This window comes from Octodon degus, unplaced genomic scaffold (genome assembly GCF_000260255.1).
Source record: "Octodon degus isolate 3935 unplaced genomic scaffold, OctDeg1.0 scaffold00132, whole genome shotgun sequence".
In the NCBI taxonomy this organism is placed as follows: Eukaryota; Metazoa; Chordata; class Mammalia; order Rodentia; family Octodontidae; genus Octodon; species Octodon degus.
Window position 1 is genome coordinate 7,334,427 of NW_004524708.1, and position 70,754 is coordinate 7,405,180.

Sequence of the window (70,754 nt, forward strand, 5' to 3'; positions counted from 1 at the left end):
TGGCCCAAGGGGGTGGGAGAGGGTCCGGCCCATGCTGCACCTGGGCTGGGCCTGGTCCCATTGGGGCAGGGTAGCAGGAAGCCCTCCACACATTGACTGGACCTGGGCTAGGACTGGGTTTCGCTCCGTTTGTATTTGTGTTTGTTTCAATAAAAAATGGAGCAGCTGGATATGATAGCACACACCCAAAATCCTGGCTGGAAAATCATGTTCAGGAGAACTGCAAGCTTGAACCCAGCTTAAGTAATTTAGCAACATAGCAAGCCTTGTCTCAACAAATAAAAAAAGGGCTCAGAGTGTAGCTCAGCATGAAACCCTGGGTTCAGTTCCCAGTACTGGAGGGTGAGGAAGAAGGGGAGAGATCACCTGGGGAAGAGGATAGAGTGAGAGAGGAAGGGACTGAGAAGCATGGCTAAAGGGAGAAGTCCACAGCCATATTTTATCTGCTCTCCTGAGTTCACTTTATTTATGCATGATTCTGAATTCTATTTGTATTTTGTTTTTCCAGGCCAGCTTTAATGACCATAGTTGATGGAAGCCATGTGGTTTGCATCCGTGTAGGCTCCAGGCTGATAGAGAAGATTCTCCTCCACATTTCTCCAGATTGCTTGGACAGAGCCATAGGTATGCTGTCTACATGCCTGTGGAGGTCGTTCTTGGCGGGGTTCATTCAGGGATACAAGCCCACTGTACTGTTGATGAAGTCTCTTTCTGTCAGGGTGCAGGCAGAGAATGATTTACTGTGTGAGTCCGAGGGTGGCACTTGTTTCCCTCCTGTCTCACTACAAGAGTAGGAGTGCCCAGGCTCGTTGAGCTGCATTCCCAGCTGGGCAGCAGGAGCACTCAGGCTCTGGTCTACATGAGTGAAGTCCATGCATGTGAGGTGCCCAGACTATAAAGATGGGTCACTGTTAGTAGACGGACTTGCTGGTTCCTCAGCCTTGCTGCCATGGACAGCTTGTGGCTAGGAGTGAAGTGCTGACTTCCACCTATTGGGTGATCACACTCCTTCCTGTCTTCTTGAGCCTTCAGCTCTTTCAGCCCTGAGTGGGTACAGTTCTTCTGATTGCTTGGTCTTGTAGTAGTATGTGGTCCTTCTTGCTTTTTGGATGCCAGTCATTTTGCTGGATGCTAGCACTGTGTGTAGAGCAGGATAGCCTGGGAAGCATTATCTGTGTCTGGGGATAGCCGTGCCTCTCCCAGGCCTTCAGTGGGGTGAGAGTCACCCTCGTCAGGTGCCTAGGTGGATTTGGGTTTCACTGTTGCCATGGTCACCTTTAGGTTCCCACCTGGCTCAGGCTCCTGGTGCTGGCTCATATTTGCGTAGTGAGGGGGTCTCTGTGTCCTGGTCCCTGCCCTTTCTGGGTGCTTATGGTCATGCTTAGGTGAAGAAAAGGATGATGTTATGGCTTATTGAGCTTTTTCTGCTAACTTTTAGGGTGGGAGCTATGCTGTGTAGATTTCTACATCCTGATTTGAAGTTGTTCTGGCTTTTTAGTCGCTTTACTTCATGTTTGTCCTTTTGGCTATGTTCATTGTTTTTCTCAGTGGTCCTTATGTATTTTCAGTCTTGCCTCCATTTTTCACATAGGTGCATTAGTCATGATATCTTACGGAAGCATCATTCTCTCGTCAGATAGCCTTCTGTGTTTCACCCATTCTTTGGACAGCTAAGGTTGCACTGCTGGGCTTCACTAGATCAAGTCACACTTCCTAGGTTGTAGCCCTGAATGACACAGCCATTGTGTCTGAGAGGTCGTCAGACTGTGCTGATTAGCACTCTCTAGCTTTTCAAAGTGAAAATGCAAAGATTAGCTCCAGCACTGTGGCATTGGCCCTCCAGCATGAGTGGGCCAGTACTGGGGAGGCTGGTGGGCAGGCAGGAGACAGTGCAGACTGAGCACCACTGACAGTGTCCTGGGGGTGTGGCACAGCCTGCTAAGCAACTCATCAGTGTCCTGAGAATGAAGCCACTCTAGGAGGCTGAGGTAGGAGGATGGCAAGTTAAGCTCAACCTGGTCTATTTAATGACTTAGCAAGACCTGTCTCAAAATAAAAAAAATAATAATAAAAAATAAAATAAAAAGGAGTTGGGGATGTAGCTCTGTGCAGAGGCCCTGGGTTGAGCCCCCAGTACCCTTCCCACACATGCACACATACACCCACACAAGGAAAAGAAGAAAAATGATGAATGTGAACAAATGAAAATTATGACACATCTACTCATAATTTTAGTATTTTATTACTGATACAGTATTCATTGAATAACTGATTCAAGGGTTCTTTTTAATATAAAACACAAGTACCATTGAACATCTATGATCCAGATGTTTGATCTATGAAATGTTCCCAAACTTGAAATTTTTTGAAAGCTGAAGTTATTTCACAAGTGGCCAGTCCCACAGCTGTCCGTATGCCACATGTTGCAGTCAAAACCCAGGTGCAGCAAAGACAATCTATGAAGTTTCCTTCAGGTGACATGCCTAAGGTTTGTGTTAGTTTTGGGTTTTGTCCCCAGAATACGTCATTATGTATGTAAATTCCAAAATTAAAAATATTTTAAAAACACCCGAATTCCAAACATTTCAGGTGCCACCCATTTTGGATTAGGGCACTGAGCTAGAGAGAGAAAGAAAGGAGGGAAGGAGAGGCAGGCAGAGGCAGCTGAGAGCTGAGCCTCAATGCATTGCTGTCCGCAGGACAGGCCATCTTCTCTGCCTGCTTTCCGTGTGCAGTAGGAACAGCCTGCCGTCACGCTGCACAGCCGTAGTGATGAGAAAGACAGGGACTGGATGAGCTCTTTACGAAGGTTAGGAGAGTGAAGGGACCAAGCAACAGAGGGGTGCCTTGGTGTGTGGTTTCTGTTTGGTGTGTGGGTTCTGCCTTTGGGAACATTCAGTGCTGCATGTCCTTTGTCTTCCCAGTGCCTTCCTCAGAGGTCACCTATGGGATGGTGGCTGCAGACCTGCTCCACTCCCTGCTGGCAGACAGTGCTGAGCCCCAAGTACTCAAGATTGAGAGTCATTTTGTGTTGGATGAGAACAGCTACCCGCTGCAGCAGGATTTCTGTCTCCTTGACTTCTGCCTGGACTTCTGCCAAGTAGGGCCCTGCCCTGGGCCTCATTCCAAAGAAGAGGTGCTGACTGAGCTTACTTGCATTTCAAAATAAATGGGTGAGGAGAATTTGCTTTGGGTTTGCTAAATAAATGTATTTTACAAGAAGAATTTTGCTAAATATAAATTAAAACTATTTTTCTAAGAAAATGCTGTGAAGCTTGTAGTCATTTGTTTTGGTTTTACTTGCTGGTCTTATTTCCTTGAAGTAATGCTGGCACAGTGAAGGTGATTTGTAGCAGTCCCTGAGGGTTATGGTCCCCATTCGGCTAACATGTGCAGTTCCTGGGTCCTCCAAGGCCCTTCTCTGAGTCCCACAGTCCAGCATAGAAGCTGTTCCCTCTGACCCTGCTCTCATGCTGAACCTATATCTCTCAGGCCTCCTCTTATTTCTCCCTTGGCCAGCTCAATATGCAATAATTTCCTTGACTGCAACAGGATATAGCAGAGACCATTTGGATGGTCTTGTGTTTAGTTCAGGTTTGAAGCAAATACATTTTTCTATAAAAAAGCATGATAAACGGCGTAGATGAGACCAGTTTTTACTTGCAAATGGGGGAAGGAATCCTGTGTCAGCCCATCTGGGACTCTGTACCTCACTGGGTTAGCAGCATGCAGCAATGTGTTCTTGGATGAGGGCCGAGTGGCTCATGTGCAGGGGAGGCGCTTCATCCCGAGTGCCTGCACTTGGAAACCTCCATGCTGAAGTGGATGTGATCATTTCATTGTACTGTGCTCCAAGAATTATTTTAGTTCACTGAAATTGGCTTCTGTAGTCCAGGTTATGTATGTGTGGAAGTGCACATGCATACATATACACATGCACACAGATGTGGGGCTGGCAGTTAGGTAGGAGTGAGCCTGAGAGAGCAACCGTGACAACATGTGGAAATGCAGACGTTTTATAATCTGCATTCTGGAAGGGCTAGAAGTAAAGTCAAACCAGAAACCATGCTAAACTGGCTCCTACTGCATGGGGCTCAAGTGAAAAATGACTTACAGAAGCTCTGGGAAGGTGTCCCATGCCTGCCCCTCAGTCCTGCAAGGTAGAGGTGGTGTCTTCCATGCATGCCTCTCCATGCGTCAGCTCCAGACATTGTGTGTTTGGGGTGGGGGGTTGGAGATGTCTCTGGGCCCTAAAGTCCCTGCTAAATGCTGTTAACTCTTTCCTATAACCAGGATATAGAGGAGGAAAACAGAAAAAAGAAGCTAAGATTGAGTAGATGGAATCATGAGGAGTATCCCACTGCATTATGGGATGACTGATGTTGCAGTGGCTTTTCCTCAAGTAAAGAATGTTAACTTATAAGTGTCCCATGTGCTGACAGGCCACTGAAAGAGAGGCCACTCTAATGCCTGCTAACTGCCTAAGTCACCTTGCCCTACATGTGACCAAAACAGGACATGAGAGGTCTTACCATCCTGGGAATCAAAGGACTCCTGGTCCCAGCTCATCAGATTTTGTCCCTGAATGAGGAGGCTCCAGTTGTCCCCTATCCCAGTCATCACCATCAATGGGATTGAGCCTTGTGTGACACTGGATGCCACAGGTAAGACCACAAACTTCCACCTTGACAGTGGGCCTCTTACTCTGTTTTTAACTTCTAATCTGGGCATCTGGCAGGTTTGGGGCATCAGTGGGCTCCAGTGAACTAACTCTTTACTCGTCCTGTATGTTGCTTATGGAATATTTTTTTCCTTAACCATGTTTTTTGGCAATGCCTGGATGTTCTGTCCCTTTACTGGGCTGAGACTTATTAACAAAGATGTGGACTATAATTATTTTTTGCTTCCTGAATGAGCCTACAGTTAGGACAAGGGGTGCCTATCCCAGCAATGCCAGCTTTGACTTGATCCTTACTGACCTTGCTGCTAAAACTCAGGTGTGAGCACCTACATGTCTTGGAGGGCTGTCCCTTCCATCCCACCAGTGATTAAGCTAAAAGATTCTCATTCTTTCCACACTGGAACCACAATTTTCTTCTACTTGGAACTGGGGCAACGCTTTGGCCTCTGAATTGCTCATTCAAGGAATCCATCATTTTTAAAATTTCCTGTATTTTTTTTTTATCAATGTCTTCTTTAGAAGCAGTTATTAATTCTTTTACTGTAGAGTTTTTTACAGATTGGGTTTCTTCTTTATGTTTCTGTATTTGATTCTTTAGTTCAGGTGCTATGAGTTTAGAGATTTCTTTTTTCATTTCAGACACTAATTCTGCTTTGAGTTCCTTTAAACCTTTCTGTAATTGCTTATTTACTTCCGACGCTATTAATTCATGTATTTCAGCTAAGCTAGTGTCCACTGCATTTGTTCTGGTTGGGCATTGTGTTTCCTCCATATGTTTCTGCATTTGATTCTTAAGTTCAGCTGCTATAAATTCAGAGTTTTCTTTTTTTTATTCCAGAAATTAATTCTGCTCTGAGTTCCTCTCTTTCTGCTGTTGTTTATTTACTTCCGACACTATTGATTCATTTATTTCAGCTGAGCTAGTGTCCTCTGCACTTGTTATGGGTGGGCTTGAGACCTGAGATTGCATTTTGCTCCTTGTCTTTATCATTTTGTTTAACACTGACCTGTGGCCTTTGGTGTAGAGCTTTGGTGCAGTTATATTATTACTTAATGAAATTCAGGTACTGATATACCAAGTTCTAGTTCATGCAGTTGTGCCTGGCTTGGGTTAGGCTACTGTGCCCAGCTCCTTACTGTTGTTGCCCTTGGAGGTGGGTCTGCTGTACACCTCTGGTAAGATGATCTGTTCCTGGATTAGCTGTGTGGTTTTGACCCTAGTCTCACTGCGGGGACTTTAGCTGCAGGGTTTTACCTCAAGCCTATATGCTAGGTCTGGGCTGGGTCTGGAGGGGTATGAGGAGCGGGGGCGAGAGAGCCCAGAAGCTCTCCCACACACTCACCAGTGTTGTGTTTTGGTGGGTCTGCAGGACTCCCAAGAGCATGGCAGAAGTTCTTACTCAGATGGCAGGCTGCGCTGGGTCTGGCCAGCCAGGGGAGGTCTGAATAACAAGGGCAAAGGCCTCTTACGCTGCGGGAGGTTGGTGGGCACAAGACAGAGCAGAAGCTCTCCCCTACACTCGAAGGGCCTGAGGTTGGTTGGATATGGAGGGCCCAAGGCGCAGCGGAAGTTCTCACTCAGAGGGTGGGCTGCGCTGGGTCTGGCAGGCTGCGCTGGGTCTGGCCAGGTAGGGGAGGTCAAGAGAACGCGGGGAAGTACCTCTCTCATGTGGCAGGCTGGCGCAGGACAGCAGAAGCTCTCCCTCACACTCACAGGGCCTGGGGTTGGTCGGATATGGAGAGGTGGCCTCTGAGAAATAGGCTGCTTTGCTGTGGGCTTTTAATGGCTCATCACCTTGTAATGCCCCGATTTTAGCCGTCAGGAAGCCCTGGGGCAGTTACTGTTTAGGGCAATATCTCTGGGCTGTAAATGAGACAGTTATTCCTGTATATCTGATAGTCTCCAGCCCCACTATTCTGATGGACCAGTGCCTTCAAATACCAATAGTATGCAGTGGTAGGTCTTAAAGAAACTTCTGTTTACATTCTGGTAGCACCTGAGTCCCTTTGAGTGGATTGACAAGCTAGCTTGGAGCAGATGGCATACCTACTATGTCCTTCTCAAGCACTTAGAGACAGTCCACCTGTTTTTGCACAGGCATTAGCCAGGAACTTAGGTGACCTAACTCTAGTGTATGGAGCTGTCCTATGATATGTGGCTGATCTTATCTGTTCCCCTTCTCTAACAGAGGCTTGAGTTCATCTGGTCCAGACTTTGAATTTCCTGGATGATAGGCTGTTGAGTCTCAAAGTCTAGGGTCCAGTGACTGTCCCAAAGAGTCTGCTGCTTAGGGTTTGTTTTATTCCCAGAGCATCAAGTGCTTTCAGCACAATGTGTACAGATCACCAGCCTCCTCCAAGCCTTTCTCTCATTGCTGAGACAAAGTACTCAATGCCCAAAGTTAAGGAAGGAAAGATCTGTTTATCCCACAGTTTGTGGAGCTTTCAGTCCAAACTCAGCTGGCTCCAAAGCCGGGTGGCATGGCACAGAGGCAATACTTCAAGCTGACATGAGACAGCAAAAGAAATGAGCATGAGGGGTAAGAGCAAGCCTCTTTTCCTCCCTTATACTATAAGCAGGCTACTACCCCCTATGATGTGTGTACCACTAGCACCATCTCTGTGCCCTCCTCTTGCACAAGATGATGATGTTTACAAAGTGAGGACCCTGGCTCCCCTGCTGAGTTAAACTTCTAAACTTCTCAAATTGACCCCATGTATTAACCATCATAAGGCCCTACACTTGAACATAACTTTATGTCTTCCTAGGAGTAACAGACTATGCTGGGTATAGCCTAATGACTGAGCCTGTATGAGTCCCTAAAATGAGATAATCATCAAATTCTTCTTTCCTGGGAGTAGGAACAGCAGCAGGCCTATGATCAATTAAAGTCCTCCTGGAGGTGCCTGTTTTGGAACCATCTTACAGTTATAGGTGTACCTTCAGGATCTTTAGCCAGGCTTTAGGACCTATTCAAGGGTCTGTAGGACATTTACCAGGGCAGTGTGGACACAGCAGTGCAGGGATGGCCTGGATGCATCAGGGCAATGGCTTAAACCGCAGGCCAATACACATCTACACTAAATATTTCTTGGCAGGCTACAAGAACACACATTATGGATGCTGCCACCAGTGTCCCAAGAGTCTCAAAGGCTGCTATTATTTGTGTCTGCATGTTACCTGAAAGCCTCATGCAGTCATGGAGGTTGGGCTCTTCAGAGGTGGCTGAATCTAGAGTTCGAGATTGATTCGTGGTCTGATGCTGGGATTAAGGGTGTGAGTGCTATACCCACCCTAGTGTGGGTAGCCTGCATACAATAAAAGGGACAGAAAGAATCTTGTCTCTGGCTTATTGCTTTTGCTGTCTTCTGCCACCATAAACTGTTGCCCCTCTGCTGTGTGCCACCTTGCCTTGGAGCCAGCTGATTATGGACTGAAACCTTTATAGTCTGTGAGCTAAATAAATCTTTCCTCTTTTTACTTTGGGTGTTAGATGTTTTGTCTCTTCAATGAGAGACAAGTAACTAAGACAAAAGCCTCTCTAGCAAGCTAGAATACAAGTTCACGTTAAAACCTACAGGGAGGGCCTGAATGGTCAATGAGCCTTCTTTCTTTCTTTCTTTCTTTCTTTCTTTCTTTCTTTCTTTCTTTCTTTCTTTCTTTCTTTCTTTCTTTCTTTCTTTCTTTCTTTCAAAATGTAGTTAGTGCAACATCTACAGGGTCTCACTACACAGATCAGACTCATAGTGATCTTCCTGTTTTCAGCCTTCCAAGCACTGGGCTTACAGGTGTGTGCCACCATGCCCAGTCTCAATCACTATCTCAGTGTGCCCCAGGGGCAAGGCTGGCACAGCAGGCCGGGGATCAAACCCAGGTCCCTGCATCTACCTAAGCAGGTGCTTTAATCTGCTGAGCTATCTGTCTGGCCCTAATGAGCTCTTTTGGAAGGACCTTCTTCTCAGTACTGGGTCAAACCTTGGAAGGAAGAGCCCCTCCAGAGAACCCACATTCCTGGGAAAGCCAACCTTTGAGAGACTAAAATACTCATTCAAGCAGACTTCAGTTAAATAACTGTAAATGCCTCCCCATCCCCATCCCCACGCCCATGTCCATCAGGGGCTGTGCGCACTTTGGGTATTCTAATCAGCACCTTTACTGCACCCTTCTGCTCATCTGTACTTGCAGGGCATGGGGGCTCACCTCCTGGTACCTATAAGATGCCCCAGCTGGCTATAGAGAGCTCAAGTGCCCTCCTCATTTAACTATGTTTCAGGTGGGCTTTTTGTCCTGAGTCTGCCTTGCATGACTTCAAAACAATGAATCTGGGCTACTTCAGATCCCAATCCCAGCTTTGGGGAGATCTTGGTTTTCTGGATTAGCCTGGTGGAAAGGGTTCATTACCATTGAAGTCTTTGGTTCGAATTTGGAGATTCTATAATGAATGGTCTCCTGAGCTTTATTCTCATTAACAGTCCGTCTGTCTTCATATGGTCCTGTACAATCCTGACCCAACCATCTATATTGATGCCTTGACCACCCACCTGAGTTAGGAAGGGTAGGGACCCTAACTCCTTCCCTGCAACCCTCTCAGGAAGAAGTAGCCAGAACGATGCAGCATCCTGATACCTTAAGTCATTTTAGGTCTGAACTATTAGGGGGAAATGCTAAGCAGGTAGTTAGACATTAGCTGGCCTAAGGGACACAGGGGAGTCCACAAATAGCATGCTGGGTCAGTTATCATTCAGTAAAGTAGCGAAGAGCTCAGTGCATCATTTGTTAAGGTCTCAGAGCTCCTATAGGACAGTGACATTTTAAGGTCACTCATTGTGTACAGTCCTTTTGACACCCCCTATCCTTTCTTTCTTTCTTTCTTTCTTTCTTTCTTTCTTTCTTTCTTTCTTTCTTTGTTTTTTTTTTTTTTTTTTTTTTTTTTTTTTGTTTTGTTTTGTTTTGTTTTTGGTAGAACCAGGGATTGAACTCAGGCCCTTGCACTTGCTAGGGAAGCACTTATTCTAGTAAGCCATTTCCCTGGCCCCTACCCCCCATCTTTTCCTAGAACAAGCATGCAGCATTTCTGGTTGCTCTGGCCTATGCCTGATGATATAAAAAAGGGGTGTATTTGTTAAAGACCCTTCCTCCTGGTTCTGAGACCTGATGTAGATTGACCCCCTCACCCCTGGAAAGAGCACAGAAGATGTTTTAAGATACTGACGTTCCAAAGTAACCCCTAAGAAAAACGTTAATAAGCATATACATTGGGCAAATAAAGCAGCAGCCATCAGAGTTCCCCAAAGCCCAGCAATGAGGCTGTACATAAAGAGCACCCGCACTTGCACTTGGGGCGCTGCTCACCTTCTCACTCGATGGTGCCACTTCCTCTGTGTCTGCTCTGCAGTGAACACCACCTAGACTGCCGCATGCTCACCTGCATATCTGACCTGAACTGTTTCAGCAGAGGCATAAAGAGCCAAGGCCAAGCAGCCAGGGACCAGCTTCTAGTAGTGTTAGGACTCTGCTTCCAGGGGACAGAAGTGTGTTTTTCTGTGAATGGACTATAGCTTTCCCCAAGAGCCCAGAAAGATCTGTGACAGTAAAAAGAGCAAGAAAATACCTTTAATGGATGAATTTCTCCAAGGGGAAGATAAAGGAATGGGAGCAAATGAACTTTGGCTCCTACTCGGGAGGGTAGAGAAAGAGCTCCCTGCTGTGTATATAGAGAGGCTGGAGTTCCAACAGGACAGTCTAGACAGGAGCCGAGGGCTCCCAGGTGTTGTTGATGTTCAGACTCTGGTCCGCAGCACCAGCCATCATGGTAGGGGTCCTCACTGTGCCCTTCCCTGTGTCTCAAGGTGTGGCCCAGTTGGCTAAGCTAAACAGAATGCCCCAAGCAGATGCTCCTGAGTGCCCCTCATCCAAGGAAAACCCAGGTCACATCCACACCCCATCATATCCCTAGGACAGATTTCACCATGGCCAGCAGGTTTCCAAGAAGCCCAGGTTGGGTGAAACTTTCCTCCTTCGAGGCCACTTGTTCATTCTCCAGAACTGATGATCTCTACAGTGGAGGGAGCCATGGCCTAGTTCATGTGTAGGCACTTGGTTCCCAGGGGGTGATGTGGACCTGAGAGGGGATTAGGTCCCAGGGCAGAGCCCTCAGGAGTGGGGCTGGCATCCTTAGGAGAGAGGCTTGTGAGGACTCAGCAAGGCACCGTCTCTGAAGCCAGAGCCAGCCTTCCCCAGACAGCACAGCTGCCTCCCTTGCTCTTGGCCTGCCCAGCCTCTAAGCCATGAATAAGACATTCTGGAAGTTTCTGATTTCTAGAGGCTGGAAGCCCAAGGTCAAAGTGCCTGCAGATTCAGGGACTTTGCTGATCTGTCTCTTTGCCTGTGTCTCCAGCCTCCTCCCCACTTACATTTTGTCCTATTGCTTCTTTTTCTCTCCTCCCCTTTCTCTCTCTCTCTCCTCTTTTTTTTTTTTTTCTTTGTTTTTTTTGTTCAAGGTCTCACTATGCAGCTTGGACTTGGAGTGATCCTCCTGTTTTCAGCCTCCCCACTGCTGGGTATGTGCCACCACACCCAGACTGTATCACCAGCTCAGCATGTCAGGGGGGCAGGGCTGGCACAGCATGCAATGCCAGGGATCGAACCCTGGCCCCTGTATTTGCCTAAGCAAGCACTTAGTCTGCTGAGCTATCTTGCTGGCCCTTCCCTCCTCTTTTGAGACAGGGTCTCATTATATAGTTCAACCTGGCCTTGACCTCACTATGTAGCCCAGGCTGACTCAAACTCACAGAGATCTTCTTACCTCAGTCTCCCAAGTGCTGGGATTACAGATGTGTGCCACCACACCTGGCTTTCTTCCCCTTTTCCTCCTTCTCTTTCCCCCTTTCCCTCTTTTTCCTTCTCACCCTTCTCCTTCTCCTCCTTCTCTTCCTCCTCCTCCTCTCTCTATTCCCCTCCCAGCTTTCCCACATAACCACATACAGAGGAAATCTCTAAACTTCCTTTGCAGAGATTCTGATTTTGCTTGTGTCTACCTAGGAGATTCTACACAAGGGCTGCTTGAATCACTTGAATCTGCTGCTCCTGGGTGCAGCACAACTATGGCTGTTTCATAGTTTTCTTAGAAGAAAATACTGAATTCTCCAAATACCTAGAATGACACAGAAATCCCATCTCTCTGTCTTTGATCTTTAAAGACACATTTGTATCGTGGTGGATTTCCAAAGCACGAGATCTTGACTCTTGGGATGATTAAATAAAGTGCCTTTTTTTGCCTGGCACTTAAAAATGTACATATGAGAAGATTGCTTTTAATGAAAAAATAGGAAAAAGATGCAAAGGTTTTGACCACAAAGCCCAATGCCACACAGTAAGTATTGTGGCCTCGTGGGCTGCAGCCACACACTCGCTGATGCTTCTTCACTGGGCCCTGCCCTTGTTTGCTTGAGATTCCTTGGCAGAAAGGGATTACTCCAGGAAAGTAAGACGCCAGACTTAAATGACCTGTCCGTTTATTTTGCCTGTAATTAAAAAGAAATCAAGTTAAAACATATTTGTTTGACAAACAAATATGTTTATGAGACCAACAGTCCAGCCTGTTTGTTGGCCTCCTGCCTATGTTCAGGTGGGAAGTGTCCACTCAGTCACTGTGTATTTGTTTCATTAAGTTGTCTTTTCACTGAGCATATGTACATCGAGATGAGTCAGATATGCAATATAGGTGATTAAAAAAATAAAGAAGTGATCCCCACTGAAAGCAGGGAGGAAGACGCTTGGAATTTGGAGGGCTTCGCGGGGAGGTGCTGGGGAGCATCAGTGGGTGGGCCCACAGTCTGCATCGTCCTGTACCAGGAGAGCCAGGGGTCCACAGCCTCCAGCAGAGCGGCTCTGCCTCGGCGAGGCCGATACTGGGCGGTAGAGGGCGCCGCGGACAGCGCCAGCGCCTAGGCCACCCTGCTGCATTCACCCCTCAAACCCACCTGGTCGGGACTTCGGGGGGGCTGTAGGACCTGCCCATCAGTGTCCCCACTTCTTCCTGAGTGTCGCAATCAGCAAACAAAGCTAAGCAGATTAGCACCTTGAGGCCGCAATGGTGAGTGAAAGAAATCAGACTCACAAGGCTAGTACACGAGAAACTAGGAGTGTAATTCATTAAAAAAAAGGGGGGAGGTCCTTAAGTTCTTGCTTTCCTTTTAATTGCGTTATATCTTTCTATTTTTATTTCTTCTTTTGAGTTCTTACACTAGAGAGACTATACGATATTTACAAATGTGCATCTGGTTTATTTCATGTAGTGGTATCCACTTAAATATAAAGGCTTCTAGTTTATCATTCTTTATAGCTGAGCAATACTCCATTGCATAAAAATACCACATCCTTTTCAACCATTCCTCAAGTGATGGGCATTTTGGTTGTTTCCAAGATTTGACTGTCACTTATTGTGCTGCTATAAACATAGGTACAAATATATCACTATGATATGATGCTTTCAGTTCCCCTGGAATGAGATGGCAAGGAGAAAAGCTAGGAAACATTACAGGGGCAAAACGAAACATTTATATGAATAAGATGGTTAAGACAGTGATCCTGAGCATCTTCAGCAGGTTTTTGAACCTAGCAGTTAATTGGTAGGATTCTCACCCTAACTGACTATGCTGATACCTGTGAAGTAAGCAACTGCACTGAAGATAGCAATGTATAATACTCAGGCCATGCTTGCAGCACCTGTCATTCTTGTCTTCTAAATACATACTGCTTCTAATGTCATATCAATTACTGCTGTACTCTCTTTTAAGTAAATATTTGTTTAAAAAGAAAGGATAATAAATTAAGGGACAAGAAAAAAAAAGGGGGGGAGGAGCGGGGAAGATAGCTCAGTGACTGGCAAGCGCAAGGGCCTGAGTTCAATCCCCCATTCAGCAAAAACAAAAACAAACAAACAAAAAAAAGACAACAGGAAACAGGGAGATAGACCTTTTGCCAGGAGAGAGGGCGAGAAGGGGACTAAAAAGAATTAAGATGTGTTAAGTACATGTACCCACTTCCTAAGATAAATGTAAACACATAAATGTATATCTATATCTATATCTATATCTATATCTATATCTATATCTATATCTATATCTATATCTATATATATATCTGTGGAGAGGAGCAGGAGAGAGGTAGGGAAGGGATATAGCGAAGGCAGCAGGATGGAGCAGGAGCGCACCAAAGGCCCTCCTGCCCAGACTGAGTCCCTGGCGCTTTCGGGCCCTCTCTCCGTAGATCACAGATCATCATCATGGTGACATCTGTGAACATCTGGAACACAGTTCGAATTCCTGGATGTGGGGCCCTGGAACTCTCGTGCTCCCCATCTGGCAGCATCTGGCAGGCTGGTGCAGGAGGCTCTGCTGTTCCCAGGGACCCTCTACCCCCAACAGTCATTCTGCTTCAGGAAACAGAATTCCTCTTGAAACAAAGCTGGAAGTGGAAGTAGAAGAGGGAGCTGGCAAATAACTCCATGATTTTTTTGTTTATTATTATTGAGAAACAAATAGCAATGAGACAGTTTCAAAACTGATTAATAGGACAGTTTCAATAATTAATATATTGTACATTGTTATTGTCTTAGTGGTTATCCATAGTACAAGAAGCAGACAGGATATCCTGTCCAAACACTATTAGTACAAATTTTTCTTCTCATTGAATTAAGTGAAAGTAGCTGTATATCTATCCTAACTATTCTGCATATACAGATACAAAATGGTCCTTCCTTTGTATCCCCTTTTTTTGTTTAGTCCTGTCAGAGATGGGCATTCCATTGGCATCTAAATACTATAGGTGCATGAATTCAGCCAAACAATCCAACACAGTCCAGCGGTCCACAATAGTAGTGGGTTATCCCCAGAAGTTGTTGACCTGAGCCTTAAGAAAAAGCACAGCAGGTGACTGAATCTGTTCCTGACGGCATGTAAATTCAATCCAGATAGATCCACAGTATTGAAAGAGCTGGGCTTGTAGTGTGAGCAGTCCAATCAAGGAACTGCTCTGGTCTGTTTTGCTTGTTACCTATTTGAAAATAGTTAAATAGATGTGTACTGTACTGTTCCTGTGACCTTGGATTGCCCCACCACGTGTGTCCTGGCGCATAGCACCATCCCATCCCTGTAAGTGGTTTTACTATTTTTATTTCCCAGGCACTCTCCTCATTCCCCTTTTTGGTGGTAAACTGTTATGCAATTTAGACTGACTTGAACTCACTATGTGACTCAGGCTGGCCTTGAATTTATAGCGACTTTTCCGTGTCTGTCTCCCAAGTTCTGGGATTGCAGGCATGTGCCCCGATGTCTGACTCTTGATTAAATCATTTTTTATCTAATCAAATAACTAAAACATCCCCTAATTTCTAAATAATAAAAATTCCACATAGAACTGATGATGGGGATGGAACCCAGAGCCTCGTGCATGCTAGGCCAGTGCTGTACCCGAGCTCTACCTCTGCAGTCTTCCCAGATTTATGAGCAAAGATCCAGAAGATTCTGCCAAACACAAGGTACTCAGGTGAGACCATAGATCAGGAAGACAGTAAAGTTTTTTCCTTTACCTCTCTCTGATAATTATGGCCACAGGATGCTCCAGTGCCTTACAGTAATTGGGGCAAAGAATTCCACAATGAAAAAAAATATATATCTATATCTATATCTATATCTATATCTATATCTATATCTATATCTATATCTATCTGGAAAACTCTTGCATGAATGACAGCCTCACATCATTCCCAGATTGCCAGGTTGGCAGCAATGGCACTGAGGCCCAACTGTGCCTGCACAGTGGGGGTTCCCCTTAGTGACACACAGGTACCACCAAGCCCAGCCCCGTGCTATGGTAGAAGGACTTCTCCACTCCAGTTCTCCACTCCTGCCTGTAGCTATGTGCAGTGTGCTGTGGCCTTGCAGTTCTTCTCTCGCACACACAAAAGACAGTTTCTTTCTTTGCCTTTGCTCTCAGCTTGGCTGTATGTCTTGCTCCGGCTAACAGACATCAGGCGACACGACCTAAGCAGAGGCCAGAGATGTGCCCACGTGTTGAGGCTCACCTGGGTGTGCTTTTGCCTTCAGCGTGAACAGCGTTTTTCCTGGGTGGCTGCTGTATATCAGCTTGTGCTCAGTGTGAACAAGCAAGGAGCCGGCTGTTGAGGAGCCCAGCCTGACTCAGTTCGAAATCCAGCTGCCGTCGTAGGTCCAGACGGCCAGCTGGCCCACGGGAGCAGGAGACATGAGTGTGCATGCTGTGTGCACGGAGAGGTTGTGACTGTTTGTGATGCACCATCACAATACAAACAGCTGACAGACACAAGCACCTTTTATCCCTTTGGCTTTGCCAGCCTTCCCAGAAACAGTGTCCTTAGCTCCCTGCACAAATTGCTCTGAGAATTATTTGGGTGGGAAAAGAATTGTTGTTCTGCCCGATGTATGCTGATGTTAATGCTACAAAAAGGGGAGAAGAGCAAACAAGCTACAATCAGCCTCTTCTTCATGAGATCCACCAAGTTGAAAGCACTCGAAAGGCCATGATCTCAGAAGGAGGAGAGCGTGAGGTGACATCCTGCAAATACTTTCCCTCCAGGAAACTTTCTAGTGCTGGTAGGCGTCACTTGGGCAGAGCACTTCTGCTGGACCTGGGGAAAAGAGAACCTGGAGACTGAGGCTTCCCAGGAGAGGCCCTGGAGTGGCCAAGATGTCAGAGAAGAGGGGGACACAGAAATGTGCTCCTGACATGCAAGGGTTTCCCCTGGAAGTATTTGCTGGATTACTAAAGCCAGCAGAAAGCCCACAGAGTTTAAGGCCCACAGCAGGAGAGAAGGTGAGTAAATACACGGGCTTTCAGGTGGGATCCTCAGAGGGATGCACTCCTGAAGAGAGGGCAAACCAGAGGCAGAGAGAGCCTAGACTCTAGTCAGATTAGTGCCGGACTCAATTAAGATGACCTCTTCATGCTGCCTGCAAGAGGGTGAGGTGAGCCATTTCTGGAGGAAGACATTATCTACAGACACCAGAGCCACTAAAATGGGTCATAATCATTAGCATTTGACCATAAATGATCAAAGAAACCAGAAAAAATGAAAACAACACATAATAATGACCCAGATTTTGATGTTTTCAGGTATTTTTTGTAGTGCTAGGACTTAGAGTTAAATTCAGGACCTTGTGCATGCCAGGTAAATGCTCTACCACTGAGCCACACTCCTAGCCCAAATATACTTTTTTTTTTTTTTTTTTTGTATATATTTGGTACAGGGTCTTACTACACAACTTGGACTCGTAGTGATCTTCCTGTTGTCAACCTCCCCAGTGCTGGGATTACAGGCATGTGCCACCATACCTGGTCTCAGTGGCTGGCTCAGCATGCCCAGGGGTGGGGTCGGGGAGCTTAGTCCACTGAGCTATCTCACTGGCCCTTCCCAAATGTACTTGTATTACTAGAATCTCTGTATTAGCAATGGACATATATACAAAACTGTGTGAATAAATATAATGAATGATGTACAGGACATTTTACTGGAAAAATGGAACAAAATAAACTGTAAAGAAATGGAGAGATATACCGTGTTAACAGAAAGGAAGAGTTAACATGCTAATGTTGTCAAATGGCTCCCACATTGATTTACATAAAGTAGGCCCTCAAGTTATGACCGGCCTGACATATGAAAAACTTGGGTTATGACTGGAGTTTTAGTTTTAACTTATGACTAAAGTCTCAAGTTATAATCCAAAGGCTGGACTTTTGTGCTTTGAGAGGATCTCAGATATAGATTTAACCCTGAAAGGGTTCTGCAAGGAACATACCAACATCCTTTCCTGTATGGGGCTGAGAAATCCTGGGCCAATGTCTCTTTAAGGAGATGCAGAGGTCTGCTGTGTATAGGAGAGAGACTTGGGAGGCTGTGCAGAGGAGCCTGAGCCTTTGGTTGACAACTTGAGTTACAACCAGCCCTTGGGAATGAGCAGAGTTCCTAAGTCAAGGGTCGACCATAGTCAGTGAAATACAGTCAAATTCTAGAACTTTTGGGGGCAGAAATTGAGCAGCTTATGCTAAAATGTTGTATGGAGGTACCAAGGGCTTCTTTCAAATGCTAGGTCACACACAGACAAGATTGGCGATGCGGGTAGTACTGCTCCGTGTAATTATTGTCCTGGCCTTATGTGTAACCTCATATGGCAGCCTGTTTTTCCTTCATACCAAAGCAAAGAATCTGCTAGTCTTTTGTCATGTAGATTTTTCAGGAGGAGTTAGAGACATCAGTCCATTCTGTCCTGCCAAGAACACTTAACTATTTTTTCCAGTGTCCCTAGAATGGCCACTGCTAGTCAGGAGCCTCACCTGGAAGGAATGAGGGGATGGTTGGCAACTACAGGGACCCCAGCTGAAACAGTGTTATGGTTTGTGTCTAGGTGTCCCCCCCAAAGCCTCATGCAATCTTGGGGTGGCTTCTGGAGTTTGTGATTGATTACTGTGGGTGTGGTTGCTGCACCTGCCTGTGGCAGGTAATTTGCATTACAATGTAAGGTGGGAAGAGAAGCCAGCTGCTTGTGCTGCTGCTACCCCTCCCTTGTGCTCTTGCTCTTTGCTGGGGCCATGAAAGGTTGCCCTCTGCCATGTGCTGCTTGCTCTGCATTGGACCCAGCTGAGTATGGACTGAAACCTCCAGTAACTGTGAGCTAAATAAATCTTTCCTTCCTTCATTTTGAGTGTTGGGTATTTGTCCCGGCAATGAGAGAAGAGTAACTAAGACAAACAGAAATGGTTGCACTTTAGGAGCTTGCTCTGCAAACAGAAAACTAGGATGTGTATGCTATGAAGTCACCAGAAACAACTGAGGTGTGGACTAGATACAAGAGAAATGAGTGAGGAAAAGTAAAGACAGTCTGTCCATGCAGACCAGTGCCAAGAAAATCTTGTATTTGTGCACTGACAGAGATCAAAAGTAAAATAAAGAGACACAGACTCAACATAATGTTCACTACTTCTTTTGCAGAAATCCTGGACAGCATAAGAACAACGGGTGCTGTTTCTGGTTCTGGTCTAGTGATACAGAGATGATGCTTGGACCAAAAGCACAACTGCCCTGGGGTGAGAGGACAGTGCCTGTGGCAGTGACAGGGAGCTGCAGGAGCTTCTGTCTTCATGGGTGTTTCACAGGCCACAGCCCAACAATCATCTGGTATTGGTGGGGTTGTAAGTTCCCGGCTTGGGGACTATACTGTGCCCCATGTTCATCATTTCCTGTCCAGAGTGGGAGCCCCAGGCACCAAGTGCTGTTCTCCAAGGTGACCTGGAGAACTTCATCCCCAGTACCAGAGGCTGGGGCTGAGGCTTACACCAGGTGGAGCTGGGTTGGATGCAGCTCCCGGAAGGCCTCGGCACACATGAGGCCCATTTTGCCCAGTACAGCACCTGTACTGACCATCAAGCAGTCTACTCACAGCCATCTAGTGCTGGGGGACACTCCCGGCTTGCTTGCAGTAGAGGAGTGCATGCGTCAGAGGGTCCCCAGCCAGGGCTGCAGACCACAGCATCCTCATCTCCCCTTTCTGGCTGACAGCATTCATGCCGCAGGTCTCAGGCTAGCCCTGCAGTCCAGTGCAGTGTGGGATGAAAGTTCTCTTCTCATGCTTGCCACAGACACCATGAGGACAGGGAGTGTGCAAGGCAGAGCCGTGGATCAGGGCTTCACAGGGTAGCAGAGTGCATGCCAGCACCTCACCAGCTCCTTGGGTGTGGCCAGCATCACATCCCAGTGCTGCAGCTCTCTGCCACGGGAGAACATGTAGGGCCCCACCACCACATGGCCCAGCGGGAGGATCTCTGAGGGAGAGGCACAGAAACATGTGGCTGGGTCCAGTGACTGCAGGCTTCCCCCCATCCTCTCCATCACTCCCTACCCCAGGAAGGAAGGAGCAAGCCTCCCTGCTTAAGCATGAGCAATGACCCATTTATAGAAAGCTATAGGGAAGGACCCAGATGACAGTCTGCTCTGCAGGGCCACCAGCTCAGCCCCTTGCTCTCCTGTGACTAGGGAGAGCCCACCCAATGTCAAAGGGCTGAGGGGAAAAGGTCCCTTCAGAAAGAAGGCTGTTTCATCTTCCCCTTTATACATGGGGTGAACCTAATCTGATGTCAACCCACCACTGTGCTACAGGGATGAGTCCCAGGCCCAGCCATGTGATCAGCCACAGTTGGAGCTCTGCTTCCCCAGAGAGGCAGAAAACACAGGTGGCAAGGGAGGGCTGATTGTTAAATGAACTAGGACACAGATGGGAGAGCTTCTCCGGAGGTCTGTGTTTCCTCCGTCTGCCTGTTCAGCAGCCCCTCCTGCCCTTCATCCCAACAGCCTGGGGTGAGGAGCCTTACTGTCACCCTTGGCATTCTGCAGCACCATTAGGCTGATACTGGTGGTGTCCAGCTTGGTGGCATTGACCTTGAAGCAGAAGGTCTCACTGTAGACTGGATTGGCGGAGCCCAGCACAGCCGATGTCTTCTTGTACTTGACAAACTTGTTGTGGTTCATCAGTGACACTTTGACAAACACACCTGGGGTGTGGGGCACACAACATGACTGGAAGAGGGATAGGACCCCTCTGCCACCTGTGGGAGCCAGGCAAGGCCAGGTTCTTGCCACTCCCATTGGCCATGGAGGCCAGAGGCAACAAGAGGAAACAGGACAGCAAGCAGAGGACCTTGCCTTGTGCTGCCTGTGGAAAAGCGGCTCCCTTCCTCTTCCTTCCTCTCTGCCTCCCGTGGGGTGGCCCATGTTTACCCAGCCTGACACCTCCTGCCCAGCCTTCCCTATTGGTGGTGTTTGGGCCCCTGGGTCCCAGAAAACACCATCTGAGCCAAGGGCTCAGATCTTGGGGCTGGGCTCATATTGGGTGTGATGGCAGAGGCAGGTTTGAGTCTTGGCTTGTACCCAGATGAGAGTTGCCACCTGGCTAGGGACACCCATGTGTGTAGGGGGACCATGGGAGAGCCCAGCCACTATTCCCCATGCCTGTGTTTCTGGAGGCTGGGGGCAGGTGCCCTTAGAGTGGCCATTGTTGTACAGTGAGCACTGGAGTCCTCCTGGAGATGTACGTTTGGACTCAGCCAAGGGATAGGTGCCAGCAGAGGGGGGCAGGAAGCCCTGGGAGCCATGAGCTGCCTTGGGAACAGGAGGGCAGGGCATGGCCTAGACCTGCTCAGAGCCAGGAGGTGACATTGGGTTCATTTCAGGGACAGGTTTCTTGCTCCAGGATGTCCTGGCCGGGGTGGCACCTGATGACCAGGCAGGAATTGGGTGGTTGGAGTGAGGGCCTCACTCATGAGCTGAGACCTTCCCCAGAAGGTGGGAGAGGACTCACTCGCCACGCCCCGGTCCTCCTGGAGCTGGAGACCTCTGGCATGCAACACCACAACTGTCAGGCAGCTCAGGGAGTTGTTGTAGCAGAGGCAGAACTGCAGGTCACCAAACTCTGAGGGGGGCTGGAGACACCAAGACAGAGGCACTGGCAGGAGGGAGGGGCACAGGACAGGACCACCCCTGCCTCCTCCCTGCTCTGGGCTGTCATAGCTGGGTGCACATGATGCAGCCACACAGCCTGGCTCCCATATTACAGAAGAAGAAACTGAGGCCTGGAGATCCAAAAGGACTTGTGCAGCACAGGCTGAGCATCGCTAATCTGGAGACCAGGAATCTACAAGGCGCCAATGTCCACAAGTTTTTGAGTGCCAAGTGGAAAATTCTGTACCTTCAACTTTTTTTCTTGCACAAAATTATTATAAACATTGAATGTAGGTATGTAAAGTATGGATGAAACAGAGATACATTTTATTAGACTTTGGTTTCATCCCCAATATATCATTATGTATTTGCAAATCTGAAAAAATCTCCAATCTGAAGTCTTCTGGTCCCAAGCATTTTGGATAAGTAAGTCTCAGCCTGCATTGTGGACCAGAGCCAGGAAGTCACACCCAGGCCTGTAGCATTCCAAAGCCTGTTGGAGCCCCCAGGTGCCTCCAGCGGCTGGGGAAGAGTGCATTAACTGGGTCAGCATGTGTGTGGTGTGCCACCTAGCACAGGCATGGGAACCTGGAAAATGGGCAATTTACAAGCAGCTACAAATAATGTGATAGCCAGTGTGAAGGGCCTGCCCGGGAGCTGGTCCACCCTGCTGTGTCCCCTGCAAGGGCCATGCCTGGGGGTGGTGTGCAGTGTGCTGATGCCAGCCAGCAGGTGCCCTTGGGTCCAGAGCACACTTGCCAGCTGCCCACACAGTGCTGACCCTTGCTGGCACATATCTGGTGGCTCCACTTTGCCTCTAGGCTCTCAGGCTCCAGGTCTCTCCAGATGATGTGGTGGCTGTTACCTGCCAGAGTCTCGCTCCTCAAAGGGAACAGCACCTGGCCCAGCAGCTGGTGCCTCCTCTGCCTGTCCACGTGGTACATTGAGAACCGCAGGACTCTCTGGGTGATACTCTTGCCTGATTCCGGGGGGAGATTTGGCAGAGTCAGATGTGGGGCAGGATGGGGTGATCCCAGGTGATCCCCTGGACATAGGCACTTTGGGAGAGGTGTGTCTTGACCAGGGACATGCTCAGGGGACCCCCCCACACCCTAGCAGTGGACAGCATCTCCTGGGGAAGTGACCAAGCCTTGTTACCCACTGTGCTCTGAGGGCCTGTGGTATCAGAAAGGTAGGCCCTGGGCCTCTTTATCTGCTCTGAAATAAGTAAAACTTCCAAGTGTTCAGCCCTCAGGTAATTGTCCTTCCTCTCTGGGTTGTAAAAGCCCAGTCATAGCATCTGTGGATAGCAAAGGGCGACCCATACTGACTATTATAGCTGTTTCTAGAGGCCACCTAAAGTCTCATGTACTCATAGATCGGGCTTTTCAGAGCTTGCTGGGTATAGGGTCTGTGACACTGGGATTAAGGGTGTGCAGGGCTAAATTAGTCTACTGCCTGGAACTAGCTCAGTGCTGGGTGTGGTTGAATGAATTCACTGAAGACAGAAGCTCTCCCAGGTGTGAGTGGCACCATCCAGAAGGCTTGTAAGCCTACTGGGGTTAGAAGGGACAGAAAGGAGGCAGCCCTGCTGCTGCGTGCCTCTTGCCCTTGCAGCTTCCTGACTGCCCTGCTGTGGACTGTTTCTCATCCTCTACGCCCCTCTGCCACACCACCCGGCTTTGGAGCCAGCTGACTATGGACTGAAACCTCTGCAAACTATGAGCTGAAATAAATCTTTCTTCCTTTAACTTATAGACAACAGGTATTTTATCTCAGCAACAAGAAAGTAATCAAGACCCTGACTTTCTCCTTCCTTAAAGCACAGAAAAACCAGGACAAAGTTGGGGTGGGACCAGTGGGTATGCAATTAGTGAAAGCAAGTGGGCAAGTGCCACATCTGCCTTGAGACAGACGTGGTCTCAGCTTGGTCCTGATGACTCAGGAAGCTCAGATTCATCTGTAAATCCTCACAGCTTTGGCCCTGGTAGCAGAAGGATGGCCTGGGACCAGTCTACAGGCTTCCTTTTCACCACTTCTCAGCCCCTGAGGAGGTGTGGAGCATGGCTCTGGCCTCAGCAACCCTTCTATGGGAAACTGATGGCTTCTCCTGACCTCCTGGGCCTGACTGCTATGCAGGTACCGAGGCAGTGTTTGTCCATTATCTCTTGGCAGCTCACAATGCCAGCTTCCCCTAAAGGTCCTGGTCACCTGCTCAGATTCCGAGGCCCCTGCAGGCCAGATGCCCTGATAGCCTTTGCACTTGTAGCCGAAGGTGTACAAAGGTACCACATCCACCCCAATGTGGCAAGTCTGTCCCACTCTCAGGGGCCTGGGAGTCTTCCCAAGCCTTGGGCAACCTTGCCAGAAACCCCATATTGCTCAGTCGGGTTGCAAGGCTCCTGTAACAAGTCAGGCTGTCCTGTGCACACACCAGCTCTAGAGCAGTATCTGGAAGATGAAGTGCTCATGAAACTTCGGATCGGAGATTTTTCATTTGATCCTGGACTGGAGGAAGTGTTGTTCATCAGGCAGCAGATGGAGCCTCATGAGGGGGCTGCAGATTTCTGAGGGGGCTCACAGCTTCTGTGCCTTGATCAGGCCCACCAGCAGCCGCTTAGCCTCAGGCTGATACTCCAGAGAGAACCAGAGCCGGCCCAGGCAGCCAGCAGGGAAATGGGTCTCACTTGTGTCCTCTGGAAGGTGGTACAGCTCAGGGTTAATAGTCCCCACCATACAGGCATCCTCTACAACAGAAGGGCTATGAAGACTGGGAGGCCAGGGGAAGATGGGGTGTGGGAGCTAGTGCAAAGCTTTGGGCACACCCAAACTCTGGGCCCCTCACCTTTCTCTCCTTTCCACACTGAACCTTCTAAGCCACAGGCATTGCAGGGACAGGACAGGGATCAAGCAGAGTCCAGATCATTCCTTCAGCCCTGCCCCCCACACATGACCGCTCTGGCTGACCCCATCCTTGCAGACCTGGGGCTGCGTTGTTGCCCCTGGTGCCCTTTTCATGGGGCCTGGAAAATGACTCAGTGATAAAACTTCAGTGATTGCCTCTTCCTTCCTCTCCCAAGTAGAAGGGCCATGCTGATGACTGGCTGGTGCCTGGAAGGGCTTCTCAGGAGTTCTGAGCAAAGAGGCACCACCCTCTCGCCCTCTCAGTCAGCTAACCCGTCCCTCTGCAGGATCCAGCATGTGTGCCCCATCTGGGAAGGCCTGACTTCAATCCTCATTCTGTTGCTGCCTCAGTTTGCCAATGTGTAAAATGGGGGTGGTACTGGCTTCCCCCAGAGGGGATGAAGCTGAACTTCAAAACCACACACACGTCAGATCTCATGGGCTGGGAAGCAGGTGGATCCACAGGTCACTCAGCTCTGAGCCTGCCCAGCAGGGGGAGCACTCACCACAGCTGCCCCCTGAGGCATGGCACAGGAGCTCTGGAGTTGGACAGGGGTCCTGAGGGGCCTGAGCACCTGTTCTGCCGTGCAGGGACACCCAGTCTCGGGCTTGGAGGGAAGGGGGCACCACAAATGGCATAGCTGGTGGCCTGTCCAGAGGGAGGAAAATGACAAGTGGGTAAGTGAGTGGGAGGGCTGGGGGGAGAAAAGCTTGCACCAGGCATGCACGCGCGCGCGCGCGCGCGCGCACGCACACACACACACACACACACACACACGGCCAGTGCTTCTGTTTCACAGCTGTGGAAAGCTGGACAGAGAACATAGCCTCTGACCCCAGCCTGTCAGCTTCTAACTCCTTTTCTGCATCTTCTTAGAGGTGCTAACTGGACCTGTCACTTATGTTGTCTGAGTCTTAGTTTCCTAAAAGTGGGTTGCCTGAGGGCTGCCTCCAGGGGGCGAGATGCCAGTTTGTCTGCAGTGGCAGACAGCAGCAGGCAGACAGCCAGGCATGGAGATCTTAGACAGAACTGTTCTTCCCACACCACTCCAGGGCACCCCTACCCCAGGAGCCTGGAGAAAGGCCAGCTGGGGTCGACTCTGACTCACCTGCCTAGCTGGGTCCCAGGGCATGGCTGGCAGAGTCTGTCCCCTGGTCCTCTAGTGCCTGTGGCTGGTGACTCTGGCAGCTCCTCATAGGTGATGGATGGTGGCACAGAGCCTCCTCCACAGGAAGCAGCTCACCCCGACCAAGAGCAGCAGCAGCAGAAGCCCCCCAGTGATGCCCTCAATCACCAGGGCCAGCCACTCTGGAGCAGAGAGTATGGGCAGACTGTGATGCTTGCTGTGGGCCCTGCCCCAGCCCACCTGCTGGGTTACAGCCCAAGAGAGACAGGAGGCAGACCACAGCACCATCTGCACGGTGGCTGGGGTTCGGTGGAGCAGACATTTCCCTAAAGTCCTAAGTGCCTGGCAGGGCCTTCTGGCTCCAGGAAAGCAGCTGACCTAGTCTCTGGGCTTGGTTTAAAGGAAGGAAGTAGAAGCCAAACCTTCCTTGCGAGATGTCCCACCCTCCCCCAGTGCTGTGGGTCCTGTATCGAGGCCAGACTGGCTCTGGGGTCTATAGCCTTCTAACATTGGCTTCTTCCTTTATCTGCCTATCTAGGGGAGAAGGCTGGAGGCAGTGAGGGTGTGGATGAGGAGTGGGTATAGGTGTGAGGAGTTATGGACCCTGTGAGGCACCACACCCCTATTCTGCTGGGACATCTCCAGAGCTCTGAGGGCTCTCCAGCTTCACCACATGTTCCAGGTAAAGGGGACCCCTGGACACCTGTGGGATGTGTGGCTCTCAGGGATCTGGGACCTGATGGGGTGGGGTGGTGAGAAGGCAGATGCCATTAACCTGAACCTCTCCTCTTTCCATCCCGAGCCCCTCTAGGATCAGGTGCAGCTAGCCCTTATCAGCCATGGTGTAGTACACATTCTGGACAGCTTGACTAGGTCCCAGGGTATGGCTGGAAGGACTTGTCTGTCTTCCCCTGGCGACCACTGGTGGTCATCTAGTGCTCCCTGCACAGTGCTCCCCAGGGCTGCAGCTCAGCTCAAGTCCTGCCAGGACTGAGGACCAGGAGGGGTGTGAAGCAGTGCACACTAGGAAACCTTGGGCTCCAGGAGGGCAGGTCCAGTGGTCCAGTGCCAGGCACTTCCTGGTTCCCTGTGGCTCAGGACTGGGAGGAGCTCTACTCTTGCTCCCATCCAGGAGGCAGGAGCCTCCTAGCCAGGACTGGCAGGTGGTTCTGCAGCGGACCCTGCCAAAGACTTGCCTCAGTGGATGAAATAGCCAGATTCTGGAGCCGGATCTCTTGGGTCACCTCGTGCGGGGAACAATTTACTCCAGTGCTTGTGGCTTTTGCCCCTCCACTGGGTTGAGACCAGCACACATCAGAGGGGTGTGTTTACTGTACCTGAGTGGCTCTCACAGTGCACCCTGGGAGCCCTTGAAAGGTTCCTGCCAGCCTCCCTTGTGGGACAGTCCCATGAGGGGACATTCCCTGGGTGCCCTGGCCTGTAAGCTCCTGTTACTATGCTGTTTTAGCAGAAAGCCCAACCAGGTGGGGATAGTCTCCTCCTTCCTCTGCCTGTCCCACTCCCCAGGCTCCCCAGAAGCTTCTGAAAGAAATCTCCTGGACCTGAGGGCCAGGGAGGAAGCCTGGGCCTGCTTCCCAGAGGATCTGAGCTTGCGGAAGTCCAGGTAGGCAGGACTGAGGAATGTCCACTGTCAGTGTGCCCCTTAGGTCCTCTCAGAGGTGGGGCATCCAAGGAGGGAAGGGTGGTGACCCGGGTCTCCCTCATGTCCTGGGGGCCTTCTGAGCCATGTGCTCAGTCTGAGGTCAGTGCAGAGATGGGGAGAGAGCGACTCCGAGACCTCTTCACCGTAGCTGGACCTGAGAAGTGGCCACACTCTGCTCCATCCCACCATGCTACTAGGGGCCAGGGCAGGCCCTTCCCTCAAGGCCTCTGGAATAAGCCTGCCCTCTACTGATCCAGTCAGTGGCTGTCCTGCCAGGGCAATCTGCCTTCTGCTTCTATAGGTGATGGGGGACAGTGTATCTGGGATGGGCCTGGGTCTCTGTAACCTCCTTGGGTGGGTAAGCTTAACTGAGTCAACTGGATGGCTTGTGGGTTTCCTGGGGAATTAAGCACACTTCTGTGTGTGTGGAGGGGGGATCTCGGAGGCCTGGCCTGGGGGACGAGCTCGGGTCCCTGGCCCTTCCTCATAGGCACTGCGCCCACTCTGCTTCCCTGGTCAGCATCCTTGCTTCAGGACTTCCTTCTGCCATGATACTAGCGACTGAATCCTCCAGGGCAAATTAAACATGCCCTCCCTTATGTGGTGGGTGGGAGAAGCTGGCTAATACCCGGGCCATCCTTCTCCTCGGGTGTGCGTGAGACAGCTGTGTTTATCATTTTCTGTCACAGCTGTGACGAATGACCCAAGGCTGAGCAGCTCACAGGGCTCATTCCAGTTGGGTGGGGGGCAGAAGGCTCCAGTGAGTGGGCAGGGCCTGCATTCCTCCTGAAGCTCAGCATGTGCGTGTGCGTGTGCGTGAGTGCGTATGTGTACAGCTCTCTTTGCCTGTACAGCAGCTGGAGGCCTCTTTCATCATCTTCAAAGTCAGCAGTACAGTATTTTCTAATCTGACTGTGGGTTGTTTTCACATTGACTCTACCTCCCTTTTACAAGGATGTTTAAAATTACAGGGAAGGGCTGGCCAAGCAGCTCGTTGGATTAAAGCACCTGCAAGCAGGTGCAGGGGCCGGGGGTTCAATCTCTGGGCCTTCCATGCTGGTCCTGACCCCAGGGTACGCTGAGACAGTGATTAAGACTGGGCATGGTAGTGCCTGCCTGTAATCCCAGCTCTTGGGAGGCTCTAAACAGGCAGATCACTACGAGTCCAATCTAGTAGTGAGACCCTGAGCACTCTGTAGACCCTTCCCTAAAATACAAAAAAAAAAAAAACAAAAAACAAAAAACAGGGGATCCAGTGGGCAAGCTAAGACAGACTCCCCATATCCAAGTCATTAACATAATGACATTTGTGATGTCCCTTCCACCATGCAAGGTGACCTACTCACAGGTTCAAGGATGTGAACATTTTGGAGCCATTAACGTACTGGCTTGTGCATACTGAAGCTGGGGAGGGGACAGCTTGTGGTCTACCTCCTGCTGCTTGGAGGGCTCGGTGTGTCCCAAGACAGCCTCCAAGGGAGCAAGGCCCACGCGATCCCTTCCTTGATACCCTGTAGCTGCTCTGGCCCCTCACCCTGCTGTTCTGATCCGGGGCCTCATTACACCTTCTGAGACATGCCTCCCCATCCACACTGCTGTGGTCAGCCTAAGTCACCCTGGGTTTGCTCTGGGAGCAGGCAGGGAGTGGGTTCCTGGAAAACGAAATGCCTTTTGGCCAGTCAAAAAGTACCAGATCTACAGCTATTATGCTTCTCTGCCAAGGCCCCCATCTTCCTTCTTGGCCTCCTCTGGCCACCTGGTCACCTTGTCCCTCCAGATCTTCTCTGCTCATGTGTCACTGCCCAAACCCTCAGCCGAAGCCCCACTGCCCTTTCCTATAGCATTCGTTGCCTCAGTCTTTCCTAGTCTCCCAGGATTGGCTCCTATGCTTTCCCGGCTTGTATCTCCCAGGCTCCCACTACTCCTGTGCGTGGTCAGTGTCCAGACGGGTGCAGCTGCTCTGGAAGCCCTGCCATTCTGCTGGCCCCCTCTCAGCATGCCTGGCATCGTTGGTACCCCTCCATCTTTCATCCCTGTGCTCAGCCTTTGGAACGAACCTCCAGCACCCCCTCCATGAAGCTGCACTCACCACTGCTTGTCCTTGCAGCCACCATGTTGATCACAAGATTCTGTGGCTGCCACATTGTTCCTCTGTCCCCAGCAGACTGGCACCTCCATGTAGGTGGGGATATTGGCATCTCCAGTGCCCTGCAGGTGCAGGTGCAAGGCTGGTGCTGGATGGTGGAGGAAGGACTTGTGTCAGCGTGGCCTGAGTGTCACCCCCATCCAGAGTCACACTTCCTGTCCTGCCAGGTGTTCCTTGTCCTGGTCCTGGAGAAAGGTTGCCAGGCTGGTACTTGTGCTTCTGTCTCTGTCTACCAGCCCCCTTCATGTCTAACTGGCCCTCTGTGTGCTGGATCTCACTCCACTGGAAGCAACAGCAGGTGGCAGGAGAGAACTTGCCTTTCTTGGGCTCCTGATGTTCTCTGCAGCACTGTGATGCAGGTTGGATGTCACTTTTTCCTTGAACCTCATGCCAATGCTTAGAGTCAGGATAATGCTCTCAGTGGAAAATACCAAGGAAGGTTCATGGCCTGCCAGGTAAGTGGTGAGAACAGAGCTGGCCTCTGGCCCCTCATTCTCTCCTCCCCGTGTGGTCCCCTTAAGACCATTTCCTGTGGAGAACCCTAAGAACCAGGCCAAGCCCCACAAATGGGCACTCTACTTGGTTTCCCTTCAGCTCTGTCCCTCAAGGGCTCCGAGGCCAGGCTGAGCTAGCGCCAGCATCACATAGTAGAGGTACCACCCACGGCTGGCAGCTGACCTGACCCCGCTCTGTTTTCAGATCTTCTCCTTCTGGATTTCTGGAGCTGGGAAACCTAAAAAGGACAGCAGATATGGTCTCTCTCTTTCATCATCAAAAGGAAACCATATTTCCACAGGCAAACACATTCCTAAGGGGAGTTTCAGGAAGCCCAAGAGTTTAAAGGCCGACAAATGTCTGCATGTGGTTAATAATTCAGCACAGTGATAATTCGTGAGAAAGGCCACCTTCAATTAACCTTAAGAAGCAACCCCTGTGGAAGGAAGTGTCATCTCTCATTGCTTAGGAACAGAAGGGCCTGCACAGGATAAAGGCCACCCTGAGATGTGTATATGACTGTGTTTCTCACATTTACACAAATTCCAGCCTGGTCACCTCAGGTCTGTCAGTGGGGGAAGGGTTCCCCTACCAGCCTCCCTGTGTTTTTTCTGATTCTGCTACACTAGCCTCAGGCTTAATTTCCTACACCCTTATTATTTTTAGATCCAAAATATCCCCCAAAGGCCCATGTGTACAAAACTTGGTCCCCAGCCTGTAGCCTAGTTTAGAGGCAGTGGAACCTTTAAAAGGAGGGGTTCAGGGGAGGGAAGCACAGTCATTGGAGGTGGGCCCCTGAAGGAGTTACTGGGACACTGTCCCTTCCTGTTGCTTTCCTTACTTCCTGGCCACCACAAAGCGAACAGCCCTGAGCTCTGCCATGATGTTCTGCCTTGCCCAGGCCCCTAACAGTAGGCACAACTATGGGCAGAAACCTCTGAACCATGAACCACAACAAGTATTCCTCTCTTATAAGTTGTTTATCTCAGATATTTCTTCACAGTGATGCAAAGACAACTAAAGTAAGCTCCTCTCTTGGTGAGCATGGCGGCAGTGACTCCCCACTTCCTTGTCCACTCTCTACCATGCTGGTCCAAATGTGCCTCATTTTATGGATAGCTTCTCAGGTTGCCAAGATGGAGCCCAAGACTCAGTCCTGGGCACACTTCTGCCTCTTGGAGATGTTTTCTGTTCTCCTGCCCTGCTCTCCCTTCTTCCTCTCCCTGCCCAGCAGCCTCCCCCACTGCCACTGGCACCACATGTGAAAATAGCCTCCAAGGGGCATCTGGGAAAGACTTTGCTTGCCAAGGTGTTAAGTGGACAGTTTTCCTGAGGTACCAAGGAGTTAACTATCAAACTCCAAAGAGTGGTGACAGAGACACAGATTTTTACAAGATGGTGGAGACCCAGTAGGACAACCAGCCCACAGGGAGGAGAAAGCTGAGAGTGTGGGGACAGAGTGTTTGCCACATTCCTCTGTCAAGGGCTGGACTATGAGTAGGCCCCAGGGCACGTCAGCTGCCCCAGGACTCTCTCAGAGCTTGCTCCTGCCCCTGAGGCATAGAGCCAGAGAAACTGGTGGTCGAGGAACACAGGTAATCATGACTTCTGACTTGGGATGGTGGAAAATGGGCAAGACAGATAGAGGGAGCTTGGGCCAGCTGACAAGCAGCTGACCCTCCTCTAATAGTGTGTAAAGGATTAGTCAATCTCAGGGACCAAGTGTGCCATTTGGGGCTGGAGAGTAGCCTTGGGCATGATAGGGAATTAGCTTTGGCCTTCGCCTACAGCATGGTGTCCACACTCTGACAAAGGCTCCATGGCTGTGTGGCAACATGGCGGATGAATGGAAGGGGAGCCACACATGGTGGCCTTGCTTATCATAAACCACTTTGTGAAAACTGAATCCCGTCACAGGTGGCCAGGCCGAAGCCTGAGATGTGGCATCAAGCTGTTCCTGGCAGGGCAGCCCTCATGACCTAATTCCTGCAATCCCCACCCCTTTAAGGCCCCACCCTGGTAGAAACTCTCAGTCCATGAGCCTTTGTGGGAGAAGCCACATCCACATAATAGCAGTAGTCATCTCTCATCCTCTTCTAAGGTCCTGGTCAGAGGATGTTACTGGATGAAGGGTCCTGAGGGATTCTTTCCAGGTCCTTGGTGTCTTGAACAAAGAATTGGACACAACACATATAGAAGGCAGGGAGGTGTATATTTATTGAAGGAGAAAAGCACAGTGATCTACAAGTCCAGAGTAGGCCAGTGAATAGACTTACAGTGACCCTAAGCATAAGGGAGAAAGGGTCTTTTGTACCAAAATTCCTGGATTGACTCCTTCCTCATGCAAAACTCACTTGGCCTGGTGACAGATTTAAACTGACCTATTGAAAGACTCACTTGGCTATCAGATGAAGAATTTAAAACAGTAATGCTTTTCTGATGGGTCTTGCACATAGCACCAGATTCAAATGAGGGATAGAAAATGTCAGGCTGGTTTTGGTGATACATGTCTTTAATTCCAGAATTAGGGAGGCTGAAGCAGGGGGATTATTGTGAGTTTGAGACCAGCTTGGGCTGTATAGTGAATTCAAAGCCAGGATGGATTACATAGTGAAACACTGTCTCCAGAAAAAGAAAAAGAAGAAGAAAATATCACTTTCTGATTGGTTTCATGTATGGTGTTGAGCTGTGGAATCATTTCGGGACCCACTTCTACACGTGTCTTCTGGCTTTTTATGACTCTAAACACATTCCACTCAGTTAGTTGTCTGGTTTTCCCAGGCCTAATATCTACCTCAGGACCAAAATGTTAGGAAGTAGGAGGCACACTTTCTAGGACTGAAGAGGAATGTGTGGCTTCTGGGCTGGGGAATGTGGGAGCTGGAGCTGGACTGGAAGGGAGGGTGTTCAATAAACAAGGCTCTCCTCTATCCTCTGTCACTCTCTAAATACATCCTAAGTTTGCAGATGAGGCTGTTTTCTTGGGTTCTAGCACCAAGGCTGGGCTTACACAGTCACAAGAACATCTGTGAGAAGTGCTGAGCTTACCCAGAAGGCCTTTCTTCCTTTACATTTTTGTGAGGCAGGAAATTATTTGCCCCAAGTCCTCTTGTTCCAGTACTGGTATTGTACTTCTGCATCTTACCATGAGGAGGGAGATGCTTTCCTGCTAGTGGCCACTGAGTTTGGTTGTGGGACTTGCTCCAACCATTAGAAGAGATGCCCCTGCAGAGGCTAGACATGTGCTGCTCTTGGTCTTTCTCTGTTGTACTTTGGCTGTCTCAGGAAGAAAAGCCTGGCTCAGGGAGTTCTGGTTCCAGGACAATGGAAGATCCTGGTAGCAGGGCCATATCCAACTAGGCATCTGACATTGTATTAGCAACACATGGCTGCTCTATCTCAGGACGTTGCATCTAGTGATCTTGAGAGCCCCTACTTGATGAGGTCTCATTGGTCAGAACAAGGTCCAACCTAACTAACCCAAGTTACAGAGCTATATGGAAAGATGAGTGTATGTAGCTGCACACATTATCATTCTGGTAAGGTATTATTAGGAAGCAGGAGGGGGAGAGAGAAATCAAGCAGTAGCTGCCGTTAGTGTGTAGTGAGAACTTGGCTAGTATATGTGGCTTTCCTCTTTTCAAGCAGTTTTTTTTGGGTGAGGCATGGATATGTGATTTATTTGGATCCATGAAGTAACACACATCACTTTCTAGAGGAAAATTTGAGTCAGTATGTGATTTCCCAAGCTGTTTTCCATGGATGGGGTGATTGAAAAATCAGGTTTCAGAAGCCTCTGGGAGAAGCAGAGCCTTCTGGTCAACCTAGAATGGCCACCAGGCCGTGGGGAGAAGTACACACTGACTTAATTAATATACGGTATTTTGCAAGGCGCTCTACTGCAGCATGTCTCTGCCACTGCTGACCAGGCAGGCAGCTAGCACTGTCTGGATGCAGTCCTCAGGCAAGGTCAGGATCTGACCAGAACAACAATGGTGTATGTGGCCCTAACACTAGTGCAGGGAGCCTGGAGCTCCCCAGACTGTAGGGAGACATTTCCACAGCAGTTGCCTGGCAGCTCTACTCCTGCCTCACTGGCCAGATTGTCAGCAGGATCTCCACCTCTTTATCAAGGCCCAGAAACACATACCATGAGATCACCCACGTCAGCCTAGCATCCCTGTTTTCCTCTCACAGTGTTAGAAAACGTGTTTCCTTCTGTTCAGAGGCAACCTTATCCCCAAAACTGGGGATGGTGCAGATGCAAGGTAGGCCGAGTGGATGCTTCCACTCCAGAATTGGAGCTAGGAACCCCCCAACCAAAACCAGAACTGGAAAGGAATCATGCAGATGAACTGGAGATTCACTGGAATCTATGTACCCAAGGGGGCATCCAAAGGCTCACCCTGCTCTCGAGGCCCATAGATCTTCATTCTTACTGCTCTCCTTGGACTCTCTGAAAGGACCACACCCCCTGGCTCTGTACCTGAATGCAGCATTTGGCTGAGGACTTGAGCCCTGCAGTGTCTTCTGGTCAAAGGGTATGTGTAGGATTTGGGTGGTAAGTTACTCTTAACTGTGCTCTTCTGATAAACAATCTTTTCCCAACTGTGTCTGTAGTGAGGGTGTCACCAGATCTATCCATTTCCCTACAAATGACTTGAATACGCTCACTTCTCGGTGGTAGAATGCGGTTTTATTGTATACCACATTTTCTCTGTCCATTTGTCCATTGATGGGCATCTAGATTTTCTTCCATAGCTCAGCTATTATGAATTGTGCTGCTATAAACATGAATACATCTGTCACTATAGTATCTGTCTTTTGATACTTTTGGGAACATACCCAGGAGAGGTACAGATGGCGCAAATGAAATTTGTGTTATTAGTTCTTAAGGGAATCTCCGTACTGATTTCCATAGCAATTGTGCTAGTTTCCATTTACACCAACAATGCATAAAGGTTCTTTCTCCCCTCCTTCTTGGCAGAGCAAGACTGCACACATCTGCATGCATGTGTGTGTGTGTGTGTGTATGTATGTGTGTACATGCGCATGTGCATGCATGTGTGCATGTGTGTTTGCATTCTGACTGGAGAATCTCAGAGTAGTTTTCATTTGCATTAAGCTAAAGATACTGAACTGTTTTGATGTGTTTATTGGTCTTTTATGCTTCTTTTGAGAAGTTCTATTCATTTTATTTGCCCATTTTTTGATTGGATTATTTTGGGTGGTAAACTTTTCAGTTCTTTATATATTCTAGATAGTCTTCTATCAGAAGAGTATACAGTAGACTTCCCCCCACCCCTTTTTAACAGTTTTTATTTATTTATTTTATTTTTTTATTTGTTTGATATAGGATCTCACTATGCAGTTCAGGCTTGTAATGATCCTCCTGCTTCAGCCTCCCTAGGGCTGGGATTACAGGCGTGTGCCACCACATCCAGTTACAGGGCAGGCACTGCATGCCTGGGGCTCTGGGGCCAGTATGGCATGCGGTACTGGGGATCAAAATCGGGACCTTGTGCTTGCCAGACAGGAATTTGTGCCTCCGTGTTATCTCCCCAGCCCTCCCCTCATTTTTAAGTTGTCTCTTCACTTTGCTCATTGTGTCTTTTGCTGTGCAGAAGCTTTTAAATTTAGTATAATCACATTGGTTTACTCCTAGAATTAGTTTTTGTGCTACTGGAGTTCTGCTCAGGAAGCTCTTACCCATTTCTATGCATTCAAGTATCTTCCCTATTTTATCTTCCAGCAGATTTCAGTGTTTCTGTTTTTATATGTAGGTCTTTGATCCATTTTGATTTGATTATAGCGAAGGGTAAGAAACGGGTCTAGTTTCATTCTTCTGCAATGGATAACCAGCTTTCCCAGCACCACTTATTAAAGAGTGTATCTTTTACTAGTGTTTGTTTTCTTACCAATTTGTCAAAAATCAGATGATTAAATCTATACCTGTCTTTGTATCAGTATCATGGTATTTTATTACTATAGTTTCATAGTATAACTTGAAATCTGGTATTTATGATGCCTCCTGCTTTGTCCCTTTTGCTGTGGTTTGTTCTGGCTATTCTAGGTATTTTCTAGTTCAATATATATTTTAGGACTTTTTTGTAGTTCTGTGAAGGACGTCCTTGATATATATATATATTACTGTTTCAGAAAATTTAATCAGGCTTCTTTGGTCTCTTTAAAGTTACAGAAAGGGTCACTACCCTCAGGATGATGACAGAGACTTTCTGGGTGACATCTCAGCTGAATAACTGTTTTGGAGGATTCCAAGCAAAAGTTGTGGAAAAAGTAGTTCGTGTGAGACACTATTGCCTTTCTTTCTTCTGGTAATTTCTGAATAGTAATTAAAGCAAGCATATTTTAAATTCTCATTAATGTTTTTCCTTCACTTTCTGTTCTCTTTTCATTCTGTATCCCAATATTTGAGACACATCCTTGATATTTTGATAGGAACTGCATTAAAGCTATGTATCATTTTTGCTAATATGGCTATTTTGATGACATTGATGCTGTCTGTGCAGGAACAGCAGATATCTTTCCATTTTCTGAAGTCCTCTTCAATCCTTGGCTTCAAAGAACTATTGCTTGTTTCTGGAACTTAGAGCTGTGAAGACCTAAAATAGGGAGTTGCTGAGAGACACTCTGTGGGGAGAGCCTGGCTGAAAGATGTGGAAATGTGCACGGGTCCAACTACAATTAAAGATGGCTCCAGCCGGCTCAGGATGCCCTGGATTCTTGACTTACAAAAAAGGTCCCTTTGGTGCTGAAGCCAATATGAGTTGGATTTCTGCATCTCAAAATCAAAAGGGCACTGGCTAAAGTAGTATTCTGTGTCAAGACAAGTCAGTAGTGGTGCGGACCATGGCACAGCTGGAACAGAGGTCACAGCCAGTAGGTGGCCATGTCGAGACGTGACCGCTGGATTGGAAGCGGGGCCTGACCTAGGTTCGGGGTCCATCACTAGAGATGACTCTGCCTCTCAGTGCCTCCTCTTTTGAACTGGATGTTGAGAATCTTGCGAATGACACCAGCTGGAGTCACCCTGGTGGTGACCACTCAAGATTTCAAAGCAACCAGAATTCTGTGTCAGTAGAGGGCGCTAGCTGGCCAAAAGAGCCAGGCAGGCAGGAGCTGGTCCAGGCAGAGACCGGGTAAGGGAGATTCCTGGAGTCTTGCCCAATCCTGAGAACTTTCCAGTTCTGGCTCAGGTCTGCATACATCCTTATGACAAACTTATTTCCTCCCAGCAAGCCTCAGTGAGCTCAGAATTACCCCCCTTCCACTACTCCACAATCCTCCCAGAGTCTGGTGACAAGTTTAGGATTGAGGCCACTATTGGCAGCAGGGGACACATATACAGCCCAAACTAGCTTAAGCCAAATGGAAACAAAGTGTATTGTTTCCTTTAATTGAGGTATCAAGAAAAGAGACCAGCTTGTCTCTTCTGCCCTGGACTCAAGGCCCAGGGAGGGGTTTGGGCTGGTGGGACCGTGGTTCTCTGTGAATTCTCACTTTGCCAACCCTTTGGGATGGCCCCCCTTTGGGGCTTTGTGTAAAGTGCTAGCAGAAGCCTCAATCCCCACACCCTCAAGGGACTGGAATGAGTTTCTCTCTGAACCTCAGAGCCACCTTCTTATATATCATTGAGTGGCACACATGCTCGTCCCAAGTAAGCTCTGTGGCCAGAGACTGGCTCAGGCCACATCATGTGATGCTGTAGGGGCTCTGCCCTAGAGCCTAAGGGTGGAGAGGGCAGGGAGAAGAGTGGGGCTGAGTAATTAATACTCAGAATACGGGTGGAGCTGCTGGGAGAGAGACTTAAGGCGAGATTGGTGTAAGCAAGACAGGTTTGCCTCTCTGCCCTGTGTGCAGGTAAGCAGGCTGGGAGCCCACACTCATTTCAGTTCTGTTGCTTCCCTATCCCTGGTTTTATTCATGTTACAAAATGTTTTAGCATCTTCTCTTCGAGTCAGGGAAGCAGAAAAGGGCAGGAGTGGGGGCTAAAGGCATCAGCTGCCCCACCCACCAAGCAGAGCTTCAGGGAGATATGCAAGTCTTCCCCTTTCTTCTTCTTCTTGATTTCTATGTCCCCAGAGAGAAAAGAATTCTTTAAATACAAAAGAGATGAAAGCAATTTGGGTCATTGAGCACTCCCAGCTCATCTGTCCCTTTCACCAGCCAGCTGTCTGTGTGTCCTGCCCCTCTGGAGCACAGATTGCTCTATGCCTGGGGAGACAACCCCATGGCTCTAACCAGGGCTGGCGTCCAGGGTCTGTGTCTCAAGTCTGCATGTGGCTCCCAGAGGTAAGAATGGTTCCATTCGCACACAGTGACTGTCTCATCACATCCAGAGTGCAGATGCTGGCAGGCACAGGGTAGCCATGCTGGGAACCCCAGCAGAAGGAAAAGCGGGGGCTCTCGGGTCCTGAGACACAAACTGTGGATTCCGGGGAGTGGAGTGAACGGCTGGATTCCAGTTCTGCTTTCCAGCTGTTCCCAGGAGTAGACTTCTTTGGGCATGTCTTGGTCCCCTGCACAGGGCATAGAAGTTGTACCCCTCTTCAGGCTGTGCAGGTGTAACAGCCTGCTGGCTGCTAGCACAGGCTTGAGGGCCAGGTTGTACAGACTTGTGTGTGGGTCTTCGTTAACATGTGGGTCTCAAAGTCTTGGTTGCTTTTCTGTCTGCTTGCTTCTAGTTAGTCTCAGCAGCACAAATGGTATTTGTAAAAGCTGTGTGTGGTCTTTCATCTCTCAGCCTGTGTGTTTATGCCTTAGCTCTCTGCCAACTCAGGATCAGTCAAAATACTCTTCCTGGTTCAGAAGAAAAAAAAGCACCTGGCCACCAAGCCGACTGTGACAGGCTGAGGACCCAGATGCTCGCAAAGGCTGGCTTCACATTCTTGTCTCCTGCTAACATGAATTCTGCAGAAACTTCTCCTGAACCTGCCTCAGCCTGCCGCAGAGAGCACACAGATATTTCAGTCTTGCAAAGCTGTCTGCCTCGGGCTGCAGCCAAGAGGTAGCAGCTTCTCCCTTCAGTCTCTGGGGCTGTTCTGCCCACATTCTTCTGTCACATGGAGGGCTTGGGGGAGCATGGCAAGGAGCACCCAGCAGACGCCCACACGCTGAGGTCTCCAGCCATGTCTCTCACCATCCGGGGTGTCATGTGAGTCGGCTTATCATCCGCTATGGCCCGGTATAAGAGGCTAGTTTCCTAGCCTGCCTCATGTGTATAGTTAGGACATATTTCTACTTTTGTTACTTGTGGGACTTTCTGAACTTCTTCCAGGTATAAAATTCTATATTAAATAATTTATAGGCTTTCCTTTTCTAAGAGAACTCTCACCCTAAATAGTGGCTTACGTAGGACAGAGGAAGCTAGAAAGAGTATTACATACTTGTAATCCCAGCTACTTGGCAGGCTAAGGCAGAAAGACCACAAGTTCAAGGCCAGCCTAGGCAACTTAGCAAGACCCTGTCTATATAGAAGATAAAAAGAGCTGGGAGTGCAGCTCAGTATACAGGCTTTGAGTATAATCCATTGTAGGGGTGGGGGGAGACAGACCACATTAATTTCTCTTTCACATAAAACCTGGCCATCATAGTCCATTGCTGAGAGGTGTCAGGATACAGGCTCCTTCCATCTGTGCTCTGATGTCCCTGGGGTCTTGTCCTTGTCTGAATGGTAAAAACTTGATTTATTGTCAGGCCTTCATTCCCACCTGGACAGAGGGAAAGGGGCAAGGCACATTTCTTCCAAAGGGTGAGACCAAGACATTGCATACATCACTTTTGCTAACTTCTCACAGGTCAGAATCCTACAGAATGGTGTCTGAGGATGTGGTTAGTGTTCTGGGCAGTCCTGTTCTTGGGGACACTGCATACTGGGAAACATTTAACAGGTTGTCTCTGGGTGATAGATCACTATATGAAATAGAGGGATGGAGTGTGGGGAGTGGAAAAGCACCAGGGGTCTACTATAGGGCCTCTCCTCTATGTGACTCTCCTGTTTGCTCCCACCACTGTGACCTGATTGTCCTTTAGTGCATCTGTCATCACTCTGCCTGAAGCCCCTACTATACAGGGTCTTGGCCACAAGATACCTCTAATTCAGTCCATACTGCCAGCTCATAGTCTAGGCCTGGCATGTCATGGGGATTCAGGAAGATGTGCGTGGACTTGAGCTGGGATGGTAATGAGTATTCCTGTAGAAACTACTGTTCATTCATCCTTTCCTTCCATGCATCCATCCAAACATCCACTCATCCACTCATCCATCCACTCACCTGTCTATCCACTTACCTACCCACTCATCCCTACAACTGTCCACCCATCCACCCATTCACTCCATGCACCCATCCATCTATCCACTCATCTACGCACTCACCTGTCCATCCACTAACTCATGCACCTATACATACAACTGTCCATCCACCTATCCATCCATCCACCCATCCATCCATCCATCCATCCATCCATCCATCCATCCATCCATCCATCCATCCATCCACTCATCCACCCACTCACCTATCCATCCACTAACTCATGAACCCATACATACAATGCTATATGTCCATCCATATAGACATATTGATGTCTATATGGATGGTCCATCCATCCATCCATCCATCCATCCATCCATCCATCCATCCATCCCCATCCATCCACCCACTTACACTTATCTGCCCATCTATCTGTCCATCCATCCATCCATCTATCCATCTATCTATTTATCCATCCATCCACTCACCCATCCCTGTCCATCTATCCATCCATCCATCCATCCATCCATCCATCCATCCATCCATCCATTCACTCATCCACCCACCCAGCACGTATTACTTACCAGGTTCTGGGAAGCCCACATCTTCTTGTCAGATAGAAAGCACATCCTTTTCATCCATGGAGCTCATGGCTATGGGAGGTGGTTCCAGTACTCTAGGGACACCTTTGTCAGAAAAACAGACACCATTCACTTCAGTCAAAGCTCTTTTTTCCTTCACCACTGCTGACACAATGACTCACTCCAGCCTCAGCCATTTCTTTTGTCATGGATGCTGTCCCCAGGAGTCATCTGTGCTTTGACCAGCTTGGTGTCATTTGCCATTACTCACAACTTCAACTTGCTCTTTTTTTTTCAGGGAACCACTGTCCCTTGCTCTCAGTGGTCCTCCTGGGGCTGTTGGTCACAGTGTTTTATTCTCACTCTGGAAAGAGTGGATGATACTGGTGGAGAACTGATGAGCTTTCTCCTTCTGGCCTAGGACCGACAAGCAGGCTGAACAAGATTTAAATTGGTGCATATTTTGGATTCCAAGAGGCGAGGATATGAATTTAGACTAGGCTGCCTAAGAGAGAGATTGTCTCCTCCTGGGGCTACCTCATTGTTTCTTTTTGTCCCCTGTTACATAAAAAGCCACCTTTCCCTCCTGTTATTTAATCCACTCGTATCTCAGTCCACAGGAGACCTTATGCTAGCAGTAATTCCATTCCTGAATTCCCATCCGTGTCTCTTCTGGGTCTGTTTCCCCAGCTGTCAAATATGCTCCATTTGGCACAATGCAGTTATGTCCCTTTCTGGCCACTCGGTCTCCATCCCTCCTTCTGCAAAATCATGTCATTGTGTGTGACCTTATTATGGCAGTGGCACCTCTAGAGAGGCAGTTAGACGGAAGGCCAGAATCCTTCCTTTCCTGGTGGTGATGGGGTGAGACCCTGGCATAGGTCCGGCTGTGGGGTCTACAGTCCCTGGTCCTGTCTTGCAGAATCAAGGCTGCCCCCAGCCTCAGTTTCCCTTCCATGCTCCTCCAGTCTCCCCACTCTCCCTCTATGTGACAGAGTTCTTTCTCCTGTTTGAAAGCAAGGCAAGATGTAGCTTATTGGAAAGCAATGGAAAATGGCAAAACCGTCTAAACCCACAACATGCCTCTCAGCATCGTTCTGTCCCCTCACTCTGTGGCCATGCTTCAGAGTTTTGTGGGCACCTAGTGCCTCTGCATCTTCCCTCCAACTTACCCCCCCATTGGCTCTGGGGCTCCTGCCTTCAGTGCCTCCCTGGATCTGCTCGCTCTGTGTGCCATGGGTCCCCACAATGCCCTGCTTCCCCCTGTCCTTCCAGAGTGCTCCTTCTCTGTCTTTGCCACCTCCTTTTTCACAGCTGGATCCTAAGCCTAGCCATCTCACTACCCTCCTTGATCTCATCGACCTCGGAGACTTCTGGGGCCACCCCACGACACTGGTAACCAGAACCTCCAAATCCTTCAGTCCTATGTGCACTCTGCTTCTCCATGTGGGTTCTCCAACGTCCCAATGTGCCCCCACTGGGCTCCTGAGTGCACTCCACACTCAATCCCCTCCTGTTAGGGTCAGGGTCTCTACAAAGGGCACATGGCCTATGTGGAGCTCAGCCAGAGCCATTTGTTTTATGCAGAGCTACCCACAAAGCCCTTCATCTCCTCCACCTTAATCTCAGATTGTATGTCCACATCTGACCCAGGAGAGGTTGGGAAATGCTTGATTGTGCCGGATAGCATCGAGAACATGACACCTAGCACTTGCACAACCCCACTTTCCCCAGAATCCTGTAGGGAGGTACATATATAATTACTCCCACTTGGCAGATGAGAGACAAACACTTCCACTTGGGCGTGGGATTTCAGCAACCATGTGGGGGAGTTGGGACTGGAGCTCACACTTGAGTCCTCATCCTGGGCTTACCCTGGGCAGATGTCATAGGAGGGGAGCCTCCCTGCCAAGCCACTAGTGGAAGGAGGGGACAGTGTGCCCAAGGTCAAGGAGATGCCTGGAGACCTTGGGCTTGTGGGCCAGTGGAGTGTATCTGTGGGCATCTAATATGGTGGCCTTATGCTGGCACCCAATCCCAGCAGGCTTCCTTGAAACACACACAGTGAAGTTCTTTGGGAGCTCTTGGGATGCATCCAGAGCTGGGAGCCCCAGATTTGATGTCTCGGTCTGGCCCCAACCAGTCACAGGTACCTCATCCCTTCTTTGCACTCAGATGGCTTCTCTAACCAGGGAATAAGAGTAAGACTCCTGAGGTAAGGAGAGAGGAGCCCCAGTTCTTGGGCCGGGGCAGAACAAATATCCCCACCCCCAACTGGCCCTTCTGCACACGGCCCCCTAGCCAGATGATGTGATGGGGAGGTGAAAGCCTTAGGCTCCATGCGGACCCCTGTTTTCTAGAAACTGAGAGTACTCCATCCGATCTTGTTGGGAAAGGGTAACTAGAGCAGTCTGAGTTGGGGGAAAGGGTCAGCCTGGGTGGGCTCTGCTCCCCTTGTGGTTACTTTGAATGCCAGCTGTTGGGTTCCCTTGGTAGGCTGAGATTGGGGCCCTCAAGTTGGGCTGGGTTGGGTTGGGGGCAAGGGTCAGGATAGGGATCTGGACGTGGAAAGGGGTGATGGAAGACTAGGGATACCACTTTTGATCTCAGAGGAGTCTATGAAGTTGGGGTAGGAGGGGGGTTGAGGTGTGCTGGGGACCAGGCTGGGAGCACAGAGCTCCACAGGCCAGGAAAGGCCTGGGCAGTAATGCACAGCTAAGGATGGGACTGTAGGCCCAGGGGTGACCAGGCCTGGTATCTAAGTGGGCACACCCAAACAAGTGCCCAGAAGCTGAGGGCTGAGGCTGGATGAGGAAGGACACAAGGGCCTGGATATGAGGAAGGGGATGGACGCTGGGGTTACAAAAGGTGGTACTGTATTAGGCAGGTAGGGCCTTGAGGATGGGGACTTGGGTGGGGCTGAAGGATTATTAGGGCTCAGGCCTTGTAAATGGGTAGCTTGGGCTTTCTGGGCAGACCTGTGGCCCTGAGGATCATTGTGGGGATAGTCAGAAAGATGCTCAGTGGGTCTTGAATGCTGGAGAGATGCGGGGGAGTCTGGTGGAAGATTAGCAGGACTGAATCTTGGGATGGGGCTGATGGTATAAGGGAGGGGCCGAGGGTTTGAGGCTGGTCTGTGGACACGGGGGTGGGGCCGTGGATTTGGGGGCCGAGCCGTGGATTTAGGGGCCCAACTGAGGGCCTGGGGAAGGGCAGAGGGCATGGGGCGGGGCCGCGGTTGTGGGGGCGGGGCCTCGGGCATGGGGGCGGGACCGGACGCCGCAGCAGGGCCGAGCAGCGCGGCCCAGGTGAGCAGGCCGCCGCCCCCTTCTGCCAGCTCTCCTGCACCGTCCGGTCCCTCCGCGCGCCAGCTCGGCGGCCTGCTGAACAGTAGCTGGAGGCGTCTGCGGACTGGGCAGGCTCAGCCCGGCTCCATCTTGGGTCGCCACGCCGGGCACCTGTGGCGGCCGCAGGAGCAGCGCTTCGGCCCGTTGCGCGGCCCGGGGCGGGAAAGAGGGTGAGAGCCTGGCGTGCCCCCATCGGGAGAGGGGTTGGCTGCGCCCCCGGAAGCCCGTCCTCATGACTCCTGCACCCAAATCTCGTCATTCCGGCTCCGGGGATGCTCGCGGCCCCGGGCAGCACCCTCATCCAGCGCAGTCCCTCCTCCGGCTGCGCGGCCTCCTCGCTGCTCCCATCCCCCCATCCTCCCCATGTGTTCCCTCGGTGGCCAGAACCCGCCCCACTTCGCCCTGCGTCTGCCGGCTTTCTCCGGTCCTCGCTCCCCACTTCTGCCTTGTCCACAGGTCTGCAGCCCAGTGTCCGTGGTCTTGTTCCTGGCCCGGAAGGGCGGGCGGGTCTCAGCCTGTGAGGGAGGGTGGGCAGGAGGACCCTGGGTGAGGCCATGCATGGGTCCCCAGGCCTTGGCCTGCGCTGGCTGCAGAGGGGAACCGTGTGGATGCTTCTCCGCAGGCTGCCTGCACAGGAGCCTGTCCGGCCTCTGGTGTGTCCTCGGTGGCGTGTGTGTCCACCTTGGGCACAGTGCCGGTGAGTGTGCGGGAGGGACACACTGGCTCCCTGGGCTGCTTCTAGGCTGGAGCAACTGGCAGGGCTGGTGAGTGTGGGCTGAGCCTCCTATGGCAGGAAACTGTGCAGGCCTGGATCTCTGGGCTGGGCAGAGTGGCATCCTGATCCCCAGGCGCTTTCCTGGCACTACTTGTGACCCCGGCAAGTTGCCCAAAGGTACCTTCATCCTCTTTGTGGTAGGCAGATCTGCCCCCCTGCGAGTATCCCGTTTCCTAGACTCTCCCTGCTGCATCACTTAGCTTTGGCCCTGCCAGGCCCCCTTTGCCTCTGGGACAGATTAAACCACCTGCTGGACGTTGCTGCTGAGTCCCCACCGCAGTGAGGGATCTGTGGGATGTAGATTCCAGCTGGCCCCTGAGGGGTAGGTTGGGCACCTCGTCATGTGCTGTTTGCCCTCCCAACCCTGTGGACTTGCTTTTCCCGTTGTGGTTTCACTAGACACAAATGGCCTCATCCAGATGCCCCCTGCTTACCACGAGGGGACTCACAGGCCACAGTGTATGCGAGATGGGAGCTTTGTAAAGCCCAGGGCTCTTCTGCCAGGGTGGGAATTGGAACATACGGCCAAGTCAACAAGCGAAGCAGTCTGACTGGGCAGCCTAGAAGTTTCTATGCAACCGGGCCTTTTTCCTGAAATTACCTCGATTGACAGCTGCATATGAGGCAGGTTGGTCCTGTAGTTGCAGCCTGGCTTTGGCCACAGAACACTGGCCATGGCCCTTGCAACTTCGGCATCTTCTGGGGCAAGCTGGAAGGATGCTAGTGTTCTTAGGAGCTTCTGTGTGCCTGTGCTTTGTCTATGCTGAACCATCTTCCTAGGTTCTGTTCTGGGGAAACCAGATCTTTCCCAACATGGTGAAGGCAGGTGGGCACTCGGCAAGCAGACTCCAAAGTCATGAGTGTGCTGATTTTTTGAGTGTTGTCTAAAGTAGGATCTGGGAAACAGCATGGTGGTGGGGACACTAGTGATGGCCAGGGCCTAGGATGGGATGGAGGTAGCAAGAGTGGGCAGCAAGACCAGGCTGGGGCCGGGGAGATGGCTCAGTTGAATAATCTCTTGCCTAGCAAGTGCAAGAGCCTGAGTTCAATCCCCGGTTCCACAAAAACAAACAAAACAAAAAAAGACCAGGCTGGCCAGTGGGCCCTGCAGTGGCTTCGTAAAAGAGCCTTACTGCCCCCTGGACCTGGCCCCAGCAATTCTTTGAGCCCAAGCTTAAGATAAAGAACAGAAAATGATTGTCACAGCCCATATGCCATTGAGTTTATAGCCTTCACAATAGCCATGCAGCGTGGAGGGTCACTTCTATTTTTCAGATTGGGGAAACTGAGGCTCAAAGAAATGAAGTGTCCACTGTAGGGCACATTGCTGGAGGGAGTGCCCCATATACCCCTTACTCTACATGCACATGGGGCCAAACATAGGACCCTCTCTCTATTCCAGTCTGAGGAGACAGGGAGCTGTGAAAAGGCACATGGGAAGCCTCCTCTCCCCATGGAGACCTAGAGGGACTTCTTTGGAGCCCTGTTTCTCCCCAGGCTGGGGAGGCCATGTTGCAAGAGAAGCCCTGCTGGGTTCTGAATCAGCCACTTTCAGCCTTGGGCTCTTTGAAACTTTTTAAAAAACTGCTCACTTTTGACACTTGCCTCTTGCGGGGTCGTGGGATAGGGAGAGGAGCCAGCAGATAAATAACCCTCTGTCAGGCCCCTGTGGTCACTGAGCTGTCTGGCGGGGCAGTCACAGCAAGTCTGCAAGCCCTGGTGTCTTCTCACTAAGTCTTGCCCCACCTGTGTCCTTACAGGGCCAAGGGCTGACCTGGCTCTGGCCTGTTCTCTACGAAGATCTGAAGTATGGGCTACAACCTAAGGCTGTCCTGATGGGGCTCCCAGGGGTCCTTGGACCTGTGGCTGGGTGTCTCTGTGCCAAAAGCTGGTGGTGATCACCAGGTTCCTGGCTAGCTGGTGTGTCCCCTCCCTCCTTACTCTGGGGAATCACAGAAGCAGCAGCTTGGGTGGGTGGGGGCCGACTTTGCTCCCACCTACTCACTTGCCTCATTGGTATCCTAAGTGTCAGATGCTTGGCTGGGTGAGGGTGGTCTAGGTGATGATAGGAAAGGGTGACAGTGGCTAGGCCGGAGGAGGGCACTGTGCTCAGAGAGCCGCTTGCTAGGTATGTGCCCATGAGCAAGTCACTGAACCTCAGAGTTCTGACCTCCTTCCTCCTTTGTAGAATGGGATGCTGATTTATCTCATTAGGTTGCTCTGACAGTTAAATGAGACACTGTTTGCAAAGGATGTGCCACATGCCTGGCATGTGGTCAGTGTCGGGTGCTGGGAGCTGGCAGTGCCCTCCTTTATCTGTCCAACTTAAAACACCTTGAGAGCAGCACCTGGCCACTTGCCCCTGTCCTGCCTGACCTGGGATCAGTCTGGTTTCAGCCCCAAGACACAGCTGGGATGGGACCCTCCTTCCTATGCTGGGCATGGTCTGGCAGGGCAGCCATTCTTAACATGGGGCCAGTTAAACCTAAAATCATAAATGCAGTTTCTTGGCCACTGTCGCAGCCCATGAGGTGCTCAGGAGCCTCTCGTGACTGAGGAGTGTGGGCAGAGCCTTTGTACAGTGCAGTCTGGGCCCCATAATCCAGAACTAGCTTTGCCACTAGCCCAGCAGCCACCAGCTGTCTCCTGTGTGCATAGCAGCAAGATGTTTGGAGGACATGAAACTGGCTCCAGGAGCCCCTCCTCACTTCTGTTCAGCAGCCTTGCTTGCCTAGCCAGGGAGGGTTGTTTCCTGGCAGACCTTATCAGCCCAGGGTGGGAGGGAAGGGCTAGGATTACCCAAACTGCAACTGCTCCTCCTGTCCCTGCCCTGTTTCTGCAGCCTGGCTGCCTGGTTGTGTGTTCCTGAGTGAACTTCCTCAGGTGAGCTTTAGCTGGGGCACTGGCCAGAGCACCAACATCCACAGCTGTAGCCAGGGCACCCCTGGATTCTGCTGTTCTCCTGGCCTACTCTTTCCCTGCTCCTTCGATCCCCTGCCTCTTATCTTCTGCCTACCTGTTCCTTGACCTGCACCTTGTGTCCCCCTCCCTCTAGCCCTGACTTCAACATCTGGGCCTCAGGAGAGCCTCTTGGGGTACCCATGGTAGATGCAAGCTCACTGCTTGTGATGCCTGCCTTGGGCCCATGTGGACTCCCAAGCTGCTCCAGAGTGGTCTGGTCTTGCACAGGTTCATTCCCTCCATCAGGCACACAGCAGATGTCAGGTCAGCACAGGGTGCTGGTCAGATGGTAGGGAATAGGCCATGAGCCTGGCTTTGTCACCTTCCAGCTGGCACTGAGGCTGGAGGGCAGCCCATTCTATCTGGGCCTGAAGGGGTTCAGCAGGGATGGGGCAGCCCTGCTGCTGAGAGGTCCAGGGAGGGCTCCTTGGAGGAGATACAGGTGGCAAAGGAAGCATCGCAGTGACTTGGTTCTGCCAGGTCAGTGCATGTCTCAAGGGGCCTCTGTGTGGCCTGAGGAAGGGATGATAGCAGTGGCAGGAGGGTGGGATGGAAGGATACAGCATGCTGGGCAAGAGGGAGATGAAATACTGTGGAGGACATGTCTGAGAGGTGATGTTGGGTGGGCTTCTGAGCTCGCTGCTGCCAGGTCTGAGTGGATCCCATGTGGCCCAGCTGCAGATCCTGCTCAGCAGGGTGAGGGCAGGGCAGGGGCTCAGAAGATGGCTGTGGAAGAGATGCAAGCTGTTTTGCACAGCCAGGCTGCAGGGGATTGAGTACAACCTTGGGTGTTTCTCAGTGTGTGCTCCATCTCATCTCGCAAACCTCGGAGCCCTGGTTCTGTGCCCACGAGGTCTCAAGCCATGATGAGACAGTTGTTGCCAGCCTGGGAGGACCAGGCTAGTACTCACCAGCCCAGCTGCCCTAACTATTAAGATTCTGCAGCACTTCAGTGGCTCTTTAGTGGTCAGGTTATGGGGGAAGGGAAAGGGAGCCAGGGGAGAACCCAAGTCCCCCAGGGCTGGGACTGCAGCACTGGGGCCAAGGCCTTTGGGACAATGGCTCAGACAAGCAGCACTGAAGTGCCCAGTGGCAGAAGAGCCAACTGCTCCACTTAACTCCTTCCCTTCCTTTTTTCTCCTGCAGGCAGCTATGAGCTCCAGCCGTGAGCCAGGTTCCAGGTACCCCCAGAGCCCCCGCCCACAAGCCCTGTCCCAGAGCTCTTCCAGTCTACTGTGTGAAGGCCATGGGCAGAGGCCAGAGCTCCGCAAGAGTGTCAGCAGCACCGTGTGGCGGGCCCAACAGGGCGAGGCCAGTACTGCACCCCAGGCTCCGGAGGAAGAGGGGCACCCACCTGAGAGCCCTGAAACGAAGGCCCAGGTCCCCAGCTCCCAGGCCCCTATCCCCCAGCCGCAGGCTGTGGGCCACTGGCGGAGCAGCACAGTGGGCAATGTGTCCATGATGGGCAGTGGGGACCTTGGCCGCTTGCGGGCTCCCAGTGTGGCTGCGGTGCAGAGGAGCCACTCGGACCTGGCCCGTAGTGTCCAGACCAGGGGACACAATGGGGCCCGGAAGGCCAGCCTTAGCTGCTCAGCCCTTGGTGGTGGCTCCCCAGTGCACAAGGCTCAGCTGCAGCCTGGAGGTGTTTCTGGCCAGGTTGGCCCAGCCCCTGCAGCTGTGGGAGAGGACCTGGCTCCAGAAGATGGGACTTCTAACTCAGCCTGGGTGCTGGGGGACAGTCAAGTGTGGAAGCCAGCACTAGAGCCAGGGGACAAAGCTTCCCTCAGTGAAAGTCTCCAGGCTGAGTCCAAAGCCACTGGACAGCTGGCTACTGCCTCCTGCCACACTCTGACCCCTGCTGCCCTGCTCTGCAGCATGAGGGAGGTGGTGACCAGCAGCTGCTGCCATGCTATGCCTGCCACAGGGATCCTGGCCTTTCCCAAACTGGTGGCATCAGTGAGCGAGTCTGGGCTTCAGGCTCAGCATGGTGTGAGATTTCACTGCATGGCACCTGGGCTGCTCCCTGGGCACACCCACTGCTGCACCCACCCATGGAGCCCCGCAGTGCCAGCCACAGAACCTGGCTGTAGGACCAAGGATGTGTGGACCATGACTTCTGCCAGTGACCTGGCACCTGCATTGGCCTCGGCCCAAGATGCTGGTGTGCAGGTGGCCCCAGTGGCAGCTTGCAAGGCAGTGGCCACCAGCCCATCCCTAGCAGCCTCGGCCCTGCACATGTTCCCCGAGGTAACACTAGGGCCCAGCCTAGAGGAAGCACTGTCTCCCGTACGGGATGTGCGGTGGGATGCTGAGGGCATGACATGGGAGGTGTATGGAGCTTCGGTGGACCCTGAGGTGCTGGGTGTGGCCATCCAGAAGCACCTGGAGATGCAGTTTGAACAGCTGCAGCGGGCACCAGCCAGCGAGGACAGCCTGTCCACTGAGGGCCGGAGGGGCCCACTGCGTGCTGTCATGCAGTCCCTGCGGCGCCCCAGTTGCTGCGGCTGCTCCAGTGCAGCCCCTGAATGAAGAACTGTAGTCCTGGAGCTGGCTGGCCCATTGACTTGGCCCTATGCCAGAACCAGGGACAGCAGGGCCCCATGCCACCCAGAGCTGTGGCGTGTGGGCGCATCTCTTCCCTGAACATAGACTGCTTCTAGACCACAGGATGCAGCCTGTGGCTTCCAGTTCCAGAGCAGAGCTGGTTTTCAAGGGCTTGATTCCCAAGGGCCACATCCAATTCTAGGCTTTGGGCCTTGGGCAGGATTTTTGCACTGTGCATAAAGCAAGATTCTGGCTTTTCTGTAAAAATACTTGACCTGCTGTTCAGTCTACCCTCACAACTTCATCATGTTTCCTCTAGGACTCTCAGTGGCTTTATTTTAAAGCATTTCTTAGAAAGAATGAATTCTTAGGTTAAAAGGAGGGTCCCAAAGTGACAGGTTCACCTGGCCACTGTGTGTGGTGGATCTGGGGAGGAGGAGTAGTTCCAGGAGGCTCAGAAGGTCAGGGACAGGCCACGTGTGTGCCACAGGGTGTGTCTAGCAGCAGCAAAACCGTCCCTGTGCAGAGACTTTCCCTCCATCACATGTGACTTTCGTGAGATGTGTGCCAATCTGTACCAGGTTCTACTGTTCTCGGAACCAGGGTGGCAGCCCAGGCTGGGCCCAGTGTGGGACAGGCCAGACAAGCCACCCACCCACCTCATAGGGACCGAGACAAACCTCTGAGGGGAGTTCCACCTGGCCTGGGTCCTGGCAGAGGTCCCTGAAACACCCTCCTGGTTAAAGCCCACACTTGACTTGCTAGCTGCGCCGCCTGGCCTCTGCCATCAGGCTGCTTGGAGTTGCTGTGGCTGAATTTCTGGTTGGGACAGAGAACTTATCTTGTCCCCTCCTGGGCCAGGCCTGAGGCTGCACTGGTCAGTGTGCCCTTCCTTGGCCTTGGCTCTCTGGCCAGACTTCCTATGTCCCTTTCATAGGGGATGTGGGATCACACTGTCCATATATTTGTTTGTTTTTTAAAATTCAAAATAAATACAAATTGGGAGGTCAGTGCTGTCTCAGGGCCCCACAGGAAAGGGATGTGTGTGTCTCAGTGATTTTTAAAAATTTTGTTCTGGTAAATTCTGTTCCCAGAGCATAAACCCAAGCCTGGAACTCCTGCCTGGCAGGAATCCTTCATCTTCTCTGAAGTCTCTTCTCTGCCCAATAGGTCTCCTTCTGTAGCAGCTGGGGTCCCCCACAACTGAAGCTTGGCTTCTTGGGACTTGTCCCTTCTTGGCCAGGACACAGGCATACATGTCTCATTTGGCCCCAGACTGCTATCACCTCAGAAGGAGCTAAGACCTAAATGAGGAAAAGCTGTGGATGGTGCCACAGTGTGAGGATGTCAGAAAGCAAGAAGTGGTCCCTTCCACTGTGATGTCACCTCCAGGTTCGCTGGTATGTGTCTGTTCCCCGGTCACTCAGGCATTGAAGGGTCCTAGCACTTTGGGCTTGGGGCCACCACGTAGGGTCTATAGCTGGACCTGGATCCACCCTGACAGCCTCATGGGTCTGAGCTTCCTCAGCAGTAAGGTGAGGATAATGACCACGCCTCCTTCCTTGCCTGTGTGGGGAGTGGACTAGGATGTCCTATGTGAGGCGCTTGGAACATGTGCTGGTGCAGTGTGTGGCATCCCTCAGCCACAAAAGGGCCAGCTCGGCTATGATCTGGCCACCTGCTTAAATGTCCTTCCTCCAGAGATGTCCCAAGTCCTTACCCTCAGCTGTGTACCCTGCTCAAGATGCCTGCTTTTGGACGAGGACCTGGGAGCCCACAGTTCTCTTAGGGCTATATGGAAGAGGACATTCCTGTGAGGATGGCTTCCCCAAGCTCGTGGTGACCAATGGACTCAGAAGTGGGGAGGAAAAGGCAGGGAAGGCCAAGCCAGCCAAGGATTTGGCATCAGGCCCAACCAGTCTCACAGAGTGAATGACACCCCAGGAAGAGAGCCAGGCACGTCTGGCTCTCTGGTGGGCAGTCTGGGAGGCTGCAGGGCCATTGCAGGTCTGCCCTATTCCAGAGGAAGGTGCTCAGGGAGGCCGACAGAAGGAGGCCTGGGTGGCCAGAGAAGGCCCATGTACCAGGCATCCCAACCCCCAGGAGATATGGCTCTGAAATGCCCAGCCCCAAACTCCACACATTGCTCAGAAGCAAATCTATCTCATTCATGTTCATGCCAAAGTGACCTTGGTTAGGAAAATGTGGAGCTTGGCATTCATCCATATTGAATTCTTTCTCCTCTGTCATTCTGGCCTGGCCCAGTTTTGACATCTGCAGCTATGACTAACCATTTGTCAGCTCCCATCCTGCTTCTTAGGAGGGCAGGCCCTGCCCAGAGCCCAGAGTGTCACAGGGTTGTCCTATAGTGTGGTCTCCAGGCCTCTCCAGATTCACATTGTCATCGTGAGAAAACATGACATTAAACCCTGATCTTTAATGTCACTTTAATCCTAGGCCCAGGACTGTCCCTCCAGGGTAGGCAAAAAGGGTACGGCCTTTCTCCAGTCATCCTCCTACAAGCAGTTGTCCAGCTATGGATTGCGGCTTCCTTTTCCTGATCTGACTTCTGTTCAACATGTTCTAGAAATTTGAGATTGGAAGCAAGCAATCATCTTGACTACCTACTCACGCTTCTGGGGCCTGAGGCCCACCTTGCCCTCAAATTTCTCCTGCTTGGCCTCTACCTCCCTCACTTCCTGGTACCCAGCACATAATCTCCCTCTGTTCTAGTTGGGAGGTGACCCTGGGGTGGGAGAATTGGGCTCCTCACCACAACTTCCTCATGGAGACTTTCAGGGGGTGGGAGTCCAAAAGTTGGGTGAGGGGTCTCAACACAGGGCTAATTCTGCTGCCATGGTTACAGAGATAATAAAACAGGAAACCTAAGCCATTACTAAGAAGTATGGGTCCTTGGAATCAGGGCAGACATGTGGACTCCCCCACTCTTGCTCCAGAAGCAGATGCACACTGCCTTTGCTCCCTTGAGTGGTGATTTTGCAGGGCAGGCCCCCAAACCAGAGCTCTTCAAGGGTTAGCCTAAAAATCACCTCTGATGTGAACCCCTAGGGAGTATGGCAGCTGGCATGCACAGGTTGGACTGGGGAATGTGTCCAACTTGAGGGTGCCCATGGGTGCCTGGCCTAGTAGGCCTGTCCTTGGAGTTCTCGTTTCTGAGCATCTTTCCTGAAAAAATACATGGATGCCTCCTCTGCACCATGTGAAAACCCCCCAGGCTGCTGACGGTTTCCTGTGGACAGCCAAGGACAGAAAGTGGCCCCTCATGCTTGCTCATGCCCCCTAGTCGGTTGGGCATGCCTTCATTTTAGTGTCTCCCCTGCACTGTCTCAGGTCCTCTTGGCCCCCAGGACTCTGTCTCTCCATCGTTGTCCTGTGTCCTTGCTCCTATCCCCTTTGCTGTCATGCCAGGGACCTGTCTTGCTTCAGCTGTGTCACTCAAGAGTCCTGCCTCTTGACATGGTTGGGGACATTTTCCCTGCCATGCCTGGCTCTTATCATTCCTGATGTTCAAGGAGTTTGTGTCTTTCCTCTCCACTGTCCCTTTCCTCATGGAAAACACAGTAAACCACCTGAGTGCCTGGGTGGCTCCTGAGCATCTCCTTAGAGAGGAAGGGAGGCCTCTCTAGGGTCAACTTCCAGGGCACCATGGTGTCAGAGACAGACTGCTTGTCAGTGGACAGCCCAAAAAGGCACTGTGAGCCCTAACTGCTTGTCTGGGGCTGCTGGCAAGTTGCTGGAGAAGCTCACTAGATGGTGGTGTTCTCTTGCTTGTCAGGGGAAGGGCCCATCTTTCTTTTTTGTGTTCAGAATCTCATGTGCCTTGGAACTGAGTTGAGTCATGACATGAGCCTCCTTGGGGACATGCCCCACAGTCCCATCTATGAGTGTTTCTCCTGGCTTGGGACTGAGGGAGGGGACTTCTCACTTTGACATCAAGTACATAAGCTGTCCCCCACCCAGGCCTCTTCCATTTTCCTGTCCCCTCAGTCCCCCACCTGCAGCCTTCTGCCTCCCATCCCCTCTGTATCATCTCAGTTGTAGCAATCAGGCATCTGGAAGTCTGTGACCAAGGCTACCATTGTTTAGGCAAGTTGCCTGGTGATTGTAAGCCCAACTGGGTGGGAGGGCAGGGAAAGGCGAAGAGAGCCCTCGCTGCTGAGGTCCCAACTTCTTGTCTCCCTGCTTTCTGATATTTGAGCTCTTTGGGAACTCATGACCCCTTCCTAATTGGAAGCCTGGGTGCCAAAGGCATGTGGGCATGGGGGTAGGGGAGGGGTCAGCCTAGAAAACTGCAGAAGACTGGCAGAAGGCTGGGGCTGGCAGGCAGGAAGCAGGATCTGACTTTATTGGAAATGTTGACATTTTGTCATTAATTTTGATTTTGAAAATATTGCATTAAGTGTCATTTCTCTTAGCACCTGCATCATCTATCAAATCTTCCAGTGTTGCTCTTAGATGCAGCCTGGCCCGCTCCTCCTCTGCCAGGGCACCCTGTTTCCTGTTCCCCCAGCTCTCCTGTGAACATTCAGGTCTGCCATACTGACAGACTGAGGTTTTTCAGATAGAAAATAAAGGATCTGGGATTTGAACGCCAGGCCTGGCTTTCAGTTTGTCTTTCAAACTGAAAGACAAACTGTTGTATGTGTTTGTGGTAAGACCTGCAGATAGAGGGACGCGTGGGTGAAGGCTTGACCCTCTCCTCTTGGAATCTCTGCATGTCACTCCTTCTGTTACAAGCTCAGGTCCTCTGACCATGTTTTTTTTTTTTTTCTTTTAAATTTTTATTTTTATGGGCCCATGATTGCAGAGCATACAATTACCTTTCTTGTGGAGAGCTGATGTGTGCACATCATCCACATTAATTCCTTTTTATTTCTCGTCCCTTCTCTTCTTCCCCCTTCTCTCCATCCCTTGATCCCTTTATTTGTAAAAAGACCTGTGTCCCTGGTTCATATTATCTGTCTTTTATTTATACTTTAGATTTCATATAAGAGAAGCCATGTGACAGTCACACTTGTGTGTCTGACTTGCTTCACTTAACATTATGGCCTCAAGGAGCATCCATTGTCCTGCACGTGACTCAGGCTAACCCTTCTTTATGGCCAAGTAGTACTCCGTGGCATGTATAGCACATTTTCGCTACTTATTGGTTGATGTGCATATAAGCTTTAGCTACTATAAGGTGTGCTGCTAGAAACACGGGTGTGCATGGGTCCCTAAAATATGATGTTTTTGATTCTTTCAGGAAAATATCTAGAATGAGAACAGCTGAGTGGGATGGACTGTGTAGTTTAAGATTTTGTGGAGCCTCCACACTGATTTCCACAGCAGTTGTGCAATCTTACCGTTCCTGTAGCTTTGCTTTTTGTAGAATGTTGTGGTGTTGGAATCATGCAGTATGAAGTCCTTTCAAACTGGAATGAGGTTCATCGTGTCTTTTCCTGGTTGATAATATATTCTTTGTTGCTGAGTAGAGCATGTTAAATGGCCGCGCCCGAGCTTACCTGCCACTCTCTGAAGGCCATCTTGGGTGCTTCCAGGTTTGGGCGCTGAAGAATAAAGCTGTGGGAAACATCAGTGGGCAGGCTTCCGTGTGGACCGGAGGTTAGCTCAGCGGGGTGAATCTGGGGGCTCGGTGCTGGATCGCTTGATAGGATAGGTCTAGCTTCGCAAGAAGCTGCCAAGCTCCGGGCTGTCTTTCCAAGAAGCTGCATATTTTCCTTCCCACTAACAAGGACAGATGGCTGTCTCCACATTTCCTGGCTGTTCTAAGAACCACGTAATAGGAACTACCCCTGTGAGAATATCTACGGGATGAACTTCCTGTGAGATGATATGCGCAAGATGACCACAGTGTTGGTGGATTGCTTCCCCAAAAGGTTGCACCAACATTACACGAAAGTGTGTGTTTGCTCACAGCCACACCAACATTTAAGTGTCACCAATGTTTTTGATTTTTATTTTTCATTTATGGATTTGGTACAGGGTCTCACTGTGCAGCTTGGGCTCATCATGAGCCTCCTGTTTTCAGCCTCCCGAGCACTGGGATTACAGGCGTTTGTCATCACACCTGGACTCGGTCACCGGCTCAACACACCCTGGGGCAGGGCCAGCATGGCACGCAGGACCAAGGATTGAACCCTAGTCCCTGTGCTTGCCAAAGCAGGTGCTTAGTCTGCTGAGCTGTCTCACTGGCCTAGTGTTACCAGTGTTAATACAGTACTTTGATAGGGAAAGAGACGGTATTTTGGTTTGCAGAGCCGTTCTCTGAGTGAGGTCATGTTTTGCCCAACTGCCTGGGAGAATCCACTCTCTGGCACCTTGAGTTGTGTGATTCTGCCCAAGTCTGTGAAATGCTACTGGGCCTCCACTTCCTCACCTGTGAAATGAGGATAGGGACGGTCTTTGCCTCATGGGTTGGATTGTAGGCCTGAGTGTATCTGCATGTGAAGCAAAAGCAGGTTGTGGCTCTCAGTAAGGGCTAAGTGTTAACAGCTGTTACTATGTGAGGATTGCGACCATTTGGATTTCTTGGTTTGTGATCTGCCTATTCATGTTTTCCCATTTTCTCTGTTTTCTTCCTTCCATGTTGCTTGGTGAGAGCTTTTTGTATACAAATAACATATATTTCTCTTTCAGTATATGTCGCAGGTATTTTTCACTCCAAGAATTCCTTTGCTCCCTGCTCTGTGAGGCCCTGGCTCTGAACCAATGTGACACCGTTTAGGTGCCACAGTATGTAACGCTGACAAAGCTGCTCATTCCCACTTTTCAGGGTGGCCACACAGAGTGAGTGGATATATTTTGGAATAGAGGAGGAGATGTCAAGGCCAGGTACAGTTTGCCTGGTTACACAAAGGACATCAGGGCATCCATGGGCAACAGCAGGACATTTGTGGCTTGTCTAGGGCTGAAACCACAGCTTCTGGTTCATTGTTCAGAGGGGGTTGGAGGTACAGGAGGGGAAGGGCAAACTTACCAGCTTGGTGGCCTCACATGCACGACTCCAAGAGCCCGGATCCTTGATTCCAATAAACTGGGACTGCTGTGCCCTCATGGACACTGGAAGAGGGCAAGGGCAAGGTACATGTGGATGGAGAGAGGCTTTTGCTCAGAAGCTCTACAAGGCCAGAGAAGAGCAGGTATGCCATGACCCATGCAGCTCTTGAAGTTTCTTGGGGGAAGGAGAACTAAAGGATGGAGAAATAAAGATAAGAGACAGAAAGCAGAGGTCAAGTGGCACCCTCTTTCCTGATGAGAGGAAAGGAACTGCTCAACCATCGCAATGCATTGATGTCAATTTCAACCCCTCTGCCTAGCAGCTTGTTTGCCTGGCTCCCTCAGGCACCTTATACCCTCAGAGCTGGAACAGCTTGTTTACATGGCTCACCTTGGTTTCTTTATATTCTTGGGGCTGGCTTAGCTGTAGCCCCACAGCTGTGATTGATCTCTAGCTTCAGCTGCTCCCCATGCTTGTGTGCATATGCATGTGCACACGTGTGCATTTTGCATCCAGTCCCTCAGTGGCTGAGCATAGAAGACTTTAACTCGGCCCTCTGTGCTTGAGGTTAGATATACAGTGAGGTCTCAGTTGACCCACTTTCTGTTTCATCAGGTCTGAAAGCATAGATGCTCCTCAACTTTCCATGGAGTTAGGATCTGAGAAAACCATAACCTGGTGAAAACAGTATAAATTGAAAATACGGTTAACACGCCTGACCTACCTGTATCAGTCACTTTTCCTTTGCAATGTGGTGGAAGAGAGGCTTATTTGACTCTTTCCAGAGGTTCAGCTCATGGTCAACTGCAAGGCAGAAAATGCAAAGCAGAAGGGCCTGACGGGGGCAGAAAGCTGCTCACCTCATTGTGACCAGAAAAGAAAGGGAGAGGAACTGAATACATTAGTGATTAATTTCTAAGCAGGCCATGCCTCTGAACAGGACACACAGCCATAGACTCATCAATGGACAAATCCACTCTTAAGCATAGCGCCCCCATGGTCCGGTTGCCTTCCAAAGCTCCACCTCTGAGCAGAAGACTTTTGGGGTGCATTTTAGATCTGAACTACAACACTATTAGATGCCTGGAGCCCAGAACAGACCCTGGAGCTCAGAGGAGGGAGCCTGTGGGTGTCCCAGAGCCTGGCTAGAGATATTTTCTTTTGGTGGCTCAGGATCTATGGCACTGACTGTCCTTGTCATCATAGCTAGCATGGTTTGAGTGCTTGTTATATGCTGGGAGATTTTATTCTTATTCCTTTATCCATCTCAGCAGCTGCACAGGTGGCAATAGATTAGCTGGTTTTCTGAATACCACAGATGGAGTGACTTATAGATAGAGGTTTATGTTGCTCACAGTTCTGAAGCCTAAGAAGTTCAAGACTGGGCAGCCATCTGAGGAGATCTTTCTTGCTGGTGGGGTCTCTGAAGAGTCCTGAGGCAGTGCAGGGCATCACATGAGAGACTGTCTCAGCTCAGGACTTCCCTCTTCTTGTGAAGCCATAGTCCCACTGCAGTAAGGCCCCACCCTTATGACCTCATATAACTTTGAAAATTTTTCCATACTGCAGATTGAAACCAGGGCCTCATTCATGCTAGATTAAGTGCCCTACCACTGAGCTATATCCCCAAGCCATTTTGTTTTTCAGTTTGAGACAAGGTCTTGCTAAGCAGTCCAGGCTGGTCTTGAACTTACGATTCTCTTGCCTCAGGCTCCCTAGTAGCTGGGATTATAGGTGTGTGCCACCATACCCAGCTTCTGGGAGTATTTGTATTGTTGGGAAGAAAAGAGGGTAGAAGAGACAGAGAAGAGCCTTGGAGGAACATGACATTCAGGCAAGGAGTTGGCATTACCCTGTTGATAAAGCCAATCCTCGATGAACTTTAGGAAATAAGGGACTATTTCTTTTGTCTGGATGCATCATTAGGTTCACAGGCTTTGAACTCAAAAACAAAGGGACCTAATTATGGCACCTCTGCCCCAGTGCTGCCCCAGCTTTCTCACCTCCCCAGCCTGGCTTCTTTTCCCATTCCTCATTTCCAGTCTGGCTGGGAGCCTTGAAAGACCACATTATAGTGGTGGCCTTATGAGGAGGGGTGAGACCTCCATGCTGAGTGGTAGCACATTTTGGGAGCCCCTGGTGGATGTCCTGTACCCACATGTCTTCCAGACTTGTTGGTGGGAAGTCAGGGAGGTCTGGCCTTGGGAAGCTTGTGTAACTGTCCCCAGATAAGACAGTCTTCATCCAGCCTTCTCTGGCATTGAGAGAACCTGGCCTCAGACCTGGACCTCACCCTGGCAGGGACAGGGACCTGCAGCTGTCCTGATACAAGGGCACAACCAACAAGCATGACAGAGCCCTCTCCTAATCCTAACTCTAACCCTGGTCTATGGCTTCTGAGTCCTTTATTCCAAATGCTTAGGGCACTTCCCTTCCTTCTTTCTTTTTTTCTTTCTTTCAATTATTTTTAACTGATTCACATGTGATCATTAACTATGATGTGTCACCTTGAGCAAAAGCCACCTAGTAGATTACTGAAGTTTTGGATGTGCCTGTGGATGATTAACAAGTAGGCTGTGAAATGAGAAGGAGGACCCTGCAGGGGTGTGGGTGGCCCTAGCCAATAGAATGGTAGCTTGGAGAGACTAGAAAGGGACAGAAGGAGGAAATCTGCCCTTTTCTTTGGAGGAACCCAAGTTTGCACCATTGCCTTTGGAAAGCTGTCCTCAGTTCCTTCAGCCTTCGAACTCAGACTCACAAGGCCACTCCGCACCAATCAGCTTCCAGGCCTTTGACCTTCGACTGCTCCTGGATCTCTCCAGCCCTCCAACATGGTCATTGTGGGTTTTGTGCCTCTCATCCTACAGATGGCACTGGGATTCTTTTGATCCTGTAAGCTCACTTCCCAAATCCCTTGGATAACCATACATATATTTGACGTTGAACCTGTTCCTATAGAGAGCTCTCACTATATGACATGAAAACATAAATATTGCATGTGCCAGTGTGTTACAGTGTGAAACTCCACTGTATATGTCTAGACTGTAATATTTAAATCAGGTAAAAGTATCTAACTCCTCAAACAAGTATCATTTCTCTATAATGAAAACCTCAATACCCTTTCTCCTAGATGTTGGAATGCATAGTATATGTCTCCATTCTTTCTCTAAGAGATAGGTTACTACTTACCTGTTGTTCCTTGCTAGCTTCTCAGAAATGAGGATGCCACCACTTCCCAGAAGTGCCAGCTAAAGGAAACCATGTAAGTGGCTTTGCTGAAAGCAGGGTGGGCCCTGAAAATCCAGGACCAGGGTCGAGCCTGTGGGCTCATGGGCTTACTTTTCCTCCCTATCCAACATCTCCAAAGCTCAAATGGGAGCAACCAGCATTATGTACACAGCTAATTACACTTGCCATTTAGCACCCAATATCTATCCCCAAGGAGTCGCTGGGGCTTAGTGGGCAGTGTCTGTCACGTCCACCTCTGTTAATCTGCAGTCTGAGATCTGCCTTGTTCCAGGGGCTGGAAGGCATCGAATCTGGCTCTGCTTCTAGTGGGACTTCTTATAGGAGAAGCAGACCTGTGCCATTCGCCATAGCGGTGACTCCCAGCTTTCTAGATGCACACACGGAGCACCTTACAGCAACGACTGTGAACATCCTAAGCAACTGTGAAAAAGCTCTTGCAGGTATAAAAGGCTCTTCAGAGTGGTGTGGTCACTTGGCTATCATCACACGGATTGTTGGAGGCTGAACCAGGGTTTGATGTGGGTCTGAGGACAAGTCACACCTGCAGCAACTGCCACCCCTCAGAAGAGTTTGAGTCCAGAGCTGTGTGTCTGGGAGTCCTGAAGGCAATGGGGAGGAGCACAGATGAGACTTTGTGGTCTCAAGGACCAGCTGGGTGAGCTGAGGCTGGAGGCAGGTGGATAACGGTGGAGAGCAGGTCAGGGGCTCACAGCACCTCTCTAGTCGATCTAGCTTTATTTCAACCAAACTCTTCTCCTCCTTTTTTCTTCCTGAAACAGTTAAAGACATCAGATTGCAGGGATCCACGCACACCTATGTCCATAGCAGCATGACTCAAGAGCTGTCCACATCTTGGAAGCAGCCTGTTTGTCTATCAACAGGTGAATAGATAAATGAAACGCAGTATTTATCCACAATGGAGTGCTGCTCTGCCATACAGAAGGATAAATGAGTCATGTGTGGCAAAAAGGGACACAGCTTGAGACCATGATCTTAAGTGAAGTAAACCAGACACATGAGTTTAAGTATCATATGGTTTCTGCTACATGAGAAGTCCAAAGTGTAAATACACAGCAAGATAAAAGATTGGCAATAGGAAACAGGGAGAAAGATCTTTTGAAAATGGGAAGAGGACTAAAAGGGAAAGAGAGAGAAAGGGACGTAAGAATTAAGATGTGTCACATACATGGGTCAACTCCCCATGAGGACTGTCATCACTTACTGTTGCAACATGAACTTCTCCTTTTCCTTCTTCTGGTTTTTTTTTTTTTTTTTTTTTTTTTGTCATGGGAATCAAACTCAGAACTTTGCACTTGCCAGGCAGGCACTTGTACCACTGAGCTATAACCCCAGCCCTTGTTTCTATTCTGTCAGAGCCCTCTTCTCAGAAATATCAGGGGCTGAAGATGAGCCCAGTGACACAGGGTAAATCTCAAAACCCAGAATCCTGACCAGTTTTCAGGTGCCGGCTTCCTCCCCCTTGCTGCCCTGATCCCATCATGGCCCTGTACCCCCGTCCTGGTGAAATACACACTTTCAAACCCCAAGAGAGTGATTCCTACTTTAGGCCATTAAAAATGGTACTGACCTATGGATATTACAGAGTGCTTATATACCTGATACCTGAACAGTGACACATTTGTTGACAAATGTGACATATCACATTTGTTGATATTTGTTGACCCAGATGCCTAGGGCCAGCGAGATATCTCAGTGGACTAAAGCACCTGTTTAGGCAAGCTAAACAACTTGATCCCTGGCACCACATGCCATGCCAGCTGGGCCCCCAGGGTGGGCTGAACCAACCAGAGTCCAGGCATAGTGGCGTACACCTGTAATCCCAGTGCTGGGGAGGCTGAAAACAAGAGGATCACTATGAGTCTGAGCTGCATAGTGAGACCCTGTAACAACCAAATGCATTAAAACAGCAACAACAACAACAACAACAACAACAATAACAACAACAACAACAACCACCCAGATGCCATTGCTCATCTAGGGCTGGGCCTGCTAGAGGTGCTGGGTTGGGCTAGCCACGTGAATGGTGGTGGTCCAGGCAGGAAGGCAGCCTTCTCCATGCAGTTATACAGTTGGACCTCATAGTGGGGCTACTCTGACTCTGCTTTCCCAGCTCCAGGTTTCTGTACGTTTGGCCAGGTGCCTCTGGCCAGGTTGCAGGAGGGGTGCAAAGATGACAATTTTTCTAGAGTTTAAACCATTTAGACTAAGGGCATGCACAGGATGCTGAAGAGGACAAACAGAAGGAAGCTGGAAGAGACCCCGGACTAGGCTGCCCTTGCCTCTGTCCCCAACACCACCTTCCTCTCTTGGTAGCCCCTGAAACATTTGCAGTTGTCAAAGGCTCACTCTGGCACCAGTGGCCTAGTGCTTCATATCTGGAAGGCATGCATGTGTTAATGAACAGTTGAATAACAGATAGCTAAGGGAGGCAAGTGCTTGGAGAGACCAGCTGTGCATGCCCCAGTGTGTTTGCAGGGTGCAGGGACATCTGAATTGCTACCAACGAGTCTGGGAAAGGTCCCGGACCATGCTGGCTGCTGGTGGAATGTAGGAGAGCGGGTGTTCTCTAGGCCAGGCACATGGGGCAAGCTCAGCTCTGGTGAAGTAAGCATTTCTCCCTTGAGATTTTTCTCCCTGATAGCTTTCTCTCTGAAACTTTTCTTGAGATCTTTATCCTTGAGATGTTTCAGGTTTGAGGTATTTCTTCTTGAACTATTTCTCCTTTGAGATTGTTTTAGCTTCCCAGACCAGACAGCAACTGGTACGATTGAAGCACAAACTTATTCTCTGGAAGCAGCCTGAGCTGAGTGATTATAGAGTAATCTCAAAAGCAGTATGCGAAGCTAATATTGACTTAGCGCTATAGGTTCCAAGGCACTTTCACAACTGTTGTGCTATCTGATTCTGTGACTTCCGGAATGGGTGGTGTATTTGTTCCCATTCTCTAGGCTTGGAAACTAAGTTTGGAGAACTGAAACTCAGGGTGGGGACCCAGCGCTCCTAAGGAGACAGAGTAAGGGCTATGAGCTGTACCTTCTGGCCAGGATCCTGGGTCCTGCCCTTCTTCTCCTTGCCTGGCAAAGGCTGGGCTGCCAGTGATATTTCCTCAGAAACAAAGGGTTCATTCAGCAAGTGAAGAATGTCTACAGCACAGCAGGTCACCCTTTGCAGCCTCCCAGGAACATGGCATTTTCAGTATTTCCAGCACACAGCAGGAATTCCATGCCACCACCTTGGAGCAGCCTCATGTGAGGTGTGTCTGGGGTCTAAGCAGATTGACTTAGAGTTGGGACAGAGAGGCAAGAAAAAGATGACCCACCTCTGTTCTCTCTGAGTCTATGCCTGACATTCAGGACTATGTGGCCAGTGTGTCACATATGTATTCTCATCTCATCCCATGTTTATCTTTCCATTGAATATATTCTAGTGGTTTAAGACTCACAGACACACAGGCAGCTTAAGGATATCTTTGGGCACACTAGACAATATACATTCTTATTTCTATGGTACCTTTCTTGTTTCTACTTTAGAATTTTTTTTTTTTTTGGCTATTTTAACAAAACCAGAAGAATTCTCCGGAGTAGTGAGCAGACCCTGCTTTACCAACTGTTGAATGAGTCTTTTTGTCTGGGAAGGCAGGACCACCAGAACTCAACCCTTCTCTCCCAGCTCAAAGCTAAAGCTGAATCAGGCATCTGCAGAACCATAGATGGTTCACAGCTCTGCAGGGCAGGTTGGGTGGCAGTGGAACATGTGGAAGTGAATGACAGCTTGTGTTTCCAAAGCATCCATTCATAAAATCAACAGTTGGCCTATTTGTGAATTACTCATTCCACACAGATTTATCATACGCCTTCTATATGCCAGGCACTGAGCCATATTTTGGCTGCTGGAGCTCCCACCCACAAGGCACTCTCAACCAGGCGGGAGAAGTTACCTACGATGAGGCTCTGCGATGTGATTAAAGCCTACCATTGTGGAGGACCCCCGAAGGGTCGTCTTTTAGCTATGAACTTCAAAGTACTTCTGATTAGACACTTGGAAATTCAGATAGGGCATCTCCGGGAACATCTGTGTGGTGTGTTTTTACCTGGACAGGAAATGCTTCCCAGAAAGAAGAATTGGGGAAAAGAAGTGCTTATGTGAAGAATGGGGTCCCAGCTAGGTGGGAGGAGGTGAGCTCAGCAGAGGAGTGGGAAACTGAGTCCTTTCCATGATGGGGGCAGGGCAGGGCAGGACAGGATTTTTTTTCCCAGGATTTATTTGGAAGGCTGCTTGGGATCTCTCTATGCCTGGCATAGCTGCTGAACAGAGAGAATCCCCTGTGCTTGTTCCCAAACCATGCAGTCTCGTTGGACAGAGTGATGTTAACTGTTCCATCTCCTCCTGCTCCCAAACATGAACCTTTCTCTGGGAAGCTACCTGTCCCCTCTGGAGGCTGAGGGGCCTAGGTGTCCCCTGATTCCTGCAGATCCTTCTTTATACCACTGTCAGGGCATGGAGCACATTCCAGATAGTCAATTACTCCTTCTTGAGAGCCTCTGCTTAGAGATGGTGAGGATTTGATGACTCCTCTTTCTCATCTTTAAGGATAGGGACAACTTTACAACCCCACCACAGCATGTAGTTTCCACCTTTTCTGCATAATTTCTATTTTCCATCCTGTGATGCCTTGTATCCAGATGTCTCCTAAAGGCTCATAGGTGGAGCTCTTAAGAGATTATTGGATCTAGACTGTGTGATGCTTTGATTAAGTGTGTGATACTGGAATGAAGGGTACATGATTACTAAATTAGACCACTGATTGGTTTGGCATAGTTCTGAGTGTAGATAATGGGATAACCCATTCCAGGAGTGAGTGCTACATGCCCTAAGGGCATATAACCTGTATAGAATGTAGGAGACAGAAATAGAGCTGCTGGGGTTGCTGCTTGTTGCCTTTGCTGCTTTCTGTCTACCATGAGCTGTTTCTCCTCTTGGGTATTCCTCTGCCAAGTCACCTTGCCTTGGTACCAGCCAATTATGGAGCTCCACAAACTATGGAGTTGAAATGAACCTTTTTTAAACTTTGGGTGTCGAGTATTTGTCTCAGCAATGAGAAAAGTACCTAAGATACATTGATTGCGTACATCTTCTGGGTGTGTCATTGTTTCTCATTATGATTTTAACTCACATTTCTCTAATTACTAATAATGTTGAGTATCATTTCGTGTGCTTGCTGGGATTTCCTCTTTTCTTTTTATTAGCATGTGTTTACAAAACATGTTTATATTCCTTGTCTGAATTGGTACATTTATATAATATGTTGGAATAGCTGGGTTGAATAGAATATCTATTTATAGTTTTTTGAGAAATCTCCATGCTGGTTTCCATAATGGTTGTACTAGTTTACATTCCTACAAACAATATAGAAAGGGTTCTTTCTACCATCTCACCAGCATTTGCTATTATTTGATTTCTTGAAGAAGGCTATTCTTTGTGGACTAATATAGGCTCTAAGTGTTGTTTTAATTTGAGTTTCCTGCCCTGCCCCCATCATGGAGAGAACTCAGTTTCCCGCTCCTCTGCTGAGCTCGCCTCCTCCCGCCTTCCTGGGACCCCACTCTCCACACGAGCTCTTCTTTTCTCCAGTTCTCCTTTCTGGGAAGCATTTCCTCTCCAAGTGAACATTGTTTTCATGTATTTATTGGCCATTTGTGCTTCTTCTAAGAGGCGTCTATTCATTTGAGTTGCCCACGTTTTGATTGGGTCTTTGATTTTGAGAGGTCTAACTTTTTGAGTTCTTCATATAGTTTAGACATTAGTCTTCTGTCCATGGAATAGCTGAAATTTTTTCCCATTCTGTAGGTTGCCTCTTTATTTTTGTGGTTGTTTTCATTGTTGTATAGATGCTTTTTGATTTTACATGATACCATATGTTGATTTGTAAAGTTGTTTCTTGTTAAAAAAGTAATTCTGTTAATAAAAGTCCTTGCCTAGGTCTATGTCTACAAGAATTTTACCCATTTTACCTTCAGAATATGCCTGGGTTTATTTCTGCATTCTTCATTCTGTTCCATTTATTGACATTTCTGTTTTTGTTCTTGTACCATGATGTTTTCATTACTGTAGCTTTGAAATATAACTTGAAATCTGGGATTGTGATACCCCCTGTTTTGCTCTTACTATCTGAGACCTTTTGCTATTCTGGGTCTCTTCTAGTTCCATGTGGATTTAGAGATTGCTTTCTTTAATTCTAGAAGAAATGCTGCTGGTACTTTGATTTGGATTGTGTTAAATTTGTGTGTCAGTTTTGGAAATATGTCTGTTTTGACTGTATTGATTCCAGCTATCCAGGAACAGGAGCTGTCTATTTTCTGATGTCCTCTTTGAGCTCCTTTTTCAGAGTATTGTACTTTTCATTGTAAAGGTTTTTTTTTACTTTCTTGGTTAGGTTAATTCCTAAATATTTACTTTTTCTTGGCTGTTAATCTCACCCTTTGTAATCCTCACTGCCATCTTGAAATGCTAGTAATTAATTTTTTTGATGCTATGTGAATTGTACTGTTTTCCTAATTTATTTTGCAGTGAGTTTATGATTGGTGTGGAGAAATGCTGTTGTTTTTTTGTGCTGTTGATTTTGTATTCTGCTGCCTTGCTAAATTTGGTTATCCAAGCTTGATAGCCTAAATCGTTTGATAATAACAATAAGCTTGTGTTCTGGATGGTTAACAACCTATGTTTGCAGACCAAAATTAGAGAAAAAGGAGAGCTACAAGGAAAGCCAACATTTTGGCCCTAGCCTTCTAAGGTCAATTAAGACTCAGGACATATGAGAACTTGTACTGTAACATCATATACCTCGGTAGTGTCCCAAATTTTCTGATCAAGAAGATTATGGGGCCAAAGAGGAAAGTGATCGATGATGTAGAGTGTGCCTAAGGAGAGTCACATGGGGAGAAGACACTCTCTCAGGCTTTCACAGAGAGCACATTGGCCAAGCAATGGCCGTGACTCATCCACATGGCTGCACTGACAAAGGTTCTACAATCTGAGGTACAGGATCTCAGGATAAATCCTGAGGGCATTTCACTGACCTTCTCAGACCAAAAAGCTACAACTCTTGTTGCATAGGTCCTGCTTTACCTTGGTCTTAACCATCCAGTAGAAAAGTATGAAGACGAAATATAGGAAATAAAGCCATGCTGTTAAGTTGAGCTGTGGGGGACTCAGGTCAATAATTTCTGACATTGCCAGTTAAACAGAAGACCCAATGCTATTATGGGTTACTGGACTCTTTTGGAATATTTTGCTGAGTTTACACACCTATAATATTCAATAACAGAACTTAGAAAAAATGGGGTATACCGATGAATGTCCATTTTGTATCTGTGTATTCAAAGTGGTTAGGATAGATATATAGTTGCATTCTCTTAATGAATAGAATGATTTGTTCTAATGGTGTTTGTAAATAGGATCACAAGTCCTCATCTTGTACGGCAATTAACCACTAAGAAGAATATATGCAGTGTATTATTTGTTGAAACTGTACTTTCGATTTGATTTGAAACTGTCTCATTGCTATCTGTTTATCAATAAAACTTTGAAAAAAATTTGGTTATCCATTCTAGTAATATTTTGGTAGAATTTATTGTGTCTTCTATGTAGAAGATTATATCCCATTTACAAATAATTTGGATTCTTCCTTCTGTATACATATCCCTTTCATTTCTTTCTCTCATCAGAATTCTCTGTTTAATGAGTACTATATTATTGAACCACAGTGGTAACACTGGCCATCCTTGTCTTATTCCTGATTTTAGAGTAAAAACTTCCAGTTTTTTCCCACTAAATATGACATTGGCAGTAGGTTTGTCATACATGGATTTTATCAGATAGAGACAAGGTCTTTCTATACATGAGATCTGCAGGGTTTGTGGTGGATTAACGAATGGTCAACTTGGAATACCCAGCTGAACTGAAGCAGCATGGTGCTGGGTGTAGAAGGGCCACATTGTGGTTGTTGTTAACAGCATGAAAGCAGAACTAGAGGGGAAGAGGGTGTGCTGTTGATTCTCTGGAGAAGCTTGTCGTGCCTGCTGGTTTTCCTGATATAGACTTGGGTGTTCTCATGGCCAGAAGAGCTTGAGTCCTTGCTGTTCCTAGCATGGCTGCAGTTCCTTTTTAGGGTGCTCTGGTCTTTACCTTGAGGGTGCCTTCTGGCTCCAGTGCAGATCCTTCAGTTTGCTGGTGCAGATCTTTCATCCTACTGGAAACAGAAATTCTAGCTTTCACCATTGACCATTGTTTTGGCCTTCCAAGTGCAGATCTTTGATATAGTCTTGCATTAGACCTTGATGTGGATTCCAGATGGACTTAGGGAGAACATTTCCATGGGGGATAGGTCTTTAGCTGGATTCGTGCAGGATATTACTGTGGGATCCAGGCCCTCAGCTGGATTCTTTGGGTCTCTAGTGCGTAGACAGACTTCCTATACTCTTCTGCATTTGACTCTTTGATTGAACATTATAAAATAATCCTACAAATTATGAGTCCTGTGTTAAGTCCATTCCCTTATAAACCTTGATTACAATAGGGTTCTTATCATGAGTGGATGTTGAATTTTGTCAAAGGCTTTTTCTGTGTTCATTGAGACGATCATGTGCTTTTTGTCCTTGCTTCTCTTATATTGCTTATTACATTTATACATAAATATATAAATTTATTACATTTATTTTTTCACTATGTTGAACCAGCCTTATGTCTCTTGGGTGAAATCTTGGTTGTGATGTATGATGTGTTTGGTGATTTGTTGCATTCTGTTGCCAGTAACTTATTGAAGATTTTTTCATCTATATTCATTTGAGATTGGCCTGTAGTTTCCTTTTTTGACTGAGTTTTTTTAAACCTTGGTTTTGGAATCAGGGTAATGCTAACTTCTAGGAAAGACTTTGGGAGTATTCCTTTCCTCTCAATTTCATTAAAGAGTTTTAGGAGCATTGGTGTTAGATCTTCTTGGATTTTCTAGTAGAATTCAACAGTGAAACTATTGGGACCTGGGGCTTTTTACTTGATAATTTTTTTTTTTATTACTGCCTCAATTTCATTATCATCTCTTGGGTTATTCAGGTTTTTAAAATGATCTTCCTGATTTAGTTGTGGTAATTTAAATGTATTCAGAAATCTGTCCTTATATTTTGAATTCTACAGTTTATTTGAGTACAGGTGAGTGAGGTAGTTGCTAATAATCTTCTGGATTTCAGTAGTGTCTATTATGTTTGGAAACTTTTCATTTGTAATTGCATTGATTTGGATATTTTCTTTCCTTCTTTGAGTAACATTTCCTTTTTTTTTTTTTCTGTATTTTAGGGAAGGGCCGACAGGGTCTCACTATTAGATCAGACTCATGGTGATCTGCCTGTTTACAGCCTCCCAAGAGCTTCAGTTACAGGCGTGCACCACCATGCTCAGTCTCAATCACCATCTCAGCATGCCCCGGGGGCAGGACTGGCACAGCAGGCTTGGGGATTAAACCCTTGGCCCCTGCGCCTGCTTGCAGGAACTTAAATCTGCTGAGCTATTTGGCCAGCCCTAACGTTTCCTAAGTTTTTCTGTATTTTATTTATTACATTGTTTATTGTTTTAGTTTCAATTTTATTAATTTATACTTTGATCTTTACTATTTCCTTCCTTGTCCTAGCTTTAGGATGTCTCTTGTTTTTCTAGGACCTTAAGGTGCATTATTAGATTGTTTATTGGGGTTTGCTCTGTTTTTCTGATGTGGGCATTCATAGATATAAAATTCCCTTAGGATTGCTTTCACTGTGTCTCATAAATTCTAGTTTGCTGTGCTGCTGTTATTGTTTAATTGTGGATAGATAGTCTTATTTATTCCATGACCCAAGAGTGCATTGTTTAATTTCCCTGAACCTGTATACTTCTTATGGCTTCTTTCCCATTGATCTCTAGTTTTATTGTTCTATTATCTGATAATGTGCATGGGACAATTTAAATTCTTTTGCATTTACCTGAGCATGCTTTACTGGCTACTGTGTGGTCTGTTTTGGAGAATGTCCCATGTGCTGCTGAGAAGAATGTGTATTCTGTTGTTGGTGGGTGAAAACAATCTGTGGATGTCTATTAAGACCATTTGTTTAAATGTTTTGTTCAACTCTGATATTCTGTTGATTGTTTTGGCTAGTTGATTTGTCTATTTGTGATGATAGGGTAACGAGGTCTCCCACTATAATTGTGTTGATGTTTATCTGATCATTTATGTCCAATAGTGTCTTATACAGTTGAATGCCCTAATTTTGGTACATATATGCTTGTAATTGTTATCTCTTCTTGTTGAGTTGTTAACCAATATAGTGTCTTGTTTGCCTCTTCTGGTCCATTTTGGCTTGGAGTCCAGGTTGTATGAAATTGGGTAACTATTTTTGCTTGTTTTCAGGTTCCTA

The 70,754-nt window shown here is 49.1% G+C and overlaps 3 protein-coding genes across 16 annotated transcripts in view; 2 read left to right on the plus strand and 1 right to left on the minus strand.

The window, feature by feature from the left end:
• Positions 1-4,514, plus strand: part of Fam35a (family with sequence similarity 35 member A) — a 161,338-nt gene extending 156,824 nt beyond the window's left edge. For 12 of the 14 annotated variants that reach the window (XM_023701298.1, XM_023701300.1, XM_023701299.1 and 9 more), the window contains 2 exons: positions 509-624; positions 2,925-3,228. In XM_023701298.1, coding sequence (XP_023557066.1) covers positions 509-624; positions 2,925-3,169 — 361 coding nt within the window. In that variant the 3' untranslated portion in view covers positions 3,170-3,228. Of the gene's footprint in view, positions 1-508; positions 625-2,924; positions 3,229-4,442 lie in introns of those variants that run through there. The other 2 variants (XM_023701295.1, XM_023701306.1) reach the window with 2 other exon arrangements.
• Positions 4,515-19,395: 14,881 nt separating this feature from the next.
• LOC101589076 (synaptotagmin-15) lies at positions 19,396-41,843 on the minus strand. The gene is given in 9 exon segments (XM_004641254.1): positions 19,396-19,538; positions 20,085-20,264; positions 21,071-21,191; positions 22,026-22,189; positions 23,649-23,957; positions 24,621-24,763; positions 25,224-25,318; positions 25,320-25,423; positions 41,741-41,843. Coding segments are annotated over 9 exon segments (1,362 nt in total).
• Positions 41,844-48,632: 6,789 nt separating this feature from the next.
• Positions 48,633-50,457, plus strand: Gprin2 (G protein regulated inducer of neurite outgrowth 2). Its single transcript, XM_004641240.2, has one exon. It carries the CDS (start codon positions 48,633-48,635, stop codon positions 50,007-50,009), a length of 1,377 nt encoding a protein of 458 aa, XP_004641297.1. The 3' UTR covers positions 50,010-50,457.
• The last annotated feature ends 20,297 nt before the right edge of the window (positions 50,458-70,754 follow it).

Coding starts and splice junctions, on each gene's coding strand:
- Gprin2 (XM_004641240.2), top strand. CDS start 48,633: ATGAGCTCCAGCCGTGAGCCAGGTTCCAGGTACCCCCAGAGCCCCCGC.